This window comes from Durio zibethinus, chromosome 4 (genome assembly GCF_047325235.1).
Source record: "Durio zibethinus cultivar Kanyao isolate XHJ-2024 chromosome 4, ASM4732523v1, whole genome shotgun sequence".
NCBI classification, from domain to species: domain Eukaryota; kingdom Viridiplantae; phylum Streptophyta; class Magnoliopsida; order Malvales; family Malvaceae; genus Durio; species Durio zibethinus.
In genome coordinates this window covers 1-53,842 of record NC_143165.1, presented here as the reverse complement: position 1 = coordinate 53,842, position 53,842 = coordinate 1, and the positions used below count along the sequence as shown (strand labels likewise).

Sequence of the window (53,842 nt, the reverse complement as noted above, 5' to 3'; positions counted from 1 at the left end):
ACATATATACTTATTATTAAATTAAAAATTTAAATGATTTATATTTCATCAAAAATAAAACAAAAAAGTGAATCGGACGTAGCCGGGGGAATTTTCTAGTAACTGTATTACTATAAAATTTTTATTAAATTTGAGGTCATGAGTAAATTAATACCAACTCAATCAATTATTAGTAATTATAAAAGTAAAATAAAATTATTATAAAAATATAAAATCAATGATACATATGTCTTTTCGTTATTTAAGAAAAATACCCACTTTTTTTAATCAATTATTCGCTTCCAAAATATATTTTTCCGTTTTCAAAATACCATTTTTTTGGGACCAATTCTAGTGTCAATTGTTAGAAAGTGAAAAAACTGATATGGATTTTGAATAAAATCATTTTAAATATTTTAAATTAATTGTTCTCACGAGTAAAAACATATATATTTTAAAATTTAAATTCATTCAAAAGTGAATATTTACCACAACTTGCAGGAAGACCAGAGGAAATATCCTCACGTTGACTTCCACAGTTCCACTTTGAATGAAATGGAAATTTTAATAAATTTGATCAAAAGTTAGACTAAAATTTCCCATTCCACTAACAAAGAAATTAATATTTAATTACTCAATTACCCATGTTGTTCTTGATCTATCCATTTTTGTGCTTGCCTGCTATGTGTTGGGAAAAATAACACTCATACGTAGTAATTATACACACAATAACAAACTCAAAAGAATAAAAACACACAAATATTTGGTTCGATTTAACTCAAAATGACTTACTCCAAATCTAATTCACTAACAAATAAATCTTTATAACAATGAGACTTTTAAGATCGAAAAAAGTCTCTTAAAACTCCTTACTCAAAACTTAACTCAAAATTCAATTACACAATTTTAATAGCCTACTCACTTAGCTATTCTCTTGGTGTTTAACTCTCTAAGATTATCAAACTAAAAATAAAATACTTTATTTATAAAGGTGAAAACTCTTATACTTTTACTAAACTCTCGATGTGAGATACTAGACAAATTCAAACTCACTAAAAATAAAATACTTTATTTATAAGGGTGAAAACCCTTATACTTTTACTAAACTCTCGATTTGAGATACTAGACAAATTCAAACTCACTTAACTTTCGATGTGGGATTCTGAGATTCAAGGTAAATCCCAACAAATCCTTCTTTGATTTGAATCTCCAAACACTTCAACAGTATCTGCAAAGCTAACATACTTACCTTTCTTCGTTTTTTTCATCACAGACATTCTAGCAACTGAGCCTCCATCAAACATGTACAAATGATTATTGACCCTATTTCCTTACAGAATCACACTACCATTCTTATATATTTTTAACTAATCATTACTACCATAATATGTGTACCCCCAAGAAGCTAACTCACCCAAAACAATCAAATTGTAATGACAACTTGGTACATACTTTACATGACGAAGTGTCCTAATAACACCATCGTGTGATCTAAGGCGAACATTCTCAATGCCTTGAATCTGTACCTTTTCTTTGTTGGCAACCACAATATCCTCATACTTTTCATTCTCATTCAACTCCATAAAGCAACTCCTATCATTGCAAACATGAACTGTAGCAGTTGAATCTAAAACCCAACCTTTATCACTTTTCAAAGTCTAAGTCTCATCCACACAAGTTGTCAAAACAACATCATCATCATCAGACACGACAACAACAGTATTACTCTTTTCTTCATTTGATTTCTTTTCATCATTCGCCCTTTTGAAAGCAGCCATATCCCTTCTCAGCTTCTTGCAGCGCACTTGAATATGTCCCTTCTCACCACAATAACAACATTCTACATCACTGTAATCTCTGTCTCTTGACTTAGATCTCCATCTTGATCCATCAATCCTCTTTTGAGTCCTCTCTCGATCAAAACCCTCTACAGCTAGTGTACTTCCCCTAGGTGATGAGCTCTGAGCTCTCATAAACCTTTTATTCTCACACAATAAGACAATTACATCATCCAACTTCAAAGTAAATCTGCCTACCAACACAGTCTGAATTAAAGGCCTATAAGACTTGGGCAAAGATGACAGCAAAATTAAAACATTCTCTTCATCTTTTAACTCATCAACAGAAATCGCTAGCAATTGAGAAACCAATCTATTAAACTCATTCGGGTGATTATGAAGACTCATACCTTCTTCCATCTTCAGAGAATACAAATCCATCTTCAAACATAATCTATTAGTCAACGACTTCGAAGCATAAATACCTTCAAGCTTATCCCATAAACTTTTCGGAGTACTCTCAGTCAACATACTGTACTTTATTTCTGGAGCTAACATAAATACCTTCAAGCTTATCCCATAAACTTTTCAGAGTACTCTCAGTCAACACATTGTACTTTACTTCTGGAGCTAATGCCAATCTAATAGTATTAACAGTCCTCTTCTGAATCTTATTCCAATTAGTATCAGACATTCCCTCAAGCTTAATACTCTCTAATGCCTGATCCAACCCTTATTGTACTAATAGATCTTGAATCATACTTTTCCATAACATAAAATTACTCTTTCCATCAAATAACGAAATCTCAAACTTAGGCATAGGCATACCAGACATACCTTCTTCAGATATCTTGAAACACTACTTCCCGATCTTTTGGGCCCACGAACCTTAAACCTTGAACCTCAAACCTCGCTCTGATACCACTTATTGGGAAAAATAACACCCACATATAGCAACCACACACACAATAGCAAACTCAAATAAAAAATAAGAACACATAAACATTTGGTTCGGTCCAACTCAAAATGGCCTACTCCAAACCTAATCCACTAACAAATAAATCTTTACAACTGTGAAACTTTTAGAATGAGAAAAGTCTTCTAAAACTCTTTACTCAAAACTTAACCCAAAACTCAATTACACCCTTTTAATAGACTACTCACTTAGCTATTCTTTTAGTGTCTAAATCTTTGAGATTATCAAACTAAAAACAAAATACTTTATTTATAAGGATGAAACCTCTTATACTTTTACTAAACTCTGATGTGAGATACTAAATAAATTTAAACTCACTTAACTTTTGTTATGAAATTCTGAGATTCAAGGTAAATCCCAACAATATGGTGCTCCTTTCTCCTGTTGATGTCCGAGACAAGCAAAAATAAAAACCCTTTGATTCAAGTTTCTTATTGCTCTTTCTCCCTCTCGTTGTTAAACACTCGTCTTCTTCTCTTGTCATTAGAATTTTTGTTGTTTTTTCTTGGGAAATTTAATCATTTTCTTGGAATTATAATCTTGTGCAAAACTATGGGAAACTTTTTGTCGATCTCATTGTCGTGTGATTCCATAATTTCCAGCTGCTCGGATTGTGTTGCTGGACAAGTAATCTACGCACGCCATCTTGAAGAAAACCTTATTGACTTGAACACAGCTCTGGACGAATTAAAGGAGCGAAGGAATGATGTGACGAAGAAAGCCATCATCGCTATACAACAAAATTTGAGGCAGATGGATGAAGTTGGAGGATGGCTTTCAAGGGCAGAAACTATGATACATGAAGTTGATGAACTGCTTACTGATGGTCCTGAAGAAATCAAGAATTTATGCTTGGGAGGCTGTTGTTCCAAGAATTGCAAATCTACCCTCAATTTCAGCAAAAGAGTGGCCAAAAGCCTTCGTGATGTTAAGGATCTAAAGGAAAAAGGAGCTTTTGAAGTAGTAGCTACGGAGGCACCTGCAGCTCTGGTGGTTCCAAGACCGAGCGACTCTGCCGTAGGCTTGGAATCCATGTTCAATAAGGTCTGGAGTGCCTTTGAACAAAAGCATGTGGGGATTATTGGCTTGTATGGCGTTGGGGGAGTTGGCAAGACTAGGCTCTTGACTGAAATCAATAACAAGATTGGTGTTTCATCCTGTGGATTTGATATGGTTATTTGGGTTGTGGTGTCTAAAGGATTTTCAATTGGAAAGGTCCAAGATGATATTGCAAAGAGGATTGGCCTTTTTAATGGAAATTGGAGTGATAAAGCTCCCGAAGAGAAAGCTATAGACATCTACGGGATTCTGAGAGAAAAGAAATTTGTATTATTGTTAGATGATATATGGGAAAGAGTTGACCTATCCAAGGTAGGGATACCTGTCCCCAACCAAGAAAATGATTCCAAACTAATTTTTACAACTCGTTCTAAGGAGGTGTGTGGGCAAATGAGAGCTCATAAGAAGATTCAAGTGCAATGTTTGCCTGAAGAAGAGGCTTGGAAATTGTTTGAGGAACATGTTGGTAAAGATGTCTTTGATAGTCATCCAAATATTCGTGGGCTAGCTCAAGAAGTGGCCAAAGAATGTGGAGGACTGCCTCTTGCACTCATCACTATCGGTCGTGCCATGGCTTGCAAGAACACACTTGAGGAATGGAAATACACAATTGAAGTCTTGAAGAAATCAGCCAATTTTGTTTTTCCAAACATGGGAGAAGAGGTATATCCTCTTCTAAAATTCAGTTATGATCGTTTGCCAAATGACATGGTTCGAACTTGCCTCCTATATTGTAGCTTGTTCCCGGAAGATTTTCAAATTCTTAAAGAATCGCTGATAGATTTGTGGATAGGAGAAGGATTTTTGGATGAACATGACACCATACGTCAAGCTAGAAATCAAGGACACCACATCATTGGTTCTCTCATTCATGCATGTTTACTGGAAGGAGTAGATGATTGGAGTATAAAAATGCATGATGTGATTCGTGACATGAGTTTGTGGATAGCATGTACGTGTGAAGCAGAGAAATGGAAGTTTTTTGTGCAAGCAGGTTATTATTTGACTCAAATGCCAGAGGGTGGAAGATGGAAAGGTACACGAAGAATGTCATTGATGAAAAACAAGATTGAAAATCTAACAGAAGCACCTAACTGTCCCGATCTTCAAACTTTGTTTCTCAACAATAATCATCAGTTGAAGGTGATTCACAATGATTTCTTCCAATTTATGTGTGGCCTAAAAGTTCTAAACCTTGGTGGAAGTCATGATTTAACAGAATTGCCAGTGGGGATTGCAAAATTGGTATCTCTAGAATATCTCGACCTATCAGCTACAAATATAAGAGAGCTACCAATTGAATTGAAGGCTTTACAAAAGCTAAAGTGTTTGAACTTGAGTTACATATTCCGTCGCATCACAATCCCAAGAGGGTTGATATCTAGTTTCTTAAAGCTGCGAATATTGAGAATGATTAACTCTTATCCTTTCGATGAGGCAGTAGAAGAAAGTAATGAATGCTTGTTAGAAGAATTGCAGTGCTTGAATTACTTGAATGCATTGTCCTTGTCTATAACAAGTGCTTTTGCTCTTGATAGATATTTGAATGCAGAAAGATCACACAACTACACTGAAGAAATTGGGCTTGAGATGCTGAAGGACTCAAAGCAATTGAATATTTTATCTTTAGCAAATATCGAGTCTCTACATAATCTAGTAGTTGGGCGATGTGAAAGTTTGGAAGAAGTGAAGATGGAGTGGGCAGGGGAAGGAAGAATGATAAAAGCACAGAGCCACATTCAAACCTGTCATTGCAACCCAACATTGCTTCCAAAGCCTTCACCATGTATACATATACAGATGCTCAAAATTGAGGGACATAACATGGCTTATTCTCGCTCCAAATCTGAGGACTGTTAATGTAGCAGACTGCAATGAAATGGAAGAAATAATCAGTGAGGTAAAACTGAGTCAGGTGGCAGGGCTTGTAGGAACTTTAACGCCATTTGTGTCACTCGAATATCTTGTTTTAGAGGATCTCCTAAAATTGAAAGACATTTACAGGAATGTACTCCCCTTCCCATGTATCAAGAAAATTGATGTTCGCCATTGCCCAAAGCTGAGGAGACTTCCACTCAACTCTAACAGTGCAAAGGCAAACAAAATCAGCATTAAAGGAAACGAAAAGTGGTGGAAAGAGCTGCAATGGGTGGATGAATCTACTAGACATGCTTTTCTTCCTTGTTTCATCGCAACTTAAAGAAAGGCAAGACAAGTATGTAATCTTGCATTTACCTTTCTCCATCTCTGTTACTGTTGTCTTGAACTTGTTGTGTCATATCTAACTTGTTTTGGTTGAAAATACTACGCAGAACTGTTGTGGGGAATATCTACGTCCAGTGCTTCACTGTTTTTGAAGAAATTTAGTAATCGTCAGTCAATTTATCATGAAGCTTGCTAAAAATACTATGTTGCTTGTAGAGAGTATTTTTAAGAAGATCTGATTTTTCCTTTTTAGCGGATTGAGAAAGACTTTAAAGCTCGTCTCTGTGCCCCATCAAATGTAGCTGCTGAACCAGAAAATAAGGTCGTTGGTGATCATTGTGGTATAGATTATAATTGCTCGTTCCTTATTCGGATTCCTTGTTAAAGTATTACTTTTCTGATGTAGACCTTGGGATTATTTGTCTTTAAAACAGATTTACTTCTATTTTCCTATTTCTTCTGGGATGAATGCTATCACGGACCAAAATTAAGATACAGTACAATCTTTTTTTTTTTTAAGTAATATTTTAAAATAATACAAAATTTTTTTTAATCATTTTAAAATTTTTTAATAAAATAATGTAGCCAAATAAAATTAATATTTTTAATCTAACTAATGGTATATTTTTATATATCAAAATATAAATAAATAAAAATTTAAATATTAAATTTATTAAATATTATTTTTTAAAAATATTTATGTAAATCAATTATTATAGTGTAATGCTACTATATTATTAATACCGAAAAATTAAACAAAAATTTATTTTTTGAATTTATTTATTTATTTATAAAATGATCAGATTCTACAGGCTCTTAATCCATTTTAAAAAGAAACCCAGAAATAAATGATTTAATGTAGTTGGTTAAATAAATTCAAAGGGATCAACACCTTCCTTTTGGGAGCTCAAAAAGGCTTCGAAGATCATTGTCAAGGCACAAGCTTTTTTGCAAAGGAAAACAAACCAAACCAAAGAATAACTTAATGATACCAACCAAAGATTATTTTACTTAACAAAATTATGATTAAACAAATAATTTCAAGGAAACATTACGGGCATTCCAAACACAAAGCAACAGAAGGATGCATTCTCAAGGGAGGAAGAAAGAAAAAAAAAAAAAAAAAACAATAACTCCAGTTTCATGGAAATCAAAGAAGCATTCCAAATGAAAAAGAAAAAGAAAAAAGGTTAATGGGTACATATATATTGAATTAACATTACCAAACAATGAAACAAAGCTGCTTTGAAGCAAAAGAACAAGTAAAGAAACCAAAATGAAACACATAGGAATTAAGCAACTCACCGAGAACATAAAGTCCACATGGCTAAAAAAGCTCAAAGCAAAATGTCAAGCCTTTTACTATAAGTTGAAAACTTCAAGACCCAACTCAAGAAAACACCCAAATTCAACAAAAACTTTTCTTAAGGCCGAAGTTTAAGTCTTTATGATTCAGTTTCCATTTTTTCAACAAAAAAATGTCTAAAACTGAAACTTTATTTATTGGCAAAACTTGCCAGTTTTTGCGTCTAAAAGTTTAAACTTTAATAAGAATCAAAATTTTTTAATCCTAAAATGCAAAAGTAAGCTTAACCCAACGCTGCTAAAGGCTCAGGGAAGCTGAGAATAAATGTGTATGAAAAGAAAAAGTTTGGGAAACAGGAGGAGAAGAAATGGGGTTAGTGAAAGAGTCTTTATAAGGTTTTTGAAGCAATAAAACAAAGAAATTGTGCAAGGAAAAACCAAAAAATAAAAAAAAAAATTTGAAAATAAAATATTTGTGAATATGTTGCTCTTGTGTTCTTATTTAACAGCTAATATCCAACGATGGAGCCCAAAGGAGATAAGAGTAGTTGATTTAACCTTAGATTTATTGTCCATTTTTCTAACATTTTTCTAACCATGGTTGAAACTTGAAAGTGGCCTATGAAATTGGAAACCCTCACCTCTTCTTTTTTCTGTTAACTGGCTTGGCTTTCATCAATTACATTATTTCTTTAATTAACAAATAAAATAAAATAAAATAATTTAATTCAATTGATTCATATAATTAAATATATTATTTAATTATTTTAAAATTTAAATCTGAACATTAAAAATTTTATATTTTTTATATTTTTAGTCTATAATTTTTTTAAAATAAAAAAATAAAAAATACAAATAAAAAAATGTTCTTTAAGAAGGTAGTTTTATCTTTTCTTATAAAAAGAAAGAAACTTCCAAATATTATGAACAAATTAAAACAAGTGAATTAGGTGAAAGAATGGAAGAATTTATCTTTTAATGTCTAAATTAAATTTAATTAAGAAAAATAAATATCATAAAATCAAATAAATAATTAAGAGAAACAAAGTCTTAATAGTTATCAATTTTTTTATATTCTTGCAAGTTTTTAAATTTTAAAGGGAGTATACAAGTTCTTTTAATTTGACATTTTTTTATTTGTATACCATTAATTTCAAATCCAATGTATCAAAAGAATAATTTCAAATGCAAAAGTCCCAAAAAGCATGAATTTTATTTTCAGCAAATACAAATATTTATTATTATTTTATCTCACAAACTCAAAAATCTCCTTTCAAGGTTTCAATTTGGGAATTTCATATTTTCACCATATTAATAATTCTTTGAAAATTACTTTCATTTTTCCAGTTTTCTAAACAATCCCACCAAAATTAATTAAATTTGTAAATGAAATTCACAAAATAAAGAGAAAATCTTGCTATTTGACCTAAACATATATCCCTCTACAACTAAAACCTAAAGAAAAATTTAGGAATTTGAAATTCAATATTTTTTTTCTTCAACACATGACCATTTTAATCATGTCATGAGCATACCATGTGTTAAAGAAAAATGCTAAATATTTTATGAAATCTTCATGTAAATTTTACACGACGTCTAACAATTGGCCGATTTTGAACGAGATTTTTATTATCTATGTAAAAAAATACATTTTAAATTAATTTTTAAAAGGATATTATTTTATGTTGTGTACACATGATATGATCAATAATATTAATCAAATATCACATATATATAGTAATTAAATTAATATTAATATATATTATTTTGAAGAAAAATAAGATTAAAAATTCAAAGTTCAAACTTTTATTTTCTTGAAATTTTCATTTAAAATAAATAAATAAATAAATAAAAAAGATAGAAATGCTTTATGCAAACCACAATGTCCCATTGGCCTCAATGAAATATTGCAAATCAAACATCCAAAGTACAACATCAAAACTTAAACCCAAGCTTTAGTTGGTATATATTTCCATCTTTTTGCACTGTGGTTGAATGTCTTGAATGAGTTAAAATATGCGAAATTAGTTGACATACATAGAGGTGAATCTTTCCTCGCATAATTAGTATCCCAAAGCTAACCAAAACTTCAAATAAAAAAATAAAAAATTTAAATTAATTTTTGTGATTTATTTATTTATAAAATTAATTACATTTTTAGTACATGAATTGTAGAAAAACAACATTGCATAAATTGGTATCCAAAAAATAAAATATACAATTTGCTCCCTGAACTTCATAAAATGTATAATTTGTACCATTAATTTTCAAATTATGTACTATTTTAATCCCAACTCTAATATGTTTAATTATTTTTTTTTGTAAGAAAAAATCCGATGGTAGATAAGCTACTCAGTCACTCAAGTCATGATAAGATATGTCGTATCTGACAACCTAAAACAGGTAGCTGTAAGTCGTGTATTCGAGATGACCTCAACAAATAACCACCAACAAGACTCAAACATAATATCTCTTTATCAAAGAGAACAACCTTAACCGATTGAACCAATCAATTATTAGTAATATGTTAATTATATTAACTTATATACATAGCATTTGACAAATTTTTTCGAATTATGTTTTTAGTTAAACCATAAAATTATTTAGGATAGGTCAATTATTATTTATCATGTGGTATCTACATAATATTTTTACAATATATTTAACACTTTTATTTAGTAAATAATATACATATGATAAAATTATAATAGTTACATATCATATATAGGCTAGTTAAATTAACAATATTAAATTTTCGATTAAAATAATACATTATGGAAAGTTTTGAGTGCAAATTTTATATTTTATTTATTTAAGTACCAATTTATATTTTTTTCAAATTTAGATAAAAATTTGTAATTAACTCTTATTCATATAAGTTAGATTATGGAAGAAAAGTTTAGAATTTTAATTCTTTTATTTTATTTGAAAAAAATTGAATTCATTTTCTTTGAACAAAATATATACACTTATCGTTAAATCAAATATTTTATTTATTTATTTACTTTTAATTTATGTACATACTTGACAAATTTTGAAAGATCCTTTTAAAGGTTTAAAATGGGATGAATAACACAATTGAGCAGCTATGGGATGAACTACTAATTAATAAAAGGATTTTGATTTAATTGAACAAAGAGAATTGAAATTTTGGACTATGTATAATATAAACTTACTTTTTACTTCATAAGTTTCATCTTTTCAATTTTAATATTTTAATTTGAGATTTTTAAATTAATTTTTTTCAATATTAAAATTGAATGTATATCCCTCTTAAAATATAAGCAAATGTTTCTAGTCTATAAATTTTTTTATAATAGTATTTTTTATTTGAGGATGGATCAACTAAGACAATGTAATATATTTTTTTAATTTTATATATTTTTAACCATTAATTTCAAAAAATTCAAGAGATGACATTAAATTATTTTTTGTCTCTCTCATCTTTTGAATTTATTAAAATCAAGAGCTAAAAAATGTATAATATTAAAAAAATTTTATACTATATAAGTTATCCTTTTTTTATATATATATTTGTATTAGTAATTATGAACCTTTTTTCTTAAGAAACATTTAAAACTAATTTATTTTTTTAAGGAGTATTAATATTTTGGGTAAAGTAATTTTTTTCAATAGTCACAGAATTATTAAAATTTTTAATTTAATTACTAAATTTTCAATTAATTTTTTTATTTTTATTTTTCAATCGTTAATCTCAACAAAATATTGACAAGACATTGCTGCATCAATAGTAAATGTTGCGTGATATTACCATTGTTGATATCAGTCTGTGTCATGTTACCACGTTAATCATAGTTTCTATTAATGTGTTAATTTGGCATTAATATATTAATTATCATATCATTTAATATGTTATATGTTATCGTTAACGTGATATTATAAATTTAAAAAAAATAAAATTTTTGAACGTGATAATAACGCATGATATTTGAAAATTAATATGTAATTATCACAATAATATCCCATTAAAATATAATGGTTGAGTGATAAAACAACAAAATTTTATTCAAACTTTAACGATTAAATAAAAAATTTTAATAGTTTAATTATCATTTTAAAAACAGACCTATTGTCGAGGGACCAAAGTATTAAATTTTCTGTTTTTCTGTTGAGTTTCTAATTTGGCAGGAAATCGTTTTCGGAGAAGTTTCTGCATTCGGGTGGGTTCCACCCTTGTCTGCAATCACATTTCTTCCTAAATCAACAATCTGTGTTTCTCACACTCGCTTAACTCACTTCCCCGCCTATTATCCACACGTGGCTTGCAAATATACGGACGTGAGAGTCACGACCACTGTAGAAAGAATGGGGTAAAATGTTAAGGGTTTGGCAACCATGAGCCAAAAAGTCCACGACGATTTAGTCAAAAGAAAGTGAGGGACCCACACGGTTATGATATTTGCCTGTTAACTCTTTGAAGTTTGATCCTCGTCCTGTTTGCTTTGCTCGGCGATCCATCCGGTGCTACCGTCTCAGTACTTGCTTAATTATTGAGTTTGCCTTTTCATTTTTTTATTTAGTAATTCTTTTTTATATATAATATTTTTATAATTAATTTTATATTTTTAATATATTTAATATATTTTATTTTATTAATTTTGTTTGTAAATTTTAAAATTCTATTAACAGTGGATGAATAATTTCTCTTTTATCGATTTCATTAGAATCATTATGAAATTTTAATGTAATTTAATTACAATTATAAAATTTTAACTTATAATAAATAGTCTTTAATAATTTATTTTCTAAATAATTAATAGTACCAATTTTTTTTAATACAATTTATCTTTTTTTAATCTTAAAATCAAGAAAATTTGAATAAAACTAAAGATAATAATACATAAGTAAAGATGATAAAATAATTTATACTCGATGAATTCTTACTTATTTTGTTAAGATAGGATTGAATTTATTTGAAATCGAAAATTGGGTCAAGTTTGAATCAAAATTGGGTTTTTGGTGGCACTATTCCTATCAAACCTATATATATATATATATATATATATATAATATTTTATTATTTTTTTAAAATTTATATTTATATATATTATATTAATAAAATTATTATTTAACATTTTAATTTAAGATATTAACCTAATAAAAAAGATATATTTATATATAATTAAAATATAATTTATATTAAAAATATTTTATAAATATTATATCAAATTAAAATTATTAAATTAATTTCAAATTAAATTAAATATTAAAAATAATATTTTAATATTAAATCAAATATAAACAAAAATATTAAAGGGACGGGTCAAAATCAAGTATAGCAAAAGAATACTCCAACCCATTACCATTCCTATATGTAAGCTGGTGCATAATTAGTTACAAGTTGCATTTTCTTTTCATGATAAAGCTAAACATGTGCTAAATGTTATCGTTGTTATTATTATTATCAATTTTTTTATATTTTCTCCTCTAGATTTGTGAGGGTAGGTTCACTATTGAGATTATGTAGACAACATGTGATTTTTGTCTTGTGCAAGAAATTCAATCTAAATGCCAATGCTCTAGCTTAGACTTAGTTTGATCTGGTCTAACTTAAGAACCCCGCACCACCCCCCTTAAACATATATCAAGATCAAGAATTCAATATGCATAGTTTCCAAAAGTATCCATAAATTGAATCGGATGAAGATTAATTAATTGATCAGATTGATCTCTTCATTTAAGTTAGAACTATTATTAAAATATATATTTATATTTTATATGTTTCAAAATTTTAAAATTTTAAAATTCAAAATTTATAAAATTTTAGTTTTAAAAAATTTTAATTTTATGATTTTATTAAAAATAATTGTCAAAATTAAGTTCGTTTGATCTAAAAAAGCAATAAAGGAACAAAAAAATATTATTCATTTTCTTGACTTTCGATTTAAACCATTATAAGCACCATATTTAATCCAAAAATAACCATGTCTGGTTTCTTGTTCAACTAACCAATGGCCTACGTTGTTTATATATTAGGTCCTTGGTTGCTCCCTCCTCATTAGGGTAAGTTTTTCTTTATAAGAATAGCAAATATTAATTTGGTGACAATATTGAAATTACAAGTTGTTTTTATTTCTTTGTTGATTAATATAACTTATAAAATGCCAAAAACTTCTCTTTCTACATTACTAATTCACTATACTATCTAAATTATTCATGCATGCTGACAGTAATTGTTTGCTAAAATATCCTAAATTTGGTTCCAAATACTTTTTTTCTTCAACAAAAAAGATAATTGCCTGCTTTGTCATTGATTAAGGTCAATAAATCTTAATTTAAAGATTGTGAAATTTAAAGTAGTTTATAAAATTATAAATTATGATTGAAAGAAATAAATAAGTCATTTAATCTTACATGATATTAAAAGGGCATTATTTCTCACACTCGTAAAAGTACATGCATTAATACATATTCAAAATATTACGAACTAAAAAATTTAGAGCTCAACTCAATTAATTCATATAGTTATTTTTAACACTTAGCATTCAATATATCTAAATTTTAAAACCTTACAATCCATTTTTCTATCAATCTCTTTTTTACCAAAAAATATTATGAACAAGAGATAATTGACATGATTCAAATTAAAAATCATTTTGTGAATAATTCCAATAAAGTAGAAACCGATTTTTAAGTTCCCACTAAGCATTGAGGTGAAAATCAATTAATTAAGCTAGCTAGCTATTAATGGATTACGTTTTTAATTTTTTTCAAATGAAATTACAAGAATAAAAGAAGTTAAAATTATAATTAATTAAATATTATATTTATATAAAAAATCATTGAATAATCAATCAACAAATTAGAATATAATTAAACAAATCCAACATAAAGTTAAATTAAACCCAAACATAATAAAACTTGAACTTAATACCTCAAGACTCAAAGATTTCCTCCTTGATATTAAGCTAAGGTCTCATTGTACGTGTTTAGTTTTTTTGGTAAGATATTTATTGATATAATTAGATAGCATTGAGGTCTTATTTGACCTAAGAAGGCATATTAAATTCTATGGATTAGAGTAATTTATAGAAGAATGTAACAAACAGAGATTGTGGCACAAGACATGGATTTCCTTGTCCCATGAAGCGTAATGAAAACGGCAATAAATCTTGAAAATTGCTTCATTGTTTTGATTGATAATGAAAACTTATCAATTACGAAGCTAAAACTTGCACCCAATGAAAACAAATTTACATGGAAAATCATCAATTTTCGGTGAAAGTGGGGCAACCTAAGAAAAATGAGTCACCTTTGAAAATTCTTAAATCTTAGTCTTCTCAAGTTTGAGCTTGTGATTAAAAGGGTCATATTTTATGGCTAAACAAATTTAAGCAATCGAATTTTGACAGTTTCAAACCTTCCATGCATCCTATTTTATTTTATTTTTTTGAGAATAAGGGAAGATATTGTTGAAATTAAGATTCGAATTTCAAATCTATTAGATTCTTTTTTTATAAGTGATTATATAAATTAATCGAACTAAATTTCATATTCATGTATATTAATTTATTGGTACAAAATTTTCAATATTCACTTTGTTTTCATAACAAAGGTAAGGAGAACCACTCAAAATCAAAATCAAACACATTTTTCTCTAACCTATATGTCTTTTAACTATCAATTTTAGAATAAAAACTCAACGATAATCACAAATGCATAATCATTCAATTTAAACAATTATTGGTTGAGTTGATACCCACGACCCATTATCTCAATGAAAAAAAGGGAGTCCCTAAAACTTTTAGATTCCACTTCAACTTGAAAAATTTTATAATGTTGATTTTCGTTAGTTTGTTCATTAATTTTTTTTTCTTAAATGCATTTTATGATGTATATTACAATTAGTTAGTAATTATTGTAATTTTTACTTGTAAATATAATTTTCATAAAAAAATCATGGTGTCATTTAAACGTGATTTTTTTTTATATAAAAGAAGTTACAGTATAAAGATAAAAGAAGTGATGTATGATGCAAAGATAATAATGGTTTGAATTATATTGTATTTAGTTTGTTTTTTTTTTTTAGTAATATATAAAATTATAAATTTTTAAAAATCAATTAGAATTCAAATCGAGTTTCTATACAATCTGATCCAAATCGAGTTATACCGATTTGATTCAATTCATCAATTTTTTAAATTTAATTTATTTGTTTTTATATATTATTCTAATATGATTTTTAATATATTTAAATAGATTTATTATTTTTATTTTATAAAAATTTAAACTAAATAAGTTAATAAAAATATAAAATTTGATGCAATTTATTTTTTTTATCTTTTATTTTTCAATCCGAAATTAATATATATATATATATTTAATATTCGAATTTAATTTGAACCAAATAATGAAATTGATCCAAATCGAGCACTAAGATTTTGATTTAGTTTTTGGTTTTTTTTTTCATCTTTAGTATGATATTAAGATTTAAACGTTAAATTTATTAAATATCATATTTTAAAAATAATTATATAAATTAATTACTGGATCAATTATTATATGTATGCTACTATCTTATTAATATCTAAAAATTGAATCAAAATTTTATTTTTTGAATTTATTTATTTATTTATAAAATGATCCTAATAAAATTTCATTTTATAAAATAAAAAGAAACCAATATATAAATGATTTAACGTAGTTTGTTAAACAAATTCAGAAGTTAGATAGGGTCCACACGTTGCTTTTGAGAGCTCAAAAACGCTCGTGAGAGATCATTGTCAAGGCACAAGCTTTTTTGCAGAGGAAAACAAGCCAAACCTACCTCCTTTGTTCTTTTCTATAATAGTTAAAATAATGGTGATAAGATGCCATTAATAAAATAATTATTTAAAAAAAATTAAATTATTGAATAAAAGGGAAGAAAACATACCTATCCCTTAAAATGCTTTAAGATTCACTATTAATAATTAAAAACTAATAATTAGAAAAGTTTTATATTATTTTTTTCTCTCCTGACAAGATTAGCATAAAGATTATGTTGATATGTTTTTTTCTGTTTTTTTGTTGGAGGGTGGAGAAATAAAAAAGAAAAAGTGAGAGGAAGGATGAGTTTAAAGGATTTAAAAATAGAAGTTAAAAAAAACAAAAGAAAAGAAAGACTGGTGGGCGACGACTAAAGGTGAGAAATAAGGAAAAGAAAGGAATACGAACCCTAAGGGTTTAGTTCGCTTTTATTATATTAGAATAAATTGTAACATTTTAGAAAATTAAAAAAGAAATATGAGAAAGTAAAGATTAAGTAATTTTAGCCCAATTAAACCTAAATTTTTTAGTTCTGTCAAATGTTAAATTAATAAGGTGTTTGGGAATATTGTATAGTTTACTTTTTACCATTTATTACATATATAAATTGTGTTATATATGTATATTTTAATGTTAAATTTACGATTAATGATTATATTCATTTACATAGAAAATTGATAATAATAATAATAATAAAAGATATTATTATAAAATTTTTCAATAATTGGAAGCGGATAATTTTTATTGATTTTTTTTTCAAAATTACTCTTAAGATAAAAAATGATTTAATGGAGAATATTTTGAAAATAATATATGCATATATATTTTTCTAGCTTGAAAATTAAATTCAAGTAATTATTAAAAATTCAAAATAAATTAAAATCACATATGTATACTATTAATTATATTTAAATCAAAATTTTATTTTATATTAAAATATTATGATTTTCAATAATTAAAAATTATAAAATATTTTACTAATTAATTATTATTTTATTTGAGAATGTGTGAATTTAATTTTTTGTATAAAAAGCATATATATTTATTATTAAATTAAAATTTTAAATGATTTATATTTCATCAAAAAAAAAAATGAGTGACCCGGGCGTAGTCGGGGAATTTTCTAATATCTATATTATTATAAAATTTTTATTAAAATTGAGGTCATGAGTAAATTAATACCAATCCAATCAATTATTAGTAATTATAAAAAATAAAATAAAATTATTATAAAAATATAAAATCAATGATATATGTGTCTTTTCGTTATTTAAAAAAAAGCCCACTTTTTTTTATCAATTATTCGCTTCCAAAATATATTTTTCTCTTTTCAAATACCATTTTTTTTCTACCAATTCTAGTATCAATTATTAGAAAGTGAAAAAACTGATATGTATTTTGAATAAAATCATTTGAAATATATTAAATTTATTGCTGTCAAGAGTTAAAATAAAAATATTTTAAAATTTAAATTCATTGAAAAGTGAATATTTACCACAACTTGCCAGGAAGACCAGAGGAAATATCCTCACGTTGACTTCCACAGTTCCACTTTGAATGAAATGGAAATTTCAATAAGTTTGGCTAAAATTTCCCATTCCACTAACTAAGAAATTAATATTTAATTACTCAGTTACCCATGTTGTTCTTGATCTATACGCTTTTGTGCTTGCCTGCTATGGTGCTCCTTTCTCCTGTTGTTGTCTGAGACTAGCAAAAATAAAAACTCTTTGATTCAACAGCCTTTGATTTAAGTTTCTTATTGCTCTTTCTCCCTCTCGTTGTTAAACACTCGTCTTCTTCTCTAGTTATTAGAATTAGAATCTTGTGCAAAACTATGGGGAACGTTTGCTCTATTTCTTTGTCGTGTGATACCATAATTTCCCGCTGCTGGGATTGTGTTGCTGGACAAGTAATCTACGCCTGCCATCTTCAAGAAAACCTTGCTGACTTGAACACAGCTCTGGACGAATTAAAGGAGCGAAGGAATGATGTGATGAGGAAAGTCGACATCGCTGTACAACAAAAATTGAGGCCGCTGGATGAAGTTGGAGGATGGCTTTCAAGGGCAGAAACTATGATACATGAAGTTGATGAACTGCTTATTGATGGTCCTGAAGAAATCAAGAATTTATGCATGGGAGGCTGTTGTTCCAAGAATTACAAGTCTACCCTCAATTTCAGCAAAAGAGTGGCCAAAAGCGTACGTGATGTTAAGGATCTAAAGGGAAAGGGAGCTTTTGAAGTGGTAGCTACGGAGGCACCTGCAGCTCCGGTGGTTCCAAGACCGAGCGACTCTGCCGTAGGCTTGGAATCCATGTTTAATAAGGTCTGGAGTGCCTTTGAACAAAAGCATGTGGGAATTATTGGCTTATATGGCGTTGGGGGAGTTGGCAAGACTAGGCTCTTGACTGAAATCAATAACAAGATTGGTGTTTCATCAGGTGGATTTGATGTGGTTATTTGGGTTGTGGTGTCTAAAGGATTTTATGTTGGAAAGGTCCAAGATGATATTGCAAAGAGGATTGGCCTTTTTAATGGAAATTGGAATGATAAAGCTCCCGAAGAGAAAGCTACAGACATCTACGGGATTTTGGGAGAAAAGAAATTTGTATTATTGTTAGATGATATATGGGAAAGAGTTGACCTGTCCAAGATAGGAATACCTGTCCCGACTAAAGAAAATGGTTCCAAACTAATTTTTACAACTCGTTCTACTGCGGTCTGTGGCCAAATGAGAGCTCATGAGAAGATTCAAGTGCAATGTTTGCCTGAAGAAGAGGCTTGGAAATTGTTTGAGGAACATGTTGGTAAAGATGTCTTTGATAGTCATCCAAATATTCGTGGGCTAGCTCAAGAAGTGGCCAAAGAATGTGGAGGATTACCGCTTGCACTCATCACTATCGGTCGTGCCATGGCTTGCAAGAACACACCCGAGGAATGGAAATACACAATTGAAGTCTTGAAGAAATCAGCCAATTTTGTTTTTCCAAACATGGGCGAAGAGGTATATCCTCTTCTAAAATTCAGTTATGATAGTTTGCCAAATGACATGGTTCGAACTTGCCTCCTATATTGTAGCTTGTTCCCGGAAGATTTTCGAATTCTTAAAGAATCGCTGATAGATTTGTGGATAGGAGAAGGATTTTTGGATGAACATGACAGTCAAGCTCAAAATCAAGGACACCATATCATTGGTTCTCTCATTCATGCATGTTTACTGGAAGGAGTAGATGATTGGTATATAAAAATGCATGATGTGATTCGTGACATGAGTTTGTGGATAGCATGTACGTGTGAAGCAGAGAAATGGAGGTTTTTTGTGCAAGCAGGTTATCATTTGACTCAAATGCCAGAGGGTGGAAGATGGAAAGGTATGCGAAGAATGTCATTGATGAGAAACGAGATTGAAAATCTAACAGAAGCACCTAACTGTTCCGATCTTCAAACTTTGTTTCTCAACAATAATCCTCAGTTGAAGGTGATTCACAATGATTTCTTCCAATATATGTGTGGCCTAAAAGTTCTAAGCCTTAGAGGAAGTCTTGGTATAACAGAATTGCCAGTGGGGATTGCAAAATTGGTATCTCTAGAATATCTCGACCTATCATCTACAAATATAAGAGAGCTACCAATTGAATTGAAGGCTTTACAAAAGCTGAAGTGTTTGAACTTGAGTTACATATACTGTGGCATCACAATCCCAAGAGGGTTGATATCTAGTTTCTCAAAGCTGCGAGTATTGAGAATGATTGGCTCTTATCTTTCCGATGAGGCAGTAGAAGAAAGCCATGAATGCTTGTTAGAAGAATTGCAGTGCTTGAATCACTTGAATGCATTGTCCTTGTCTATAACAAGTGCATTTGCTCTTGATAGATATTTGAATGCAGAAAGATCACACAGCTACACTGAAGAAATTGGGCTCGAGATTTTGAACGGCTCAAAGCAATTGAATATTTTATCTTTAGCGAATATCAAGTCTCTACATACTCTAGCAGTTCGGGGATGTCGAAGTTTGGAAGAAGTGAAGATGGAGTGGGCAGGGGAAGGAAGAATGATAAAAGCACAGAGCCACATTCAAACCTCTGTCATTGCAACCCAACATTGCTTCCAAAGCCTTCACCATGTATACATATACGGATGCTTAAAATTGAGGGACATAACATGGCTTATTCTCGCTCCAAATCTGAGGACTGTTGATGTAGTAGACTGCAATGAAATGGAAGAAATAATCAGTGAGGTAAAACTGAGTCAGGTGGCAGGGCTTGTAGGAACTTTAACCCCATTTGTGTCACTCGAATATCTTACTTTAGGTTTTCTCCCAAAATTGAAGGGCATTTACAGGAATGCACTACCCTTCCCATGTATCAAGAAAATTAAAGTTGGCAATTGCCCAATGCTGAGGAGACTTCCGCTAAACTCTAACAGTGCAAAAGCAAACAAAATCAGCATTGAAGGAAAGGAAAAGTGGTGGAAAGAGCTGCAATGGGAGGATGAATCTACTAGAAATGCTTTTCTTCCTTGTTTCATCGCAATTTAAAGAAAGGCATGAAATTGCAAGTAAGTAATCTTACATTTACCTTTCTCCATCTCTGTTACTGTTGTCTTGAACTTCTTGTGTCATATATAACTTGCTTTGGTTGAAAATACTACGCAGAACTGTTGTGGGGAATGTCTACGTCCAATGCTTCACTGTTTTTGAAGAAATTTAGTTATCGTCAGCCAATTTATCATGAAGCTTGCTAAACATACTGTTGCTTGTAGAGAGTAATTTTAAGAAGATCTGATTTTTCCTTTTTAGCGGACTAAGAAAGACTCTAAAGCTCGTCTGTGTGCCCCAACAAATGTAGCTGCTGAGCCAGAAAATAAGGTCGTTCGTAATCATTGTGGTCTAGATTATAATTACTCGTTCCTTATTCGGATTGCTTGTTAAAGTGTTGCTTTTCTGTTGTAGACCTTGGGATTATTTGTCTTTAAAACATATTTACTTTTGTTTACCTATTTTTTTTCTTCAATGAATGTTGTCACACTCTCAATCTAAGGTATAGTATGATCAAATTATTTTAAACTAAAATTCAAAGGGAATACGAAATTTTCTTTGTTAATCATTTAAAATTTTTTAACAATATAATTTATGAAAGAAAAATTTATATTTTTAATCTAATTAATAATATATTTCTATATATATCAAAATATAAACAAAAAAAAATTTAAATATCAAACTTACTAAATATTATTTTTTAAAAATAATTATATAAACAAATTACTGAATCAATTATTATAGTGTTCTGTTACTATCAAAATAATATCTAAAAATTAAATAAAAATTTATTTTTTGAATTTATTTATTTTTTTATAAAATGATCAGAGTCCATAGGCTCTTAATCCATTTTGTTTTATAAAATAAAAAAAAAACCCATAAATAAATGATTTAATGTAGTTGGTTAACTAAATTCAAAGGGGTCAACACCTTCCTTTTGAGAGCTCAAAAACGCTTCATGAAGATGGAAGGTCATTGCCAAGGCACACGCTTTTTCGCAATCGACAACAAACCGAACCTGCCTCCTTTGTTCTTTTCTATAATACTTAAAATAATGGTGATAAGATGCCGTTAATCAAATAATTCATTTAAAAAAAGATTAAATTATTGAATAAAAAGGAAGAAAACATACGTATCCCTAAAAATGCTTTAAGCATCATTATTAATAATTAAAAATTAATAATTAGAAAAGTTTTATATTATTCTGGTTCTCTCGTGACAGAATTATATTGCTTCCTTCTTGATGTTCTAAAATGGTCTAACAAAAAAACCACAGATCATGTAGCCCAATTCAAGCATATACATTACAAATGCAAGATTTTTTGCTTGTTGATTTCCCCCTTTTTTTATAGTTTGAAAGGATAAAAAAATTGTCCTAAAAAAATCCTATTGATTACAACTTAAGACTTCATCTTGAGAGCAAATGCTAGTTTTTGTTGTAGACTAGATGTGTATATTTATATACTAGTATGTTACGGTAAAACCAATTAGTAATATAGATTAGCAAGTTCATTAACTCTGAATAGTATTTAGCAATATATTTTTATAATACCTAAGAGATCGTAACTTAAAAATAACAAATGAAGTTATAAATATTAAAATTCAAAATTTAAATTTATTGGATGTCATCTTTTAAATGTAATTATACGAACTAACTCAGCTAAACTTTGAATCCATCTCTTTACTAATGTTGTTGCAATATTTGACATTGAAATTCTTGATCTCTACCCAAGATTAATTTCATAAAGAATCAAAGCCCCGAAAAAATGTAGTAAAATTGCGCAATGGGTTATTTTCTATTTTTTTTAGGTACATACATGGAGATATAAAGGAAGAGTGAAGATTCTAACCTTGAAGAATGAGGGATCCTACTACTTGTAAATTAATGTGTCTATCTTCATTTATTATTTCATGTCAAATAATGTAAAATAAAATAATTATCATATCAAAATTCGTATTTACATGTCAAATATAAAATAAATTTTTTTATTTTTATTAAATTTTATATATAATTTTTATCAAAATTTTAAATTGTACTACTTTTGTTTTTTTTTTTTTTTTTTCATATCCTACCTAGGAGAAGCTTATAGCTTTTGAGTATTACCAGATGGCAACAATCAAAGTGATATCAAATGCCAAACAAAATGGACAAAACAAATAAGGGAAAAACAAAAATAAAGAACTCATAATCACATTTACACTTACTACTGAGTTCTGTAATTGAGATGTAAAGGATTTCGGCCACTAGACTTTTAGCCAAATTTGGCACCTATATATTTGATTGAATACAACTTGAGAAATTGTTGCTTACAAAAACAACTAGCTTGTCCTCAGCATGGAAGTAAAGGACAGCCTCATTGTGGAAATGTGGATAACACATTGACAGCTAATATCCAACCATGGAGCCCAAAAGAGATAAGAGTAGTGGTTGAAACTTGAAAGTGACTTACGAAATTGAAAACCCTCACCTCTTCATTTTTTGTGTTAACTGTCTTGGCTTTCATCAATTACATTATTTCTTTAGTTAACAAAAAAAAATCTCAATAATTGAAGATTAAAAATAATAAAATAAAAAATTTAAATTCAATTGATTTATATAATTAAATAAAATATTTAATTATTTTAAAATTCAAATTTGAACATTTAAAAATCGATACTTGTTTTCTATATTTTCAATATGTAATTTTTATAATAAAAAAGTAAAAAATACAAATAAAAAATGTTCTTAGGAAGGTAATTTTACCTTTTCTTATATATATATATATATATATATATATATATATATATAAGAAACTTTTAAAATTATATGAACAAATTAAAACAAGTGAATTAGGTGAAAAAATGGAAGAAAAAATGGAATAATTTATCTTTTAATGTGTAAATTAAACTTAATTAAGAAAAATACATCTCATAAAATTAAATAAATATTAAGAGAATCAACTTCTTAGTAATTATCACTTTTTTTTTTAATTTGAATTTTTTTATCTTTCATTTCATGATTTGTTTTTATTTGAGAACCCATTGATTTCAAATTCAATGTATCCAAAAAAATAATTTCACATTCAAAAGTCCCAAAAGGCATGAATTTTATTTTCAACATATATAAATATTTATTATTCTTTTATCTCACAAACTGAAAAATCTCCTTTCAAGGTTTAAATTTAGGAATTTCATGTTTTCACCATATTAATAATTCTTTGAAAAATTACTTTCAGTTTTCCAATTTTCTAAACAATCCCACCAAAATTAATTAAATTTTGTAAATGAAATTCACAAAATAAAGAGAAAATCTTGCTATTTGACCAGAACATAAATCCCTCTACATCTAAAACCTAAAGAAAAATTTAGGGTATTTGAAATTCAATATTTTTTTTCTTCAACATATGACCACTTTAATCATGTCATGAGCATAGCATGTGTTAAAGAAAAACGCTAAATATTTTGTGAAATCTTCATGTAAATTTTACGTGACATCTAACAATTGATCAATTTTGAACGAGAATTTTATTACTTCTGTTAAAAAATACATTTTAAATTAACACTAAAAAGGATATTGATGATTTTATGTGGTGTACATATGATATGATCCATAATATTAATCAAATATCACATATATAAAAGTCAATTAAATTAGCGTTATTATCTATTATTTTAAAGAAAAATAAAATTTAAAATTCGAAGTTCAAACCTTTCTTTTCTTGAATTTTTCATTGAAAAAAATAAATAAATAAAAAGATAGAAATGCTTTTTGCAAACCACAATGTCCCGTTAGCCTCAATGAAAAATTGTTAATCAAACATCCAAAGTACAACATCAAAACTTAAACCCAGGCTTTAGTTGGTATATATTTCCATCTTTTTGCACTGTGCTTGAAAGTTTTCAATGAGTTAAAATATGTGAAATTAGCTGATATACATAGAGGTGAATCTCTCCTAGCATAATTAGTATCCCAAAGCTAATGAAAACTTCAAATAAAAAAATAAAAAGTTCAATGAATTTTTGTGATATATTTATTTATAAAATTAATTACACTTTTGGCGCATGAATTTTAGAAAAAAAAATTATATAAATTGGCATCTAAAAAATAAAATATATAATTTGCTCCTTGAACTTCATAAAATGTATAATTTGTACCATTAACTTTCAAATTATATAGTATTTTAATCCCAACTCTAATCTGTTAACTATATTAACTTATATACATAGCATTTGACAAATATTTTCGAATTATGTATTTACTATACATATTGTCAACATGTTTTCTTAATAAAAAAGATCTAAAAAATATATTTTACTTAAACCATAAAAATTATTTAGGATAGGTCAATTATTATTTATCATGTGGTATCTACATAATATTTTTACAATATATTTAACACTTTTATTTAGTAAATCATATACATATGATAAAATTATAATAGTTACATATCATATAGGCTAGTTAAATTAACAATATTAAAATTTTGATTAAAATAATACATTATGGAAAGTTTTGAGTGCAAATTATATATTTTCTTTATTTAAGTACCAATTTATATATTTGTCAAATTTAGATAAAAATTTGTAATTAACTCTTATTCATATAAGTTAGATTATGGAAGAAAAGTTTAGAATTTTAATTCTTTTATTTTATTTGAAAAAAATTGAATTCATCCTCTTTGAACAAAATATATACACTTATCATTAAATCAAATATTTTATTTATTTATTTACTTTTAATTTATCTACATACTTAACAAAATTTGAAAGATCCTATTAAAGGTTTAAAATGGGATGAATAACACAATTGAGTAGCTATGGGATGAATTACTAATTAATAAAAGGATTTTGATTTAATTGAACAAAGAGAATTGAAATTTTGGACTATGTATAATATAAACTTACTTTTTACTTCATAAGTTTCATCTTTTCAATTTTAATATTTTAATTTGAGATTTTTAAATTAATTTTTTTCAATATTAAAATTGAATGTATATCCCTCTTAAAATATAAGCAAATGTTTCTAGTCTATAAATTTTTTTATAGTAGTATTTTTTATTTGAGGATGGATCAACTGAGACAATGTAATATTTTTTTTAATTTTATATATTTTTAACCATTAATTTCAAAAAATTCAAGAGATGAGATTAAATTATTTTTTATTTTTTATTTTTGTCTTTCTCATCTTTTGAATTTATTAAAATCAAGAGCTAGAAAATTTATAATATTAAAAAAATTTTATACTATATAAGTTGATCCTTCTTTTTTTTTATATATTTATATTGGTAATTGTGAACCTTTTTTCTTAAGAAACATTTAAAACTAATTTATTTTTTTAAGGAGTATTAATATTTTAGGTAAAGTAATTTTTTTAAATAGTCAACAAATTATTAAAATTTTTAATTTAATTACTAAAATTTAAATTAATGTTTTTATTTTTATTTTTCAATCGTTAATCTCAACAAAAATATTGACAAGACATTGCTGCATCAATAGTAAATATTATGTGATATTATCATATCATTGTTGATATCAGTCTGCATCATTGTTACCATGTTAATCATAGTTTCTTAAAATGTGTTAACTTGGCATTGATATATTAATTATCATATTATTTGATATATTATATGTTATCGTCAACGTAATATTATAAATTTAAAAAAAATAAATTTTTTGAATGTGATAATAGCACATGACATCCCAAAATTAACATGTAATTATCACACAATATCTTATTAAAATATAATGGTTGAGTGATAAAACAACAAAATTTTATTCAAACTATAATGATTAAACAAAAAATTTTAATAGTTTAATTATCATTTTAAAAACAGACCTATTGTCGAGGGACCAAAGTATTAAATTTTCTGTTTTTCTGTTGAGTTTCTAATTTGGCGGGAAATCGTTTTCGGAGAAGTTTCTGCATTCGGGTGGGTTCCACCCTTGTCTGCAATCACATTTCTTCCTAAATCAACAATCTATGTTTCTCTCACTCGCTTAACTCACTCCCCCACCGATTGTCCACACGTGGCTTGCAAATATACGGACGTGAGATCACGACCACTGTAGAAAGAATGGGGTAAAATGTTAAGGGATTGCGACCATGAGCCAAAAAGTCCACGAGATTTAGTCAAAAGAAAGTGAGGAACCCACACGGTTATGATATTTGCCTGTTAACTCTTTGAAGTTTGATCCTCGTCCTGTTTGCTTTGCTCGGCGATCCATCCGGTGCTACCCTCTCAGTACTTGCTTAATTATTGAGTTTGCCTTTTCATTTTTTTATTTAGTAATTCTTTTTCATATATAATATTTTTATAATTAATTTTATATTTTTAATATATTTGATATATTTTATTTTATTAATTTTGTTTGTAAAATTTAAAAATTCTATTAACAGTGGATGAATAATTTCTCTTTTATCGATTTCATTAGAATCATTATGAAATTTTAATGTAATTTAATTACAATTATAAAATTTTAACTTATAATAAATAGTCTTTAATAATTTATTTTCTAAATAATTAATAGTACCATTTCTTTTTTTCTTTTTTTATACAATTTATCTTTTTTTAATCTTAAAATCAAGAAAATTTGAATAAAATTAAAGATAATGATACATAAATAAAGATGATAAGATAATTTATACTCGATGAATTCTTACCTATTTTGTTATGATAGGATTGGATTTATTTGAAATCAAAAATTGGGTCAAGTTTGGGTCAAAATTGGGTTTTTGGTGGCACTACTGATCAAACCTATATATATACATATAATATTTTATTATTTTTTAATTTTATATTTATATATATTATATTAATAAAATTATTATTTAATATTTTAATTTAAAATATTAACTTAATAAAAAAGATATTTTTGTATATAATTAAAATATAATTTATATTAAAAATATTTTATAAATATTATATCAAATTAAAATTATTAAATTAATTTCAAATTAAATTAAATATTAAAAATAATATTTTAATATTAAATCAAATATAAACAAAAATATTAAAGGGACGGGTCAAAATCAAGTATAGCAAAAGAATACTCCAACCCATTACCATTCCTATATGTAAGCTGGTGCATAATTAGTTACAAGTTGCATTTTCTTTTCATGATAAAGCTAAACATGTGCTAAATGTTATCGTTGTTATTATTATTATCATTTTTTTTTTTATATTTTCTCCTCTAGATTTGTGAGGTAGGTTCACTATTGAGATTATGTAGACAACATGTGATTTTTGTCTTGTGCAAGAAATTCAATCTAAATGCCAATGCTCTAGCTTAGACTTAGTTTGATCTGGTCTAACTTAAGAACCCCACACCACCCCCCTTAAACATATATCAAGATCAAGAATTCAATATGCATAGTTTCCAAAAGTATCCATAAATTGAATCGGATGAAGATTAATTAATTGATCAGATTGATCTCTTCATTTAAGTTAGAACTATTATTAAAATATATATTTATATTTTATATGTTTCAAAATTTTAAAATTTTAAAATTTTAAAATTCAAAATTTATAAAATTTTATTTTTAAAAAGTTTTAATTTGATTATTTTATTAAAAATAATGGTCAAAGTTAAGTTCGTTTGATCCAGAAAAGCAATAAAGGAACAGAAAAATATTATTCATTTTCTTGACTTTCGATTTAAACCATCCAAAAATAACCATGTCTGGTTTCTTGTTCAACTAACCAATGGCCTACGTTGTTTATATATTAGGTCCTTGGTTGCTCCCTCCTCATTAGGGTAAGTTTTTCTTTATAAGAATAACAAATATTAATTTGGTGACAATATTGAAATTACAAGTTGTTTTTATTTCTTTGTTGATTAATATAACTTATAAAATGCCAAAAACTTCTCTTTCTACATTACTAATTCACTATACTATCTAAATTATTCATGCATGCTGACAGTAATTGTTTGCTAAAATATCCTAAAATTGGTTCCAAATACTTTTTTTCTTCAACCAAAGAGATAATTGCCTACTTTGTCATAGATTAAGGTCAATAAATCTTAATTTAAAGATTGTGAAATTTAAAGTAGTTTATAAAATTATAAATTACGATTGAAAGAAGTAAATAAGTCATTTAATCTTACATGATATTAAAAGGGCATTATTTCTCACACTCGTAAAAGTACATGCATTAATACATATTCAAGATATTACGAACTAAAAAATTTAGAGCTCAACTCAATTAATTCATATAATTATTTTTAACACTTAGCATTCAATATATCTAAATTTTAAAACCTTACAATCCATTTTTCTATCAATCTCTTTTTTACCAAAAAATATTATGAACAAGAGATAATTGACATGATTCAAATTAAAAATCATTTTGTGAATAATTCCAATAAAGTAGAAACCGATTTTTAAGTTCCCACTAAGCATTGAGGTGAAAATCAATTAATTAAGCTAGCTAGCTATTAATGGATTACGTTTTTAATTTGTTTCAAATGAAATTACGAGAATAAAAGAAGTCAAAATTATAATTAATTAAATATTATATTTATATAAAAAATCATTGAATAATCAATCAACAAATTAGAATATAATTAAACAAATCCAACATAAAATTAAATTAAACCCAGACATAATAAAACTTGAACTTAATACCTCAAGACTCAAAGATTTCCTCCTTGATATTAAGCTAAGGTCTCGTTGTACGTGTTTAGTTTTTTGGTAAGATATTTATTGATATAATTAGATAGCATTGAGGTCTTATTTTACCTAAGAAGGCATATTAAATTCTATGGATTAGAGTAATTTATAGAAGAATGTAAAAAACAAAGATTGTGGCCCAAGACATGGATTTCCTTGTCCCATGAAGCGTAATGAAAACGTCAATAAATCTTGAAAATTGCTTCATTGTTTTGATTGATAATGAAAACTTATCAATTACGAAGCTAAAACTTGCACCCAATGAAAACGAATTTACATGGAAAATCATCAATTTTCGGTGAAAGTGGGGCAACCTGAGAAAATGAGTCACCTTTGAAAATTCTTAAATCTTAGTCTTCTCAAGTTTGAGCTTGTGATTAAAAGGGTCATATTTTTGTGGCTAAACAAATTTAAGCAATCGAATTTTGACAGTTTCAAACCTTCCATGCATCCTATTTTATTTTATTTTTTTGAGAATAAGGGAAGATATTGTTGAAATTAAGATTCGAATTTCAAATCTATTAGATTCTTTTCTTATAAGTGATTATATAAATAAATTGAACTAAATTTCATATTCATGTATATTAATTTATTGGTACAAAATTTTCAATATTCACTTTGTTTTCATAGCAAAGGTAAGGAGAACCACTCAAAATCAAAATCAAACACATTTTTCTCTAACCTATATGTCTTTTAACTATCAATTTTAGAATAAAAACTCAACGATAATCACAAATGCATAATCATTCAATTTAAACAATTCTTGGTTGAGTTGATACCCACGACCCATTATCTCAATGAAAAAAAGGGAGTCCCTAAAACTTTTAGATTCCACTTCAACTTGAAAAATTTTATAATGTTGATTTTCGTTAGTTTGTTCATTAATTTTTTTTTCTTAAATGCATTTTATGATGTATATTACAATTAGTTAGTAATTATTGTAATTTTTACTTGTAAATATAATTTTCATAAAAAAATCATGGTGTCATTTAAACGTGATTTTTTTTTATATAAAAGAAGCTACAGTATAAAGATAAAAGAAGTGATGTATGATGCAAAGATAATAATGGTTTGAATTATATTGTATTTAGTTTGTTTTTTTTTTTAGTAATATATAAAATTATAAATTTTTAAAAATCAATTAGAATTCAAATCGAGTTTCTGTACAATCTGATCCAAATCGAGTTATACCGATTTGATTCAATTCATCAATTTTTTAAATTTAATTTATTTGTTTTTATATATTATTCTAATATGATTTTTAATATATTTAAATAGATTTAGTATTTTTATTTTATAAAAATTTAAAATAAATAAGTTAATAAAAATATAAAATTTGATGCAATTTATTTTTTTTTATTTTTTAATTCGAAATTAATATATATATTTAATATTCGAATTTAATTTGAACCAAATAATAAAATTGATCCAAATCGAGCACTAAGATTTTGATTTAGTTTTTGGTTTTTTTTTTTCATCTTTAGTATGATATTAAGATTTAAACGTTAAATTTATTAAGTATCATATTTTAAAAATAATTATATAAATTAATTACTGGATCAATTATTATATGTATGCTACTATCTTATTAATATCTAAAAATTGAATCAACATTTTATTTTTTAAATTTATTTATTTATAAAATGATCCTAATAAAATTTCATTTTATAAAATAAAAAGAAACCAATATATAAATGATTTAACGTAATTTGTTAAACAAATTCAGAAGTTAGATAGGGTCCACACGTTGCTTTTGAGAGCTCCAAAACGCTCGTGGGAGATCATTGTCAAGGCACAAGCTTTTTTGCAGAGGAAAACAAACCAAACCTACCTCCTTTGTTCTTTTCTATAATAGTTAAAATAACGGTGATAAGATGCCATTAATAAAATAATTATTTAAAAAAAATTAAATTATTGAATAAAAGGGAAGAAAACATACCTATCCCTTAAAATGCTTTAAGATTCACTATTAATAATTAAAAACTAATAATTAGAAAAGTTTTATATTATTTTTTTCTCTCCTGACAAGATTAGCATAAAGATTATGTTGATATGTTTTTTTCTGTTTTTTTGTTGGAGGGTGGAGAAATAAAAAAGAAAAAGTGAGAGGAAGGATGAGTTTAAAGGATTTAAAAATAGAAGTTAAAAAAAACAAAAGAAAAGAAAGACTGGTGGGCGACGACTAAAGGTGAGAAATAAGGAAAAGAAAGGAATACGAACCCTAAGGGTTTAGTTCGCTTTTATTATATTAGAATAAATTGTAACATTTTAGAAAATTAAAAAAGAAATATGAGAAAGTAAAGATTAAGTAATTTTAGCCCAATTAAACCTAAATTTTTTAGTTCTGTCAAATGTTAAATTAATAAGGTGTTTGGGAATATTGTATAGTTTACTTTTTACCATTTATTACATATATAAATTGTGTTATATATGTATATTTTAATGTTAAATTTACGATTAATGATTATATTCATTTACATAGAAAATTGATAATAATAATAATAATAATAAAAGATATTATTATAAAATTTTTCAATAATTGGAAGCGGATAATTTTTATTGATTTTTTTTTCAAAATTACTCTTAAGATAAAAAATGATTTAATGGAGAATATTTTGAAAATAATATATGCATATATATTTTTCTAGCTTGAAAATTAAATTCAAGTAATTATTAAAAATTCAAAATAAATTAAAATCACATATGTATACTATTAATTATATTTAAATCAAAATTTTATTTTATATTAAAATATTATGATTTTCAATAATTAAAAATTATAAAATATTTTACTAATTAATTATTATTTTATTTGAGAATGTGTGAATTTAATTTTTTGTATAAAAAGCATATATATTTATTATTAAATTAAAATTTTAAATGATTTATATTTCATCAAAAAAAAAAATGAGTGACCCGGGCGTAGTCGGGGAATTTTCTAATATCTATATTATTATAAAATTTTTATTAAAATTGAGGTCATGAGTAAATTAATACCAATCCAATCAATTATTAGTAATTATAAAAAATAAAATAAAATTATTATAAAAATATAAAATCAATGATATATGTGTCTTTTCGTTATTTAAAAAAAAGCCCACTTTTTTTTATCAATTATTCGCTTCCAAAATATATTTTTCTCTTTTCAAATACCATTTTTTTTCTACCAATTCTAGTATCAATTATTAGAAAGTGAAAAAACTGATATGTATTTTGAATAAAATCATTTGAAATATATTAAATTTATTGCTGTCAAGAGTTAAAATAAAAATATTTTAAAATTTAAATTCATTGAAAAGTGAATATTTACCACAACTTGCCAGGAAGACCAGAGGAAATATCCTCACGTTGACTTCCACAGTTCCACTTTGAATGAAATGGAAATTTCAATAAGTTTGGCTAAAATTTCCCATTCCACTAACTAAGAAATTAATATTTAATTACTCAGTTACCCATGTTGTTCTTGATCTATACGCTTTTGTGCTTGCCTGCTATGGTGCTCCTTTCTCCTGTTGTTGTCTGAGACTAGCAAAAATAAAAACTCTTTGATTCAACAGCCTTTGATTTAAGTTTCTTATTGCTCTTTCTCCCTCTCGTTGTTAAACACTCGTCTTCTTCTCTAGTTATTAGAATTAGAATCTTGTGCAAAACTATGGGGAACGTTTGCTCTATTTCTTTGTCGTGTGATACCATAATTTCCCGCTGCTGGGATTGTGTTGCTGGACAAGTAATCTACGCCTGCCATCTTCAAGAAAACCTTGCTGACTTGAACACAGCTCTGGACGAATTAAAGGAGCGAAGGAATGATGTGATGAGGAAAGTCGACATCGCTGTACAACAAAAATTGAGGCCGCTGGATGAAGTTGGAGGATGGCTTTCAAGGGCAGAAACTATGATACATGAAGTTGATGAACTGCTTATTGATGGTCCTGAAGAAATCAAGAATTTATGCATGGGAGGCTGTTGTTCCAAGAATTACAAGTCTACCCTCAATTTCAGCAAAAGAGTGGCCAAAAGCGTACGTGATGTTAAGGATCTAAAGGGAAAGGGAGCTTTTGAAGTGGTAGCTACGGAGGCACCTGCAGCTCCGGTGGTTCCAAGACCGAGCGACTCTGCCGTAGGCTTGGAATCCATGTTTAATAAGGTCTGGAGTGCCTTTGAACAAAAGCATGTGGGAATTATTGGCTTATATGGCGTTGGGGGAGTTGGCAAGACTAGGCTCTTGACTGAAATCAATAACAAGATTGGTGTTTCATCAGGTGGATTTGATGTGGTTATTTGGGTTGTGGTGTCTAAAGGATTTTATGTTGGAAAGGTCCAAGATGATATTGCAAAGAGGATTGGCCTTTTTAATGGAAATTGGAATGATAAAGCTCCCGAAGAGAAAGCTACAGACATCTACGGGATTTTGGGAGAAAAGAAATTTGTATTATTGTTAGATGATATATGGGAAAGAGTTGACCTGTCCAAGATAGGAATACCTGTCCCGACTAAAGAAAATGGTTCCAAACTAATTTTTACAACTCGTTCTACTGCGGTCTGTGGCCAAATGAGAGCTCATGAGAAGATTCAAGTGCAATGTTTGCCTGAAGAAGAGGCTTGGAAATTGTTTGAGGAACATGTTGGTAAAGATGTCTTTGATAGTCATCCAAATATTCGTGGGCTAGCTCAAGAAGTGGCCAAAGAATGTGGAGGATTACCGCTTGCACTCATCACTATCGGTCGTGCCATGGCTTGCAAGAACACACCCGAGGAATGGAAATACACAATTGAAGTCTTGAAGAAATCAGCCAATTTTGTTTTTCCAAACATGGGCGAAGAGGTATATCCTCTTCTAAAATTCAGTTATGATAGTTTGCCAAATGACATGGTTCGAACTTGCCTCCTATATTGTAGCTTGTTCCCGGAAGATTTTCGAATTCTTAAAGAATCGCTGATAGATTTGTGGATAGGAGAAGGATTTTTGGATGAACATGACAGTCAAGCTCAAAATCAAGGACACCATATCATTGGTTCTCTCATTCATGCATGTTTACTGGAAGGAGTAGATGATTGGTATATAAAAATGCATGATGTGATTCGTGACATGAGTTTGTGGATAGCATGTACGTGTGAAGCAGAGAAATGGAGGTTTTTTGTGCAAGCAGGTTATCATTTGACTCAAATGCCAGAGGGTGGAAGATGGAAAGGTATGCGAAGAATGTCATTGATGAGAAACGAGATTGAAAATCTAACAGAAGCACCTAACTGTTCCGATCTTCAAACTTTGTTTCTCAACAATAATCCTCAGTTGAAGGTGATTCACAATGATTTCTTCCAATATATGTGTGGCCTAAAAGTTCTAAGCCTTAGAGGAAGTCTTGGTATAACAGAATTGCCAGTGGGGATTGCAAAATTGGTATCTCTAGAATATCTCGACCTATCATCTACAAATATAAGAGAGCTACCAATTGAATTGAAGGCTTTACAAAAGCTGAAGTGTTTGAACTTGAGTTACATATACTGTGGCATCACAATCCCAAGAGGGTTGATATCTAGTTTCTCAAAGCTGCGAGTATTGAGAATGATTGGCTCTTATCTTTCCGATGAGGCAGTAGAAGAAAGCCATGAATGCTTGTTAGAAGAATTGCAGTGCTTGAATCACTTGAATGCATTGTCCTTGTCTATAACAAGTGCATTTGCTCTTGATAGATATTTGAATGCAGAAAGATCACACAGCTACACTGAAGAAATTGGGCTCGAGATTTTGAACGGCTCAAAGCAATTGAATATTTTATCTTTAGCGAATATCAAGTCTCTACATACTCTAGCAGTTCGGGGATGTCGAAGTTTGGAAGAAGTGAAGATGGAGTGGGCAGGGGAAGGAAGAATGATAAAAGCACAGAGCCACATTCAAACCTCTGTCATTGCAACCCAACATTGCTTCCAAAGCCTTCACCATGTATACATATACGGATGCTTAAAATTGAGGGACATAACATGGCTTATTCTCGCTCCAAATCTGAGGACTGTTGATGTAGTAGACTGCAATGAAATGGAAGAAATAATCAGTGAGGTAAAACTGAGTCAGGTGGCAGGGCTTGTAGGAACTTTAACCCCATTTGTGTCACTCGAATATCTTACTTTAGGTTTTCTCCCAAAATTGAAGGGCATTTACAGGAATGCACTACCCTTCCCATGTATCAAGAAAATTAAAGTTGGCAATTGCCCAATGCTGAGGAGACTTCCGCTAAACTCTAACAGTGCAAAAGCAAACAAAATCAGCATTGAAGGAAAGGAAAAGTGGTGGAAAGAGCTGCAATGGGAGGATGAATCTACTAGAAATGCTTTTCTTCCTTGTTTCATCGCAATTTAAAGAAAGGCATGAAATTGCAAGTAAGTAATCTTACATTTACCTTTCTCCATCTCTGTTACTGTTGTCTTGAACTTCTTGTGTCATATATAACTTGCTTTGGTTGAAAATACTACGCAGAACTGTTGTGGGGAATGTCTACGTCCAATGCTTCACTGTTTTTGAAGAAATTTAGTTATCGTCAGCCAATTTATCATGAAGCTTGCTAAACATACTGTTGCTTGTAGAGAGTAATTTTAAGAAGATCTGATTTTTCCTTTTTAGCGGACTAAGAAAGACTCTAAAGCTCGTCTGTGTGCCCCAACAAATGTAGCTGCTGAGCCAGAAAATAAGGTCGTTCGTAATCATTGTGGTCTAGATTATAATTACTCGTTCCTTATTCGGATTCCTTGTTAAAGTGTTGCTTTTCTGTTGTAGACCTTGGGATTATTTGTCTTTAAAACATATTTACTTTTGTTTACCTATTTTTTTTCTTGAATGAATGTTGTCACACTCTCAATCTAAGGTATAGTATGATCATATTATTTTAAACTAAAATTCTAAGGGAATACGAAATTTTCTTTGTTAATCATTTAAAATTTTTTAACAATATAATTTATGAAAGAAAAATTTATATATTTAATCTAATTAATAATATATTTCTATATATATCAAAATATAAACAAAAAAAAATTTAAATATAAAACTACTAAATATTATTTTTTTAAAATAATTATATAAACAAATTATTGAATCAATTATTATAATGTTCTGTTACTATCAAAATAATATCTAAAAATTAAATAAAAATTTATTTTTTGAATTTATTTATTTATTTATAAAATGATCAGAGTCCATAGGCTCTTAATCCATTTTGTTTTATAAAATAAAAAAAAAAACACATAAATAAATGATTTAATGTAGTTGGTTAACTAAATTCAAAGGGGTCAACACCTTCCTTTTGAGAGCTCAAAAACGCTTCATGAAGATGGAAGGTCATTGCCAAGGCACACGCTTTTTCGCAATCGACAACAAACCGAACCTGCCTCCTTTGTTCTTTTCTATAATACTTAAAATAATGGTGATAAGATGCCGTTAATCAAATAATTCATTTTAAAAAAGATTAAATTATTGAATAAAAAGGAAGAAAACATACGTATCCCTAAAAATGCTTTAAGCATCATTATTAATAATTAAAAATTAATAATTAGAAAAGTTTGATATTATTCTGTTTCTCTCGTGACAGAATTATATTGCTTCCTTCTTGATGTTCTAAAATGGTCTAACAAAAAAACCACAGATCATGTAGCCCAATTCAAGCATATACATTACAAATGCAAGATTTTTTGCTTGTTGATTCCCCCTTTTTTTATAGTTTGAAAGGATAAAAAAATTGTCCTAAAAAAATCCTATTGATTACAACTTAAGACTTCATCTTGAGAGCAAATGCTAGTTTTTGTTGTAGACTAGATGTGTATATTTATATACTAGTATGTTACGGTAAAACCAATTAGTAATATAGATTAGCAAGTTCATTAACTCTGAATAGTATTTAGCAATATATTTTTATAATACCTAAGAGATCGTAACTTAAAAATAACAAATGAAGTTATAAATATTAAAATTCAAAATTTAAATTTATTGGATGTCATCTTTTAAATTTAATTATATGAACTAATTCAGCTAAACTTTGGATCCATCTCTTTACTAATGTTGTTGCAATATTTGACATTGAAATTCTTGATCTCTACCCAAGATTAATTTCATAAAGAATCAAAGCCCCGAAAAAATGTAGTAAAATTGCGCAATGGGTTATTTTCTATTTTTTTTAGGTACATACATGGAGATATAAAGGAAGAGTGAAGATTCTAACCTTGAAGAATGAGGGATCCTACTACTTGTAAATTAATGTGTCTATCTTCATTTATTATTTCATGTCAAATAAATGTAAAATAAAATAATTATCATATCAAAATTCGTATTTACATGTCAAATATAAAATAAATTTTTTTATTTTTATTAAATTTTATATATAATTTTTATCAAAATTTTAAATTGTACTACTTTTGTTTTTTTTTTTTTTTTTTTCATATCCTACCTAGGAGAAGCTTATAGCTTTTGAGTATTACCAGATGGCAACAATCAAAGTGATATCAAATGCCAAACAAAATGGACAAAACAAATAAGGGAAAAACAAAAATAAAGAACTCATAATCACATTTACACTTGCTTCTGAGTTCTGTAATTGAGATGTAAAGGATTTCGGCCACTAGACTTTCAAGGTTTAAATTTAGGAATTTCATGTTTTCACCATATTAATAATTCTTTGAAAAATTACTTTCAGTTTTCCAATTTTCTAAACAATCCCACCAAAATTAATTAAATTTTGTAAATGAAATTCACAAAATAAAGAGAAAATCTTGCTATTTGACCAGAACATAAATCCCTCTACATCTAAAACCTAAAGAAAAATTTAGGGTATTTGAAATTCAATATTTTTTTTCTTCAACATATGACCACTTTAATCATGTCATGAGCATAGCATGTGTTAAAGACAAATGCTAAATATTTTGTGAAATCTTCATGTAAATTTTACGCGACATCTAACAATTGATCAATTTTGAACGAGATTTTTATTACTTCTGTTAAAAAATACATTTTAAATTAACACTAAAAAGGATATTGATGATTTTATGTGGTGTACACATGATATGATCCATAATATTAATAAAATATCACATATATAAAAATCAATTAAATTAGCGTTATTATCTATTATTTTAAAGAAAAATAAAATTTAAAATTTGAAGATCAAACCTTTCTTTTCTTGAATTTTTCATTAAAATAAATAAATAAATAAAAAGATTGAAATGCTTTATGCAAACCACAATGTCCCATTGGCCTCAATGAAAAATTGTTAATCAAACATCCAAAGTACAACATCAAAACTTAAACCCAGGCTTTAGTTGGTATATATTTCCATCTTTTTGCACTGTGCTTGAATGTTTTCAATGAGTTAAAATATGTGAAATTGGTTGATATACATAGAGGTGAATCTCTCCTAGCATAATCAGTATCCCGAAGCTAACGAAAACTTCAAATAAAAAAATAAAAAGTTTAAATGAATTTTTGTGATATATTTATTTATAAAATTAATTACACTTTTGGTGCATGAATTTTAGAAAAAAAAATTATATAAATTGATATCTAAAAAATAAAATGTACAATTTATTCCTTGAACTTCATAAAATGTATAATTTGTACCATTAACTTTCAAATTATATAGTATTTTAATCCCAACTCTAATCTGTTAACTATATTAACTTATATACATAGCATTTGACAAATATTTTCGAATTATGTATTTACTATACATATTGTCAACATGTTTTTTTTAATAAAAAAGATCTAAAAAATATATTTTACTTAAACCATAAAAATTATTTAGGATAGGTCAATTATTATTTATCATGTGGTATCTGTAAAATATTTTTACAAAATATTTAATATTTTTATTTAATAAAAAACATACATATAATAAAATTATAATAGTTACATATCATATAGGCTAGTAAAATTAACAATATTAAAATTTAGATTAAAATAATACATTATTTGAAAGTTTTAAGTGTAAATTAGATATTTTATCTATTTAAGTACCAATTTATATAATTATCAAAGTTTAGATAAAAAATTGTAATTAACTCCTATTCATATAAGTTGGATTATGGAAGAAAATTTTAAAATTTTAATTCTTTTATTTTATTTCAAAAAAATTGAATTCATACTCTTTGAGCAAAATATATATACTTATCATTAAATCAAATGTTTTATTTATTTATTTTTAATTTATCTACATACTTAACAAATTTTGAAAGATCCTAATAAAGGTTTAAAATGGGATGAATAACAAAATTAAGCAGCTATGGGATGAATTACTAATTAGTCAAAGGATTTTGATTTAATTGAACAAAGAGAATTGAAATTTTGGACTATGTATAATATAAACCTACTTTTTACTTCATAAGTTTCATCTTTTCAATTTTAAGATTTAAATATGAGATTTTTAAATTAAAAATTTTCAATATTAAACATTGAATGTATATCCCTCTTAAAATATAAGCAAACGTTTCTAGTCTAGAAATTTATTTATAATAATATTTTTTATTTGAGAAGGGATCAACTTAGATAGTGTAATATTTTTTTTAATTTTATATATTTTTTAAACATTAATTTAAAAAAAATTCAAGAGATGGGATTAAATTGTTATTTTTTTACTTTTCTTTCTTATCCTTTGAATTAATTAAAATCGAGGGTTAGAAAATGTGTAATATTAAAAAATTTTTATACTATGTAAGTTGATCATTCTTCCTTTTTATATTTATATTAGTAATTATGAAATTTTTTTCTTAAGAAACATTTAAAATTAATTTATTTTTTTAAGAAGTATTAATATTTTGGGTAAAGTAGTTTTTTTTTTTAAATAGTTACTAAATTATTAAAATTTTTAATTTAATCACTAAAATTTAAATGATTTTTTTTTCTTATCCAACTATTAATCTTTAATAACATATTGATATAATATTGCTACGTAAATAGTAGATGTCATGTGATATTAGATATCATTTGATATATCATGTGACATTGTTGATAATTAGTCTAATATGTCATTATTATCACGTTATTATTGCTACATCAACCGTCGTCTCTAATAACATGTTGATTTAATATTAATATATTAATTATTACGTCATTTGATATCTCATATGTTATTATTGACGTGATATTATAAATTTAAATAAATTAAAATTTTTAACATGATATCACATAATATTTGAGAATTAACTTGTCATTATCACGCTAGCATCGCATTAAAGTATAATGGTTGGGTGATAAAACAAAATTCTTTACTTAAACTTTAATCATAAATAAAAAAATTTTAATAATTTAATCATCATTTTAAAAACAGGACTATTGTTGAGGAACCAAAGCATTAATTTTTCTGTTTTTCTGTTGAGTTTTCTAATTTGGCGGGAAATCGTTGTCGGAGCAGTTTCTGCATTCGGGTGGGTCCTACCCTTGTCTGCAATCATATTTCTTCTTGAATCAACAATCTCTGTTTCTCTCACTCGCTTAATCTCACTCTCCCATCGATTACCTACAAGTGGCTTGCACACATACGGACGTGAGAATCACGAACACTGTAAAAAGAGTGGGGTAAAATGTTAAGGGATTGGCGACCGTAAACCACAAAGTCCACGAGGGTTTAGTCAAAAGGTCGTAAGGGACCCACACGGTTATGATATTTGTCTGTTAACTCTTTGGAGTTTCCTGTTTGCTTTGCTCGGCGATCCGCCGGTGCTACTCTCTCAGTACTTGCTTAATTATTGAGTTTACCTTTTCATTTTTTTATTTAGTAATTCTTTTTCATATATAATATTTTTATAGTTATTTTTTAATATATTTGATATATTTTATTTTATTAATTTTGTTTCTAAAATTTAAAAATTCTATTAACATTGGATGAATAATTTCTCTTTTATCAAGTTCATTAGAATCATCATGAAATTTTAATGTAATTTAATTACAATTATAAAATTTTAACTTATAATAAATAGTCTTTAATAATTTATTTTCTAAATAATTAATAGTACCATTTTCTTTTTTTTTTCTTTTTTTATACAATTCATCTTTCTTTGATTTTAAAATCAAAAAAATTTGAATGAAATTAAAGATAATGATATGTAAGTAAAGATGACAAAATAATTTATATTTGATGAATTTTGACTTATTTTGTTATAATAGGGTCGGATTATTATGAAATCAAAGGTTGGATTGGATTTTTTCTTTAGGGTCGAGTTCGGGTTGAAATTACGTTTTTGGTGGCACTACCTTGATCAAACCCAGACATATATAAAATAATTTATTATTTATTTAATTTATACTTATATTTCTATTATATTAATAAAATTATTATTTAATATTTTAATTTAAAATATTAACTTAATAAAAATAATATATTTATATATAATTAAAATATAATTTATATTATAAATATTTTATAAATATTATATCAAATTAAAATTATTAAATTAATTTCAAATTAAATTAAATATTAAAAATAATATTTTAATATTAAATCAAATATAAACAAAAATATTAAAGGGACGGGTCAAAATCAAGTATAGCCAAAGAATACTCCAACCCATTACCATTCCTATATGTAAGCTGGTGCATAATTAGTTACAAGTTGCATTTTCTTTTCATGATAAAGCTAAACATGTGCTAAATGTTATCGTTGTTATTATTATTATCAATTTTTTTATATTTTCTCCTCTAGATTTGTGAGGGTAGGTTCACTATTGAGATTATGTAGACAACATGTGATTTTTGTCTTGTGCAAGAAATTCAATCTAAATGCCAATGCTCTAGCTTAGACTTAGTTTGATCTGGTCTAACTTAAGAACCCCGCACCACCCCCCTTAAACATATATCAAGATCAAGAATTCAATATGCATAGTTTCCAAAAGTATCCATAAATTGAATCGGATGAAGATTAATTAATTGATCAGATTGATCTCTTCATTTAAGTTAGAACTATTATTAAAATATATATTTATATTTTATATGTTTCAAAATTTTAAAATTTTAAAATTCAAAATTTATAAAATTTTATTTTTAAAAAGTTTTAATTTGATTATTTTATTAAAAATAATGGTCAAAGTTAAGTTCGTTTGATCCAGAAAAGCAATAAAGGAACAGAAAAATATTATTCATTTTCTTGACTTTCGATTTAAACCATTATAAGCACCACATTTAATCCAAAAATAACCATGTCTGGTTTCTTGTTCAACTAACCAATGGCCTACGTTGTTTATATATTAGGTCCTTGGTTGCTCCCTCCTCATTAGGGTAAGTTTTTCTTTATAAGAATAGCAAATATTAATTTGGTGACAATATTGAAATTACAAGTTGTTTTTATTTCTTTGTTGATTAATATAACTTATAAAATGCCAAAAACTTCTCTTTCTACATTACTAATTCACTATACTATCTAAATTATTCATGCATGCTGACTGTAATTGTTTGCAAAAATACCCTAAAATTGGTTCCAAATACTTTTTTTCTTCAACCAAAAATAATTGCCTACATTGTCATAGATTAAGGTCAATAAATCTTAATTTAAAGATTGTGAAATTTAAAGTAGTTTATAAAATTATAAATTATGATTGAAAAAAGTAAATAAGTCATTTAATCTTACATGATATTAAAAGGGCATTATTTCTCACACTCGTAGAAGTACATGTATTCATACATATTCAAAGATATTACGAACTAAAAAATTTAAAGCTCAATTCAATTAATTCATATAGTTATTTTTAAGACTTAGCATTCAATATATCTAAATTTTAAAACCTTACAATCCATTTTTCTATCAATCTCTTTTTTACCAAAAAACATTATGAACAAGAGATAACCGACATGATTCAAATTAAAAATAATTTTTTGAATAATTCCAATAAACTAGAAACCGATTTTTAAGTTCCCACCAAGTATTGAGGTGAAAATCAATTAATTAAGCTAGCTAGCTATTAATGGATTACGTTTTTAATTTTTTTCAAGTGAAATTACAAGAATAAAAGAAGTTAAAATTATAATTAATTAAATATTATATTTATATAAAAAAATCATTGAATAATCAATCAACAAATTAGAATATAATTAAACAAATCCAACATAAAATTAAATTAAACCCAGACATAATAAAACCTGAACTTAATACCTCAAGACTAAAAAATTTCCTCCTTGATTTTAAGCTAAGGTCTCATTGTACGTGTTTAGTTTTTTGGTAAGATATTTATTGATATAATTAGATAGCATTGAGGTCTTATTTGACCTAAGAAGGCATATTAAATTCCATGGATTAGAGTAATTTATAGAAGAATGTAACAAACAGAGATTGTGGCACAAGACATAGATTTCCTTGTCCCATGAAGCGTAATGAAAACGGCAATAAATCTTGAAAATTGCTTCATTGTTTTGATTGATAATGAAAACTTATCAATTACGAAGCTAAAACTTGCACCCAATGAAAACGAATTTACATGGAAAATCATCAATTTTCGGTGAAAGTGGGGCAACCTGAGAAAAATGAGTCACCTTTGAAAATTCTTAAATCTTAGTCTTCTCAAGTTTGAGCTTGTGATTAAAAGGGTCATATTTTTGTGGCTAAACAAATTTAAGCAATCGAATTTTAACAGTTTCAAACCTTCCATGCATCTTATTTTATTTTATTTTTTTGAGAATAAGGGAAGATATTGTTGATATTGAGATTCGAATTTCAAATCTATCCAATTCTTTTTTTATAAGTGATTATATAAATAAATTTAACTAAATTTCATATTCATGCATATTAATTTATTAGTACAAAATTTTCAATATTCACTTTGTTTTCATAGCAAAGGTAAGGAGAACCACTCAAAATCAAAATCAAACACATTTTTCTCTGACCTATATGTCTTTTAACTATCAATTTTAGAATAAAAACTCAACGATAATCACAAATGCATAATCATTCAATTATTGAATAAAAGGGAAGAAAACATACATATCCCTTAAAATGCTTTAAGCAACATTATTAATAATTAAAAACTAATAATTAGAAAAGTTTTATATTGTTATTTTTCTGTCCTGACAAGATTAGTATAAAGCTTATGTTGATATGTTTTGATTTTGTTCTGTTTTGTTTTGTTAGAGGATCTTTTCTATAGATAATAGTACAGGTAAAACAGAATAAAACCTAAAAAAACCTTATTCCCTCTACCTACTGCCACTTTGGACCACCCACCAAACCCATGCACTAGAATCAACCATCAAATAAAGGATACAAATGAAAAGTAGATTAGAAAGATTAAAAAAAAAGAAATAAAAAAGAGAAAATGAGTGGAAGGATAAGCTTAAAGGGTTTAAAAATATAAGTAAAAAAAAAACAAAAGAAGAGAAAGGTTGGCGGGCGGCAACTAAAGGTGAGAAATAAAGGAAAGAACGGAAGACGAAACCTAAGGGTTTAGTTCACTTTTATTATACATTGTAACATTTTAGAAAATTAAAAAAGAAATATAAGAAAGTAAAGATTAAGCAATTTTAGCCTAATTAAATCTAAACTTTTTAGTTCTGTCAAATGTTAAATTAATAAGGTGTTTTGGAATATAGTATAGTATATTTTTTACCATTTATTACATATATAAGTTGTGTTATATATGTATATTTTTAATATTAAATTTAAGATTAATGATTTTATTCATTTACATAGAAAATTGATGATGATGATGATGATGATGATGATGATGATGATGATAAAAGATATTATTATAAAATTTTTCAATAATTGGAAGCGGATAATTTTTAGTGATATATTTTTTTCAAAATTATTCTTAAGATAAAAAATAATTTAATGGAGAATATATTGAAAATAGTATATGCCTATATATTTTTCTAGCTTGAAAATTAAATTCAAGGAATTTTTAAAAATTCAAAATGAATTAAAACCACATATGTATACTATTAATTATATTTAAATCATAATTTTATTTTATATTAAAATATTATGATTTTAAATAATTAAAAAATATAAAATATTTTACTAATTACTTATTATTTTATTTGAGAATGTGTGAATTTAAATTTTTGTTTGAAAAACATACATATTTATTATTAAATTAAAAATTTAAATGATTTATATTTCATCAAAAAAAAAAAAAAAAAGAGTGACCCAGGCGTAGCCGGGAATTTTCTAGTATCTACATTATTATAAAATTTTTATTTAATTTGAGGTTTTGAGTAAATTAATACCAACTCAATCAATTATTAGTAATTATAAAAAATAAAATAATATTATTATAAAAATATAAAATCAATTATATATATATGTCTTTTCGTTATTTAAAAAAAATGCCCACTTTTTTTTTAATCAATTATTCGCCTCCAAAATATATTTTTCCGTTTTCAAACTACCATTTTTTCTACCAATTCTAGTATCAATTATTAGAAAGTGAAAAAACTGATATGCATGTTGAATAAAATCATTTTAAATATTTTAATTAATTGTTCTCAAGAATAAAAACTATATATTTTTTAAAATTTAAATTCATTGAAAAGTGAATATTTACCACAGCTTGCCATCATAGGAAGATCACAGGAAGTATCCTCACTTTGACTTCCACAGTTCCATTTTGAATGAAATGGAAATTTCAATAAATTTGATCAAAAGTTAGAATAAAATTTCCCATTCCACTAACTAAGAAATTAATATTTAATTTCTCAGTTACCCATGTTGTCCTTGATCTAACTGCTTTTGTGCTTGCCTGCGATTGTGCTCCTTTCTCCTGTTTGTCGACTGAGACAAGCAAAAATAAAAACCCTTTGATTCAACAGCCGTTGATTCAAGTTTCTTATTGCTCTTTCTCCTTCTCGTTGTTAAACACTCGTCTTCTTCTCTAGTCGTTAGAATTATAATCTTGTGCAAAACTATGGGGAACGTTTTCTCGATTTCTTTGTCGTGTGATACCATAATTTCCCGCTGCTGGGATTGTGTTGCTGGACAAGTAATCGACGCATGCCATCTTCAAGAAAACCTTGCTGACTTGAACACAGCTCTGGACGAATTAAAGGAGCGAAGGAATGATTTGATGAGGAAAGTCAACATCGCTGTACAACAAAATTTGAGGCCGCTGGATGAAGTTGGAGGATGGCTTTCAAGGGCAGAAACTATGATAAAGGAAGTTGATGCACTGCTTATTGATGGTCCTGAAGAAATCAAGAATATATGCTTGGGAGGCTGTTGTTCCAAGAATTGCAAGTCTACTCTCAATTTCAGCAAAAGAGTGGCCAAAAGACTACGTCATGTTAAGGATCTAAAGGGGAAGGGAGCTTTTGAAGTGGTAGCTACGGAGGCATCTGCAGCTCCGGTGGTTGAAAGACCGAGTGACTCTGTCGTAGGCTTGGAATCCATGTTCAATAAGGCCTGGAGTGCCTTTGAACAAAAGCATGTGGGAATTATTGGCTTATATGGCGTCGGGGGAGTTGGCAAGACTAGGCTCTTGACTGAAATCAATAACAAGATTGGTGTTTCATCTGGTGGATTTGATGTGGTTATTTGGGTTGTGGTGTCTAAAGGATTTTATATTGGAAAGGTCCAAGATGATATTGCAAAGAAGATTGGCCTTTTTAATGGAAATTGGAGTGATAAAGCTCCCGAAGAGAAAGCTATAGACATCTTCAGGATTTTGAGAGAAAAGAAATTTGTATTATTGTTAGATGATACATGGGAAAGAGTTGACCTGTCCAAGATAGGAATACCTGTCCCGACTAAAGAAAATGGTTCCAAACTAATATTTACAACTCGTTCTACTGAGGTGTGTGGCCAAATGAGAGCTCATAAGAAGATTCAAGTACAATGTTTGCCCGAAGAAGAGGCTTGGAAATTGTTTGAGGAACATGTTGGTGAAGATGTTTTTGATAGTCATCCAAATATTCGTGGGCTAGCTCAAGAAGTGGCCAAAGAATGTGGAGGACTACCTCTTGCACTCATCACCATCGGTCGTGCCATGGCTTGCAAGAACACACCCGAGGAATGGAAACACACAATTGAAGTCTTGAAGAAATCAGCCAATTTCGTTTTTCCAAACATGGGCGAAGAGGTATATCCTCTTCTAAAATTCAGTTATGATAGTTTGCCAAATGACTTGGTTCGATCTTGCCTTCTATATTGTAGCTTGTTCCCAGAAGATTTTCAAATTCATAAAGAATATCTGATAGATTTGTGGATAGGGGAAGGATTTTTGGATGATCATGACACCATAAGTCAAGCTCGAAATCAAGGACACCACATCATTGGTTCTCTCGTTCATGCATGTTTACTGGAAGGAGTAGATGATTGGGGTATAAAAATGCATGATGTGATTCGTGACATGAGTTTGTGGATAGCATGTACGTGTGAAGCAGAGAAATGGAAGTTTTTTGTGCAAGCAGGTTATCATTTGACTCAAATGCCAGAAGGTGGAAGATGGAAAGGTATGCAAAGACTGTCATTGATGAAAAACGAGATTGAAAATCTAACGGAAGCACCTAACTGTCCCGATCTTCAAACTTTGTTTCTCGACGATAATCGTCAGTTGAAGGTGATTCACAATGATTTCTTCCAATTTATGTGTGGCCTAAAAGTTCTAAGCCTTAGTGGAAGTCATGGTATAACAGAATTGCCAGTGGGGATCGCAAAATTGGTATCTCTAGAATATCTCGACCTATCAAGTACAAAAATAAGAGAGCTACCAATTGAATTGATGGCTTTACAAAAGCTGAAGTGTTTGAACTTGAGTAACATATTACGTCACATCACAATCCCAAGAGGGTTGATATCTAGTTTCTCAAAGCTGCGAATATTGAGAATGATTGGCTCTTATCTTTTCGATGAGGCAGTAGACGAAAGTAATGAATGCTTGTTAGAAGAATTGCAGGGCTTGTATCACTTGAATGCATTGTCCTTGTCTATAACAAGTGCTTTTGCTCTTGATAGATTTTTGAATGCAGAAAGATCACACAACTACACTGAAGTAATTGCGCTTGAGATTTGGAGGGACTCAAAGCAATTGAATATTTTATCTTTAGCGAATATCAAGTCTCTACATACTCTAGTAGTTGGGCGATGTGAAAGTTTGGAAGAAGTGAAGATGGAGTGGGCAGGGGAAGGAAGAATGATAAAAGCACAGAGCCACATTCAAACCTCTGTGATTGCAACCCAACATTGCTTCCAAAGCCTTCACCGTGTATACATATCCACATGCTCAAAATTGAGGGACATAACATGGCTTATTCTCGCTCCAAATCTGAGGAATGTTAAAGTAGCAGACTGCAATGAAATGGAAGAAATAATCAGTGAGGTAAAACTGAGTCAGGTGGCAGAGCTTGTAGGAACTTTAACCCCATTTGTGTCACTCGAATATCTTACTTTAGATGATCTCCCAGAATTGAAGGGCATTTACAGGAATGCACTACCCTTCCCATATATGAAGAAAATTAAAGTTCTCAATTGCCCAAAGCTGAGGAGACTTCCACTTAGCTCTAACGGTGCAAAAGCAAACAAAATCAGCATTAAAGGAAAGGAAAAGTGGTGGAAAGAGCTGCAATGGGAGGATGAATCTACTAGAAATGCTTTTCTTCCTTGTTTCATCGCAGCTTAAAGAAAGGCGAGAAATTGCTAGTAAGTAATCTTACATTTACCTTTCTCCATCTCTGTTACTGTTGTCTTGAACTTCTTGTGTCATATCTAACTTCCTTTGGTTGAAAATACTACGCAGAACTGTTGTGGGGAATGTCTACGTCCAATGCTTGACTGTTTTTGAAGAAATTTAGTTATCGTCAGTCAATTTATCATGAAGCTTGCTAAAAATACTGTGTTGCTTGTAGAGAGTATATTTAAGTAAGATCTGATTTTTCCTGTTTAGCGGATTGAGAAAGACTTTAAAGCTTGTCTGTGTGCCCATCAAATGTAGCTGCTGAACCAGAAAATAAGGTCGTTGGTGATCATTGTGGTATAGATTATAATTACTCGTTCCTTATTCGGATTCCTTGTTAAATTGTTGCTTTTCTGTTGTAGACTTTGGGATTATTTGTCTTTAAAACAGATTTACTTTTGTTTTCCTATTCCTTGTTGGACGAATGCCATCAAACTCCGATAGTACGATCATGTTATTTTAAAATAAAATAATAATATAATATAAAATTTCAATTATTTTAAAATTTTTCAATAAAATAATTTATTTATGTAAAATTTATATCTTTAATTTAATTAATGATACATCTTTATATATCAAAACATAAATAAATAAAAATTTAAATCTTAAATTTAGTAAATATTATTTAAAAAAAAAAACTATATGAATCAATTACTGGATCCATTATTATAGGGTAATGTTACTATATTATCCTAATAACTAGAAAAATAACCCAGTCACACCTGGGTTGTAAAATATTTTTATTTTGATGAAATATAAATTTTTTAATTTAATAATAAATTAAGAATTATCTTTTGCTATTTTGTTGGTTTTTTATTTTTAGAAAATATAATCTTTTAAAAAATAAAAAATTGATATTCTAATTGTGTCACCTAATTAAAATTGGATAGATGTTGGCTTTTATTTTAAATAAGGGAGATTATTTAAAAAATTTGTATAGATTAAATCCAAATTCAATAATATATACATGATAATCCAATCCACTGATATAATATTTATTTATTATTAATATTAATTAATTATCAAATTCAAACTTATTTGTTCATAAAATCAAAGGTCACTAATATCATTATCCATTCAACTCAATTTTTTTTATAAGAAAAAATTGATAATTTTATTATAATAATTTTAACTAATAATAAGTGGACGATATTTTTATAATTAGGACTAGAGGAGGCATTATAGTAACTTTGATCAATTGTGATATCGGATATTTCAATAATTATAATAATAGAGATATTATAATAATTTTGGTTGATTATAAAAAAAGGTGTTACAATAAAATTGGACACATGCATTCGATTGTTAAATAATTAAAAGTATTATGATAATTTCTAATGACATTTTAGTTGATTATGAAAATAAGGGCACTATATTAAAATTTTACACGTGCCAAGTAATAAGCAAATAATTAGAAGGCCATAATTGTCATTTCAAAATGGGTTTATTTTCATTATATAGTTATAAAATTTCAAATAAAATGACATATCAACTTCTTATGAACTAATTACAAGAATATTTTCATAATTATAGTAAATAATATTAGAATCATTTTGATCAATTTTAATGGAAAAGCATTTTTGTAATTATGATAAGAAAATATTATAGCAATTTTGATCAATTATGATAATAAATAATTTTTATAAATATAATTAGAGGGATATTATAATAACTTTAGCTTAATACGATATGAGACGTATTTTCGTAATTATGATATAATGATATTTAGTTATTTTATATTTATAAGATTTTTTTTTTGTTATTTAAGAATAAAAGACATTATAGTAATTTGACATTTATAAGAGAAGTTTTTTTGTCATTTAAGAAATAAAAAAATTATAGTAATGTACATTCAAAAGAAGGGTGTTTTTGTCAATTAAATAGGAGGGCATTGTCATCTTTTTAGTTGCATGTCAAGCGCAATTGGCTAAAAATTAAAGGGGTAAAATTATCATTTCCATGATAGGTTATTTTTATATATAAGTTATAGATATCTAAAAATTAAATTAAAATTTTATTTTTTGAATTTATTTATTTATTTATAAAATGATCAGAGTCTATAGGCTCTTAATCAATTTTATTTTATAAAATAAAAAAGAAACTCACAAAAAAATGATTCGATGAAGTCGGTTAAATAAATTCAAAGGTTGATGGGGTCAACACTTTCCGATCGAGAGGTCAAAAAAGGTTTCTCGAAGATCATTGCCAAGGCACAAGTCACAAGGAAAACAAACCAAACCTATCTCCTCTGTCCTTTTTTATAATTGTTAATTACAATAATGGTGATAAGATGCCTTTAATCAAATAATTATTTAAAAAATATTAAATTATTGAATAAAAAATGAAGAGAACATATCCCTTAAAATGCTTTAAGCATCATTATTAATAATTAAAAACTAATAATGAGAAAAGTTTTATATTATTTTTTTTCTCTCCTGACAATATTAGCATAAATATTATGTTGATATGTTTTGTTTTGTTGGAGGATCTTTTACATAAATAATAGCTTTTTTTTTATAAAGGAAAGTTTTCATGAGCCTGCCTTCTTTTTTTTTTTGTGCTTGATGAGTATTTTATGTAAAATATAAACTATTTTACCAATAGATGTTAACTTAAGTAATAAAAGAATGTTTTTTTTCTTAAAAATTCGATTCCATTAAAATGATGTCGAAAAATAACTTTTTATAAATTTATTAAAGTTAATATAAATAAATTTATTTGAATCAATTTGAAAAAAAATGAACCGTATAAACTTGAAAAAAACTGATTAAATCGATGAATTTTTCTTTGATATTGTTTGTATATATATATTTTCACTTTTTTGATAACAAAGTTAATACTTTTACTTTTTATAAGAAACAATAACATTTAAATGGGTATTATTACATTTTAAAAATTATTTGTTTTTAATCAAATATGAGCTTCTTCACTAGTATTTGTTTTTTAATTTATATCAATATCGTTAGGAGAAAAAAACAAAATAGCCAGTAAAAGTAAGCTACAATAAAAGCTTATTATTACTAGATCTGATAATTTTAGATACAATACGATGATACAATATAAAAATAATATGATAAAAATTATATATATACTTTAAAAAAATTTCGTGTTTATTCATGTCGACACAATTTTTAATACAACACAATTCATGTCATATACGTGTTATAACATCTAAACATGTGATATGATACGAATAACATATTTAATTCAATTTTATTATACGAATACATTTAACATGTTTAATACGTTTAAAATATTTTTTATATTTATTTTAATTTAATATAAACATATAAATATTATTTTAATTTTTAATCTTTTAATTATGATGCTTAATTAGTTATTTAATATCATATAAAAATTATTTTAAACATTTAACTTTGATACTCATTTAATAATTATTATAAAATTATTTTTTATTAATAATATAAATACAATATAAATATTGACATTATTCCTAAACATTATTATTTTATTCTTTAATATTTAATAGTTTATCATTTTGAATTTGATACTAAAAAGTAATATAATTATGTAATATAAATTAATATTTAAATATATATTAAATGAGTTTTAATTTTTTATTTTTTTTAATATATAAATATTTTTTATATTATTAATATATCAAATTTATTAAATTGTAAATGATGAATAATTTATAATTATTTATTATTTTAATTGTGTTCTTGTATTATTTATATTGTATTTAAATAAATTAATTGTATACGTGTTAATCGTATCATGTGACGTGTAACTCCATATTAAACTTGTTGTGTTCATATTTATGATTTAAACACATTTTATAATTTAAATTGTATTTTTATTTTAATAATTCATATCATTATATATGTCAAACACAATGCGAGACGACATGAAAACACGGATTGTTAGGTCTAATCATTACTACAAAATTTTCATATAATGAATAGCAATATTATCCTTATTGTTTTTAGAGACTTTAAGGAAGATTGCTTCTTTCTTAATGTTCTAAAGTGGTCTAATAAAAAATTTATAGATCATACAGGCCAATTCAAGCATATATATTACATATGTAAGATTTTTTGCTTGTTAATTTTTTCCTTATTTTTTGTTATAGTGAAAGGAGAAAAATTTTGATGTTAATTTAAGTGATATAAAGAGTGTGTTATTTTTTTAAAAAAATTTTTGGGTTTGATTCCGTTAAAATGATGTCAAAAATAATTTTTTATAAATTTATTTAACTTAACATTAATAAATTCATTTAAATCAATTCGAAAAAGGATATAACGTATAAACTTTAAAAAATCCTTGCCACTAAATAAATAATTTTTTGTGATTTTTAGCGAAAAGAATTCGCCAAATTAATAAGTTATTATTTGATAATGTCTAAATGCATACTTTCACTTTTATGGATAACGAAATTATGTGCGTGTGATTTATATGAGATTTTGTGTTAATTTAAATCAATTGATTTTAAATTAGTGGTATGTCCTGTCACTAAATAAAAAACAAAATGTGTGATCATTTTACCTTACGAGCCACCAATAATGGACTTATCAGAGGTCGTATAAGTGTTCCAAGTAAATAGGCTGGCGCCTCCACAAAACGAGTTTCAACTCTCCCGTGCACCAGATCCCTGCTGTCAATCCCACCTTTTTACAAAAACTAGTTTGAACTCCCAATCGGAAGGACAAAAAAAAAACAAAAATCAAAAATCAAAATTTCCCTATTACCAGTGCCAAGCGCTTCCTGCCCCGTGCCTACACCCACTCCGTTAGTCCTAGGACCTCTAGTGCCCCAGGACTTTCACATTTTCACACCCTAAAGCACAAACCCCGCTCAAGCCCTACGCACTAACAGCCCCTGCATCAAATTCCCTGAACTTTAGGCACCCTGCCAGAAAACCCCCCAACACCCAGCTAATAATCCCAAGCAACTTCACACCAGACTTGGCTATTACCCCGACTTCTCCCCACATAACC

The 53,842-nt window shown here is 27.3% G+C and overlaps 1 protein-coding gene and 3 pseudogenes across 4 annotated transcripts; all 4 read left to right on the top strand.

The window, feature by feature from the left end:
• Positions 1 to 3,175: 3,175 nt before the first annotated feature.
• On the top strand, positions 3,176 to 6,239 carry LOC149518995 (putative disease resistance protein At5g63020). The gene is made up of 3 exons (XM_089758915.1): positions 3,176 to 5,502; positions 5,546 to 6,007; positions 6,105 to 6,239. Exons 1-2 carry the CDS (start codon positions 3,286 to 3,288, stop codon positions 5,990 to 5,992), a joined length of 2,664 nt encoding a protein of 887 aa, XP_089615041.1. The 5' UTR covers positions 3,176 to 3,285; the 3' UTR covers positions 5,993 to 6,007; positions 6,105 to 6,239.
• An 11,482-nt stretch (positions 6,240 to 17,721) lies between these two features.
• LOC111288197 (disease resistance protein SUMM2 pseudogene) lies at positions 17,722 to 21,086 on the top strand (annotated as a pseudogene). The gene is made up of 2 exons (XR_016341316.1): positions 17,722 to 20,631; positions 20,729 to 21,086. The product of XR_016341316.1 is annotated as a disease resistance protein SUMM2 pseudogene (transcript).
• An 11,640-nt stretch (positions 21,087 to 32,726) lies between these two features.
• LOC149518994 (disease resistance protein SUMM2 pseudogene) lies at positions 32,727 to 36,077 on the top strand (annotated as a pseudogene). The gene is made up of 2 exons (XR_016341315.1): positions 32,727 to 35,636; positions 35,734 to 36,077. The product of XR_016341315.1 is annotated as a disease resistance protein SUMM2 pseudogene (transcript).
• A 9,798-nt stretch (positions 36,078 to 45,875) lies between these two features.
• Positions 45,876 to 49,118, top strand: LOC111287695 (putative disease resistance protein At1g61300 pseudogene; annotated as a pseudogene). Its single transcript, XR_016341314.1, has 2 exons — positions 45,876 to 48,850; positions 48,948 to 49,118. The product of XR_016341314.1 is annotated as a putative disease resistance protein At1g61300 pseudogene (transcript).
• Positions 49,119 to 53,842: the final 4,724 nt, after the last annotated feature.

Bases quoted from the DNA above. Each gene is read 5' to 3' on its own strand.
- LOC149518995 (XM_089758915.1), top strand. From the start codon at position 3,286: ATGGGAAACTTTTTGTCGATCTCATTGTCGTGTGATTCCATAATTTCC. The intron at 5,503-5,545 runs GGAAGAATGATA...AAACCTGTCATT, and splicing joins AGATGGAGTGGGCAGGGGAA to GCAACCCAACATTGCTTCCA.